The sequence below is a fragment of the Humulus lupulus genome, chromosome 9 (assembly GCF_963169125.1).
Source record: "Humulus lupulus chromosome 9, drHumLupu1.1, whole genome shotgun sequence".
In the NCBI taxonomy this organism is placed as follows: Eukaryota; Viridiplantae; Streptophyta; class Magnoliopsida; order Rosales; family Cannabaceae; genus Humulus; species Humulus lupulus.
Window position 1 is genome coordinate 102,788,657 of NC_084801.1, and position 72,089 is coordinate 102,860,745.

Here is a 72,089-nt window from a genome sequence, read left to right on the forward strand (position 1 = left end):
ATTTGTCGTACTTTGTAACATACTATTGAGAGTAAAAAAAGTAGACACATGTGTGGGCCCAAATATTACCCAATAATGTGTATATTATATGTTACACATTTGAGATTGGATTCCATAAAGCCATTATGAAATGTAGCTGTTGGAGATATGATTTTAACCCCAATAATGTGTTTTGGGAGTTACTAAATCATTTGGGAGGGTTTGGAACCGTTTTGAAAAACATCACATTTTCAAGTGCTGAAAATGGGTTGTGGTCGCGGCCACTGAATGATGGTGGCTGTGGCCTGGGGGACAGAGAGCAGTGGCCGCAGCCATTGATGTGCCTGGGCACGGCCACAGGTGCATTTCAGGCCAATTTTTCAGTTTTTTCCAAATGTGTTGAACGGTTCCAAAAACCCAAATAACTCCCAAATCTCAATTTTAATTCCATATTAATCCAATTAAACATTGGTAACAGCCATGGGGGTTGGTGGAATTTGAAATCCAAAGGGTATCTCAAACGCTATAAAAAGGAGCCTAATGCTCACTTGTATGACACACCATTTTTCATCCACAAAGCACTTGGCTGAAAAATACAACTTGAGGCTTGATTATTTTAGAGAGCTATTTCCTTGAGATATCCCTTAGTGCTTAGAGAATAGCGGGAAATAAGCTTTTGGACAAAGGTTTTTGAACCTTGTTCAAGTTGGTGATCCCCACTACTCTACACTTTGGTTGAGTGTGACTTTGTGTTTTCCATTGATCTTTTCATTCTGTTGTACTTCTTGTATTATTAGTGTATTGAGTTTGTAATCCTCTTCTCTTATTTCTATTTACTTGTATTTTGAACAATTGAGTTGTAATATTTATTGAATCAATTACCTTGTCTATTGTATTTTTTTCATAGAGTTGTTTTTGGTTTTCCATATTAGTGTATTTAGTTTGCCCTCTTCTCTTATTTCTATTTACTTGTATTTAGAGCAATTGAGTTATAATATTTATTTAATCAATTACCTTGTCTATTGTATTTTTTTGCATAGAGTTGTATTTGGTTTTTCGTATTTCCATTGAGTATAAATTTATATTCTCTAACACCCAGAAACAGGAGAGTTCTGCCTGAGAGGTGCACCGCGACTCCAGAGGGCCAAGTCATGGCCCGCACCCTGAAGTCCAAGCAGAGGGCTCTCTGCCAGGGAGGCCCACCGCAACCCCCAGGGCGGAGTCGCTGCCCACATGTACAATTTTGGCCAGGTTGGGTTTTTAATCGTGGGAAATTAACTCTAAGAGCTTGGGATCGATCCTACTACTCGGTATGGTAGGATTGGATGTCCCGGAGGCTAGGAATTGGTCCAAAAGTCTTTATTTACTCGTTTTTGACAAAATTCTATATTATAGTTCTTACTAGGTTATTGCTAGGGGTTTGGAACTAGGTTCGTGCTCGACGGTCGTTAATTGGTAACCTGTGCTTGGACCAAAGGTAAGAAAATTGCACCTAGTATGAGATGCATGTGATACATGTGAGTATGGTATTGCATGAATGTTGAATATGGAATTGATCAGAGCTTGAGTCTCTGTAAATGTGCATGATCATATTTTTGCTGGTGATTTTTGACGAAGCATGTCGAGTGCTCTATATTTGGATATTTGTTGCATTGTGAATGCTGGAATACATTGTTTATCTGAGCTACGCACTGACTTATTAGTTAGAAATGAAAATGGTGTTTAGTACTTGTTGAGTCTAGTTTTTGTCATGTTTAGGTGATATTTTAAGTAGCCTTTTATCTCATTTTTCTTTCATTTAGTGCGGTTTTATGCTTTGTTTGTTTGTCTTTGTTAATATCAGGAAGAATTGAGTAGTTGGAGGAAAATGTCAAAGAAATGGAAGAAATAACCAAGTTTTTCAACATATTTCGAGAAAGGATGAATCTAAACATGATTTGGAAGTGTTGGTGAAATTTTCGGATGAAATCTTGAAAAATTGAGAAATCCCTTAAGAGTCATGGCAGGAGCAAAGTAGAGCCGCGGCTAGCTGGTGAAACAGAACCACTGTTTTGAAGGAGAACCACGAGCCGCGGCATGGCTAGAGAGGGCCGCGACATAAATGGGCATCAACCCAGAAATCTTAGACACGAGCCGCGGCATGGCTGACTAGGGTCGCGGCATGGAGAGAACAAATTACCCAAGAATTTAGACACGGGCCGCGGCATGGTGCATGTAGAGCCGCGGCCCGCCTCTTCTAAAAAAACTGAATCTTAGGTTTTTATATGGCGAAAAAGAGAGAAGAAAAAGGATGTACGGATCTGGGGTGGAAATTGCTTGAAGACTAAAAGCTTGGAGTATTCAATCTACATGTTTTTCTTCTACTTTCTAATGTTATCTTTAATTATATTTGTGATTAGTATTATGATTATGAACTAATTTTCTGTTTAGGATTTTTAATTGAATCACTTGAATCCTTATTATGAACTAATGCAATTTCAATCTTCTTCTTCTTCAATCTTCTTCAATTCCATATAACCTGTTCTTATTGATTGATTATCGATTGGCCATCTATAGTCATTATATATATGTTTTTAAATCAAAATCTGAGAAGTGAGATTTGAATCTGCTGTGGTTATATTGGACATAATTTTAATCTGGAACGAAAGTATCCATATTAATTGTGTAACTGTTTATTAAGTTGTCAAGATTAATGCTACCTTTGTGGTTCAATTTACCATAAAAATATAGAAAATTGTCACCTAGGTTGAGTTTATAATTCATAGTGTGATTATAGGCTGCTGTATCAACTTGTTAATTGAATTAGGAAAAAAGAAGAAGAACTCAGTACTTTGCATTAGGGAATGATAGGGAGGATAGTTGATGTGATTAAACATCCTAATTATTTCTTCAGTGTTTAAATCAAAGGTTTTACTATTAGTTGTTATTCTATTTAATTTTCAATTATTGTTTCTGAATATTATAGTTTCTTTTGCTGTGTTTAAAAAAATCCAGAATTTTAATTGATCAAATAGAAAGAGAAATTAATTGACTGGTAATTGAGAATTCAGTCCTTGAGGACGATACTTGGTTTCTTTACCATATTATTACAAATTGCGACTGTGTGCACTTGCATAGCATATAAATTCACAACAGTACTGGTCGTGAAGCTCTGAATTATCAGTCATGATCGACCATAGTATTGAGCGTTGGTCGTATGGAATTGATTTATGAGTCAAGAGCGGCAATAGTGCATTGAATGCTAGTCGATATGATTAGATCTAATCAATAAGAGCATTATATGCTCGTTCGACCTATTGGTCAAAGAAAACTAAATCGCTTGGCTAGTCTAAGGCTAGTTACTCAGAGCCTGGGCTAAAAGGCTCAGGTGACTGCAACGTCACATGGCTTAGGGCGCAGGACCCCAAAATGACTTAATAGTCATCTATTCAGGGTGCAGGACTCCATATTAACTTAATAGTCAACCATTCAGGGTGTAAGACCCCCGATTGACTTAATAGTCATCTATTCAGGGCGCAAGACCCCAAAGTGACTTAATACTCATATATTCAAGGCGTAGGACCCCAGATTGACTTAACAATCATCTACTTATGGTGCATGACCCCATAATAATTTATTTGTACTTTCTTGCATGCCTTGAGGATCATGTCCAGGTCATGTGGCTTGGCCGGGATCTGGACAGTAGGAGCCTCGCCTTGAATCATTTGAGGATTTGAGGGAGGTATGTGTCGAGGAGGAGGAGGAGCTTCTTGAACAGTAACCATTGTTACCGGAGCTAGGGGAAGTTCTTTTCGTGGCTGCTCCCGGGCAGTGCTGGCACCCTTATCCTTAGCCAGAGAGTTTGTCGTATCCCCCGTCTTCGGAGCTGCTTTCTTTGTCACCCTAGGCCTCTTCACCATGGGACCAGCTCCGGTCCCGCTGGCCTTAAAAGCACCCCTCAAAGTCGGGGCTCCTAATAGTTCCATCTCTTCACATGATAAAAAAAAAAGCGAGCAGAGGATTCAGTATACTGAAGTATGTATTCAAAAGTACTATAAGGATTCTAAAATACTATAAACACAAGAAGAAGAGTAAGAACCCTACCCTCCACGCTAGGGGAGGAATCTATTACGATCACCTTGGGGGTATAGATAGGGCTAGGCACAACCTCTAACTCTTGGATTAAATGAGGTAGAGTGGAATCTAACGTTATGACCTCCTGGATCCTAGGGGGTTCAGGTCCTTCCTCGGGGTTGGGCTCATCTACACAGTGCCTGAAATAAGGGGCATACACGCCCTTACACAGGGAAGACCAGGACCTAGGGTTTGTCCCATACTCCTAAAAAATGGTCGATCTAAAATGAAGAGTGTTTCCAACTATGATGGTACCTTTAGGGTAGCTGTGATCATAGCTTACCACCAAATGGTCCACGCATTGGGGGAGGGTTGTGTTTAGGTCCTGGTCAGTGGGGTGATGATTAACGAGTTGTTTAGGGCTGAATTGAATTAGCCTATAACTGGCAGCAGCCCGATCTAACTCTCTGTAAGGGTATGGGTTACCTTGGCCGAAGGGGCCGACTGCTACCCCGGACATGGCTCACTCAGGATCGAGCTCCTGATTATCTTCAAGAGCTCGCCTTTTACGCACCAATGGTGCCACATTTTCTTCCTCCTCGATGTTCTCATTGGCTAGCAAGGCCTCTTGAGAAGAGGGGAGCTCGTGGATGACTGGAAGAGGAGCTCGGGCCCTCGGAGCTAACGTCTGACCCTTGCTGATCAAATTGCAAGCCACCATGGTGGTGTCATTCAAAATCTGACAATAGTCTTTCTCCCCAGGAGGAAGACTAGACAAGGTCTTGTACTGACCCCTAAGGGTCACAAACTACTCTATCCTCGCGAATATAGCTGCATAAAGAGCGAACTCAGTCAGAATCCTTAAACAAAAAATATACATATATAGTGCACAAGTGATAAAAAGTTTACGTGCTGAATTCATAAAGATAGAGAATTTATGAGGAAGTTTGAAGTATCGATGGTCGCAGTTCTTGAACCCATTGGACATAAAGAACAAATCTTTATAGTCATTTGGATGGCTGGGGAGCTCGATGACAGAGGCGGAGTTTGGGAAACGAGTGAGGTAGTAAAATCCATCACCTTGCCTCTTCTTGTCGAGACTGGCCTTGAGGCAGAAGAAGTACGAGATGTCTGCCGGAGTGGGGACCTCCCACTCGTGCCTCAGAAACAAATATTTTAACCCTGCCAAAAGTCTATATGAGTTTGGGGGGAGCTAGAAAGGAGCCAGTTTGACGTAGTTCAGAAAGTCTACAAAATGCTGGTCAAATGGGAGGAAGGCATTGGCCTTTAAGTGCTCATCACTACAAGCCCCGTTGTCATCTAGGAAAGGGGCACAACTCCGCTCTCCCTCCAATACATGTCGGACAAAATGGCCATCAGCTCCCATCTCTGTCTTATGACTCAGTAGAATTTTGTTAACTTTTCCCTGAGTCGTTATCTGGGAGACTATGTGCTCGGCCTCAAAGAACGCATTGGGGTCGACCATGATCTCTCTCTCCACCACCAAACCAAAGTGAGGGATGGGATATTCAAAGGTGACCTACTTTCCTTTATCTATGTTCTGACCAGAGGAGCTCGCAACATTCTTCTTTGCGGTTGCCATGATTAAGATCGCATGACGACAAAGTGGCATATTAGTAGGCGACCTAAGATGACTTCTAGCTATGGTTGTGGAGGTACGGAATTCCAAAGGTTTAAGTGGTTTACTTTCAAGATTTGAAAAATTATACGAGGTAAGTTGTGTCCTAGCCTCAACACGTGGTCTCACGCGTGGTCCTAAGCCACGCGCTTCGATTTCTTAAAATTCTCTGATACTTCGAGATTTGCGTATCAGATCTGTCAAACCCACTACTTTCCTTTTGGAAGCGGTTTAATCCAAAACCGCCTAAGGAATCATAACCTTTAAGCTACCTAGGATTAAACCTAAAACCCCTTCGGTTTCTACACCCCAAGCAGGTATTCAAACCAATTTACCATTAGCATTTTCTTTGAAAAAACCCAGAAAGTTTGCCCAGTTGTATGTAAACCTTGTTTCAAAATAAGCCTAATATCATTCATTTAGACTAAACCAAACCCTATTTCCTATTTACAAACAAACGTAACCTAAGAAAAATTGAGCAAATGATGTTTTTCACAGTAAAAAAAAAACTCACTGGAAAACAAGGAGTAGAAAAATTAAAACTAGGTGAGGAAATACTAACAATTGATATAATCGGTTCGGAGAAGTGACGATATGTCTACATGAAATTCCTTGAAAGCTTCTGAGAATCCGAAAGGCGATGGAGGTCTTTTGGGATAAGTTGGAGAAGAAAAAGGGAAACTTTGTTTTTGAAATGGAAACTTTTTTAATGCAAAGGTGGTGAGGGTTCAAGTCTAATCACCCTATTTATACGCAAACTACGGGAATTAATTCAGGCCATCCGATTGGGTTAGCTCGAGATCCAAAGGCCAAGATTAAATGAACCATACAGCGACAAAAAGTTGACAGGACAGTTGTTGTAATGACCCACTAATCTAGACTCTTGGACCATTATCGAACCATACATACAAATTCTTACTAAAACATACATTTGCGAAAATACCATAATTTATTATAAACTTGTAGAAACAAAGGTTACTTTCATAAAATTAAGTAGGATATGGGTACCCATTGTCTTTAAAACAAAAATAACTTAAAGTGAAAAGAGTTACATAGAAAATGCGGAAAATACATGTAAAACCATAAAAAAAGTAAAATGAGACTACATCCTCGAATCGAATAACGCTCGGCCCCTTGACTCCATTCACCATCGATACACATCCTCTAAGCGTCACGAATCTTACCGCCTCTAAAGCTATTTTCCTGCACATAAAACAGAAAGGAATGAGCCTAATGCCCAGCAAGGAAAATCTAACACATAATCATAAACATAAGTTTCATAATAAATGTAAAGACATATCATAACACTTAATACATACACTTATTATAATGGCCATTATTACTTGGGGTCCCATAGACTAAACAAGCTTATGCCCATGAGATTAGTGGGGTCCTACTAGCTAAGTAGGCATATGCCCATAATCTTTTTGGGGTCTTGTTAGTCAAATAGGGCAGAAGCCCAAGCCTACAAACATACACATTCATAACATATTCATAACATATCATATTTCATAACATAACACATAAGATAACATAAGCAATACACATATAGATTCTATCCTATTTTCCTTACCAAAGTTACCGGGATATGATGGACTGAGTTGGGACTTTTGGAACACTCCTAAAACCATAATGAACAAGAGTGAGTCTAAAGAAGGAAAAGAGATGAAAAGGAATGGGAAGACTAAACCATTGAAAGTCACACTTACCAAACTTATGTGCTCAAGAACTTAGATTCCCTAACCAAAATGAAGATTAAGGTTAGAGATTGAGTAGAAGACTATGAGAAAGAAAATAACATAATACAGAAATGAACTAGAGTTTTGGTTACCTCAAAGACTTGTAAGATCAATCTACACAACAACCGAAATACTATAGAACCTCACTTCCCAAAGTGTTTGATAAGCTTATGATTTTCCCAAACCAGGTGTTTACACTCTCACACTCACTTAACACTAGCAGCTTCTGAACTTAGAGCAAAAGGTGAATAATGGCTGGGTACTAGGTCCTATTTATAGAGTTTGGGAATGAAAGTATCTTGATTTTACTTGAATAAAAATAATGGCTTTTTAGGTGAAAAATATTTGAATAATCGTTCAGCAGAGGCTGAAGACTCGTTCAAAAGATGCTGGACTTATGAAGGAGTTTGAATGGCTGAAAGGAAAAGAATTCAAAAGTGTTTGAATTTATGCTGGAGGAGGCGATATATCGCCCCCTGTAGGCGATATATCGCCTGGGCCAGTATGCCCGAGGCGACCGTGCATTGTTTCGTGTTTTCCGTATCTACGTGTTGCGACATATCGCCCCCTATAGCTGCGATATATCAGCACACGCTGAATATTTAAACACGAAATTACACAATTTTAGCTAAGTTTGAATGGAGTAAACAGCCTTGACTAAGCCCTCAACGTATTCAAAGCTGCTGACTGACCCTATAACATTCAAACTTTACTCTTTATTAAATTTAATCCTAAAAAATACTTAATCCTTAATCACCATTCATAACATGTGCTTAAAATCCTATTGGTTGATATCTAAACCTTATAGTACAATAAATATAATCCTTAATATCAGTCATATTAATCAACCTTACGTTAAAATTAATATTCTTAAACTATAGGTTAAACTTAGAAAATCTATAAGTACTACTATGAGTGTCCAAATAATTCCCGGTCTGAACCAAAAATCCACAGTTACAAAGATAATACTAAACATACTATAATACTACTAAATAATTAGCTAAGTAAAGTTCTTGGACTCTACAGTTGTCACAATCCTCGAAACTGAAACGGACACCAATTGTAGGAAGCCACGTGTCTAGTACTTGAGTAGTGGTCAGGCACGATTTTACATGGCAGAAGCCTAAAAACCCTTACTGTGCATGTCAGAAAGTGATGACATCAAGCACGAGCAGAAGCTTGAGGGACAAATGTTCTACCCTAAAGTTAGCACGAGTTCAATTTCTGAGCTGGGGTACAACTCGCAGATGAATATGTTGAAAAATAGCCAAGTAGAATATATGGCTAACAGTGATGTGAAAAGCTCGAGTCTGGGGATTTGACAGAATGATACATAGGTTATTATGAGATCGCCTCTAAGAATAACAATTGAGTAGACCTATAGTGATCAGATCCAACTTTGGGCACTCTAAGTTTACTGCGAGCTAGGGTTCAAATAGACTCTGAACACGAGCTCGGGTGAGAACCTGGACAGAATGCACACTGAAGGATCCCAAGAGATTCGGAGGCTCCTTATATGCTCATTAATGCCCAAGCTGTAGTGCATATCTGTCATTTATTATCCGAGACAGCAGGAGTATATTATATTTTGTTATCAAATCATATCTCAATGTAAATGAGAATAATTTGTATTAAATATATACCCTATTTAATCACGCGGCTACCCAAACTTGTCCATGAAATTCTCCTATAAATACTAGTGATATTGAATAGGGAAGGGGACAACTATTTTTTGGTATTACTAAAACTCTGTAAAAATTCAGAGAGAAAAGTAATAATATTGACTCGTGAACTAAGTGAATTTTAACCACTAAACCACATAAAAGTTGTGTGTGTTCGAGAGGGTGTTTATTATTTTATTACGGTTCATAATTTAGCACTAATCTACCTGTTTAATTTCTTAATATATTGCTGGTGAAAAACCGTGTCAACATTAATTATTTAACTAAATAGTTTTTATTTTGAAAAACTATATGTTAAAATAAATATTAATCATGCTTAGATTAATATAAAGAGAGATTAATAATTATCTTATTATAAGATATTTATTTAAAACTGATACTTTATGATAAAGTTATTTTGAATTAAGTGATAATTATTTTGGGATAAATATATTGTCTTAAATATTAATTAAACAAACAAATGAGAAAATTAGGAAAATCACTAATGTGGCGCCACTCGGGGATATTTTCATCCTTGGGATTTGAATTTTGAATTTCAAATAAATTTTTCATTTAATTATATTGAATTACTCTTTTAAATATGATTTTAAATTAAATAATTAAAATAGATGTAACTGATTAGTTTTATTTTTAATAAAATAAAAATGAAATAAATTAGTTAATTATCTTTATAAACCTAAAAGAAGCTCCACTTTCAGTAGAAATTTATGAAGTTGCTTTGCTGTCAGACCCTCTCTTAAGAAAACTATAGAATTGCCTAAACTTGAAATTCTAGAAATTTCTAGTCTCTCTCTTCTCAAACCTCTCTAGATCTTATGCACTAAGTACATCGAGAGAGTCTAAATCAACATTTGGATCCTACATGCCCACATACGTCCTTATGTGTTTGAGAATTGGTTTAGAAGAATAAGGTGTGAGCTTTCAGAATATGGATAGGAAGATCATCGATTTACACAAAAAGATTCAAAGACACTTGATAGGTTTCTAGATGTAATCTTTAATCTATTTGTATATGATTAAATATATCTATATATGTATGATCCTGACTGATATTAATAATTTTTAAAAGATCTCATTCCGCTACATATCTTGATTTTCATATTCAATACCAACAATATCCTCCTTAATATTCCCACTAATAACATTATTTTGAACTCTTTGTACAAAATGTCCCCTATATACCAAATGCCCCCTATATGCCAAATCCCATTATTGACATTTGACAATAGTTATAATGGAATGGAAGACTAAATAGTCACACAAGGATATAAGGTATTAGTGATGATTCTCAAATTTTACAAAAACTAAGGGAGACCTAAATTAACTTCAAAAAGAAACATTGCATTACTAAGGATGGTTCTTCCAAAAGACATCATCCAATTAACAGTTAACACAATAGGCTAGAACTGTATCTCCCACACGAAATAAAGCATACAACCTGCATTCATCATCTTTCCAAAATAAAGTCATCATTGTTCCGAAACAAATATCCCAAACTTTAGGTTAGGGTTGTTTCATACAAGTTTAAGCCAATACTGACAAAAAAGGTCACCAAGAAGTATGAATTTCAAAACAAACACTCTGTAATCAGAACCATCCTCTTGATGAGGTAAGGCTTTTTGAAACGACTTCTCAAGGCTTGCAAATCTCAATTCACCATCATTTGTGTCTTGTATGTTCAAACTCTCCAAATGGTAGCATAACATATTAAGAAAATAATTCAAATGAGTATATCAACCTCATTTGAGTATTTGACACAAACACAAATATAGTTAAAATTTCTTAGATTACATTGATTAAGTTAAGTAAAAAACATTTCTTGAGTACAATTGAGATTGTCTTCCATGTCTCCATATGAGGAAAGTGAATCCCAAATCTTGACTGTTCAACTTACAATATCAAGTCGAACTAAGAACCAATATCTAGTGTCAATCTCTGTCACTCAAAGCCAGCACAACTATCTAAAAAGTACACTTAATTAAATAATACACCAAATGCAACAAGAATAAGGTATCACCTAAACTACACAACTAGCATGGCATAATTGGAAATTAAATAAGTGTAAGTAATATTTGCTTTAGGCATTCTATGTATATGCTTAACTAAGCCTACATATCATGAAATCTCCATTGCTTCAAGTTTCATATACCAAACAAAAGGAATAGTGTGAACCTAGTAATCAAACTTAAGAACACACAAATTAAAACACAAGGTTCAATCATTAATGTCTTTGGTCAGTGACTAAATACATTAAACAAAACCGATATTCAAATTAAATGTCCATATTATATCTCATACCAACAACAAAAACAAGAAATTGTGACCAAATTTTTTGTTTTCCATCCACAGAAACAGTCATCTGAAATAATCAAAACTAAGTAGAAAAAAGGAAAGAATAGCCAATCAAGAGAGCTCTCCAGATGTAGTCGGCCATGGAAATCGAGAATGTAGATAAATAAATCTGAACTAATTACTCAACCAAAAGGTCTCAATGACAAAAATACTCAACATACAATAAAAAAAAAAATCAAAGTACATAAAAAAAGTATGACCCATAATGTAGCGTCCCAAATTTTCTAATAAGGCTTAAGGCCTTGATTAGCGTACCTGGAGGGCAATAAGTGATTTATTATTATAATATGTGAATTTGTATGAATATGTGATTAAAGATGCATGTTTAGGTGAATTAAATATGCATGTGGGCCCCGTTTGGTTATTAGGGGCATGTTTGTAATTTTAGCCTATTGAGGGCATAAATGTGATAAATGTAATAATTGTGGTATACTTGTGATATATCTGTGATGCACGATCCGAGACAGTCCTAGGGAGAGGTTTAGCTAGAAAGTCACAACGGGGTCGAATACCCAACTCTGGGCGAGTCGAGGGGTATTTCAGGCATTGGACGTTTTATGGGGTTATCGGGTTATGGAAATAAATATTTGGAGATATATTTGAAGATAGAATGTTTAGGAAGGAATATCAGGGAAATTTATCATTTTACCCTCGGGGACTTAACGGGATTTGGTAAATGACTAATTGCCCTTGGGGTTACTTAGGGGTTAAGGATAGGCTTAAGGAGCAAAAGGGTAAATTAGCTTTAAGAATGGATAAACTTGGCTAAGGAGAAGTCATCCACGTTTTCCTTACTTAAACATAAGCTGGAATCACCTTTGGAAGCTCTAGAGGAAAGGAAAAGCTAAGAGAAGAAGAGGAGGAAGAAAGCTAATTTTCTTGGAAGCAAAGGAGGAATTCAAAGCTGGACTTTGGGGGCTAGAAGCTGAAACTTAGAGGACTAATTCAGGGATTTAATCAAGCTCAAAGGTAAGTTTTAAACTTGATAAACAAGCTGAAATTCTGCTGGTGTTGGGTATTAGAACTTAGGCATGCATGGATTGGTTTCTAGGATTGGTTTTGAATGTTTGATGGGTGTAAGAATTGGTTCAGGAATTTGCTATAATTTTTAGGCTATTTGAGTATGAATTCTGGCCTTAATTCTGAGGATGGGTGAAGTTTGGGGTGTGAGATATGGGGTTAAGCTCGGGGAAAACTTGAAAGAAAGGCTGGTTGTCTGGGTTCGCAGGTCGAGTCGCGGCCCTAAGAAGGGCATGCTATGACCCGTGTGCACGTGAGGCCCTGGGAGGCCTCTGATCTTAAGGCACGCTACGCACTTGGCTAAGCATGCTGCAACCCGTGCCTCGTTCCAGGGAGGTGTTTTGCCTCTGTTTTGAGGCAAGTCGCGGCCCTTAAGGGGTTGGGCCGCGACCTGATGGACCCAAAACGGGTATGTTTTAAATATTTATATCGAAAGCGCACAAATCGTATATGGAATATAGTGTTCGTGTAAGCACAAGATCGAACCCAAAGGAGTTGTCTCAAATAAAAAAGAAAACTATTTTAAATTAAAAGTAATAAATTCTAACCTAGCTCCAAAGATTAATGAGTTTTAATGTTATGAACAAAAATTAAAAGATTGAAAAATAAAGCTATTTAAGAGAATAAAAATAAACCAATAATGATTTGAAACTAAGTGGTAAAACGAAAGACTATTAAGATTCTAGAATCCACAAAATGTAAGTATAATAATATTTATTAGTATATTGATTCCCAAGTTTTAGTGATAGTTAAAATAATTCAAACCATCACTTATTCAAATTAGATATTCTATTTAAGCACAAGTTCTTATAAAAATATAGGATCTATCTTCACTTTTAAAAGTTATAATTTCAAAGCATTTAGTGTAAATCAATCTAATGAAATAACAAATAAATCAATGAACATAATTTATAAGGCAAAACATAATATTTTTGTTCTAAGCATTGGATGTGTACAATTTAATGACACATCTTACACAAAGAATATTATGTTTTTGCACCAATGAAGAACAAATTGTAAATATGTTCTAATAATCTAAAATACAATATATTTAAGATGAAAGAAAATATTTGAAGAAGAAAATCCATAAACTTAATTGCACAAAATGGGAAATCAACATACAAAATAAACACTATCTAGTTACATATTGTTTCATCATCATCTTAATAATCTTCAAAATATTGGAAACTCATAACTAGAATAACAAATACAAACTAAAAATTACAAACATAAATAGGAAAATTTGGAGGATGAACCCCCAAATTTTTCCTTTAAAAACACATAAAAAAATTACAACAAAGAAGAAGAAGATGAAGAGAATAGAGAGGTTTTGAAATGCGGTAAGTGTGTAGTGTTACCTCCACCTAAAATTAAGCACTAAACTCCCTTATTTATAGCAAAAAATAAAGGTATTAAAATAATCAATTTAAATTAATTAAATTGATTAAATTAAGTATAATATGGCAATTAGGGATAAATTATAGGGTGTAATGATGATGTTTTGGAAAAATGTGTAGAAAAGTTTGGGTAAAAAAAAGTGTATTTTGGGACATTGTGGGACAAGGGGACAATTTGACAATTTGTGGGCTAAAAAAAAAAGGAAAATAAGCTTGGTGGCAGGCCAAAGAGGCTGTTAGAGGCAGCTAGGATTGTGGCAGCTGGCGTGGGCCTTGGGCTGGCTGGGCGTGTGGAGTTTGGAATAGTTGGGGAAGCACCTGGCGTGGGCTTCCTGGAGTGAAGAGGATAGCAGGCGTACAGCTGGGCAGCTTCGGCTGGCTGGCTGCTGTGGGGGAAGGGAGGCATGACATGGGCTTGCTGTTGGGAGAAGCTACTGGTGGGCTGGGGCAGCTGAGAAGAGTGATGGACCGGTGGTGATGGCTGGGACAATTGGCCCAAATGGCTGAGAGGGAAAGAGCTTTGGGCTTGACACTTTTAGCTCTTCTCTTTTCAATTTTGTCATTTTTTTATTTCTTTCTTTTCCTTACTTTTCAAGAGCCCAAAAATACAACATTTCTCCTATAAAAAAAACATAAATTAAATTAAAACTAAATATTTTCATTAATCAAATATACAACATAAGTTCCATGAAAATATTAATTAAAACTTAATTTATATTTAACATTTAAGTTCAAAATTACATCTTTTTACTCCTAACTTAACAATATTAATTTTAAATAATTAAACTATAACATTTTACAACAAAATAACTATAAAAATACACAAAAATATAGAAAATCAAAATAAACCCAATAAATTATAAATTACTTTAAAACTTAATAAATTAATTAAAAACTCAAGAATTAAGCAACAATTAGCACATAAAAAGTGGTAAAATAACTCTATTTTGTAGAGTTATTACACCCCCAAACATAATATTGTTCTAGTCCTCGAGCAAAAGAAAAATTAAAAACACACACAATTTTTTTTAATTGATGATGTCTAATGTTTTCGTCAAAAATTACATAATGGAAATAGTTCAAAGAAAATTACAAATAAAAGTAAAGCTTATGCAATTAATTTTAAAAGTTAAAATTGTTTTCAAAATAGATACTTACCATACAAACACAAAAACATCAAATCATCATGTGAACATTTAGACAAGCTTAGGCAAACAAAAATAAATTAAAAAGAGATAATCAAACAAATTCTATGATTTTTCAAAAAAAAATTTAGAGATTTAAAGAATTTAATGTTTAAATAAACCATGTCCAAATATCACAATAATTCAAATAGAATAGAATAGTGTCATATAAAAAAAATCTATAATTAAACAGAACTAACTCAAAAATTAAAAGTAAAGCTTAATAATTATTTATATTTTTCTAAGAACTAAGAACAATTTCAATAATAATTCTTATCATTAGAAAATAAAAATCACCAATATTATTTTTTTTCAAACAAAACAAAGAAAATAATTTTTTTTAACGTTATATAATAAATGAAAATCACATAAAAACAAAAAGAAAAACAAATAAAGAAAATATTTATTTTTACAACAAATGAAAAACATGCATAAACACAAAGAAAAACACATAAACACAAAGAAAAATACATACACACTACCCCCAAACTTAAATGAAACATGTTAAGAACTACTGCCTTGGATGTATGCTTCCTTGATTTGCCTCCTTTGTTTTCTTTTCTTCTTTTCTTTTTGGGCAAGAAGTTTCCTTCAAGCTTTTTGAAAACATGAAACAAAAACACATAACAAAAGTTAAATATAAAATGAAACATAAAAAGTATGGGTTGCCTCCCACAAAGCGCTTTAGTTTATAGTCTTTTGCTCGACTATAAATTTTTTTTTTCTTTCAACCTACACCCAATCGATGGTGTAAAATTTCATTACTAGGGTGAGTTATGACTTTGATGTAAATGCCATAAATAATAATTAATAACATCACACCTACAAGAAAATTAGAAATATACAATTTTAATGGAATATCAATAAAATATGAAATTGCACATCTTTTTTAACCTCCCTTTCAATTTGAGTGAATATGCAAATTTCTTCAACTATGGGCTCATAAGATACAACAATATCATTTTCTTTTTCCTCATGATCTATTTCAATCAATTCATTTAACTCGTTAGTTTCAAGTAATACTTGGATGCTATTCAAAGGTTCTTTGACAACTTCATTCTCTTTTTCATTTTCAATTTGTCTATTTGGATTGGGAATGGGTTGGTTGGAGTAAACTTGTTTTTCGACTCTATAACAGTTGCAAGTTGTCCTACTATTGTCTCAATTTTTGAGATTGACTGAGATTGGGCTAGTAAGATTTGGTAGGTTGATTGCATAAACTGTTGTAGGGTATCCTCTAAAGATGGGCTCGTTTCTTATTCAATGGGATATGATAGGTCGGATTGGGAATGACTTGGATTAGACATGTTGAATTCATGCTCTTGATGCATTGGAAATTGGGTATTGCTCCATGGAAAAGTTTGATTATAGGCGGGGGTAAAATAGGTATCAAAAGATTCATGCATATCATACATATCATTAGTTTCTCCATAATTTAAATTTGAGTGCTCATAATAGTTGTACTCAGAATTCCAACTATAATTAAAATGATTCATATGGTAAAAACTAAATGACAAACTAAATGATATTTGTTTTTTTTTAAATGACAGTTAAGGTAAAAAGAACAAGAAAATAAAATTAAGAGAACAAAAACAATGTTAAGATATTAAACAATTACACAATAATATGATAAAAGACAAAGAAAAATAAGATAAAATTAAGTAAGATTATCAAAAATTAGGCAAGAGTAGGGAGGGTAGCATGCCATCAACCATAACAAAATTAAGGTAAAAATTTGGAGGCACAAGTGCCATCAACTAAAACATAAAATAAAAAACTAGGAGGCAAAATTGTCATCAACTAGTAACTTGGAAAAATAAAATAAAAATAACAACAAGATAAATAAAGAAAATTACAACATTAAGGGTTAGGAGGCAAAAGTTCCATCAAATACAAAAATTAAAAAGATAGATAGGAGGCACAAGTGTCGTCGACTATAGAAATTAAAAAGATAAAAAGGAGGCATAAGTGCCATCAACTAAAAAAAACAATAAATATAAATATATAAGTAAGTTTTTTTTTTAGGGGTGGTAGAACCGTCCCAAATTTTCTTTTTATCTTTTTTTTTTAGATTTTATATAAATATATATATATTTTTTAATTTTTTTAAGTGCAAAAATTAAAATAACTAGTAGAAGAATTCACTAACCTTGAGATAAATTTCGTTTATTTTCTTGCAACTCCCCGGCAACGGCGCCAAAAACTTGATGGACCCAAAACGGGTATGTTTTAAATATTTATATCGCAAGCGCATGAATCGTATATGGAATATAGTGCTCGTGTAAGCACGAGATCGAACCCAAAGAAGTTGTCTAAAATAAAAAAGAAAACTATTTTAAATCAAAAGTAATAAATTTTAACCTAGCTCCAAAGATTGATGAGTTTTAATGTTATGAACATAAAATAAAAGATTGAAAAATAAAGCTATTTAAGAGAATAAAAATAAACCAATAATGATTTGAAACTAAGTGGTAAAACGAAAGATTATTAAGATTCTAGAATCCACAAAATGTAAGTTTAATAATATTTATTAGTATATTGATTATCAGGTTTTAGTGATAGTTAAAATAATTCAAACCATTACTTATTCAAATTAGATATTCTATTTAAGCACAAGTTCTTATAAAAATATAGGATCTATCTTCACTTTTAAAAGTTATAATTTCAAAGCATTTAGTGTAAATCAATCTAATGAAATAACAAATAAATCAATGAACATTATTTATAAGGCAAAACATAATATTTTTGTTCTAAGCATTGGATGTGTGCAATTTAATGACACATCTTACACAAAGAATATTATGTTTTTGCACCAATGAAGAACAAATTGTAAATATGTGATAATAATCTAAAATTCAAGATATTTAAGATGAAAGGAAATATTTGAAGAAGAAAATCTATAAACTTTATTGCACAAAATGGGAAATCAACGTACAAAATAAACACTATCTAGTTACATATTGTTTCATCATCACCTTAATAATCTTAAAAAGATTAGAAACACATAACTAGAATAGCAAATACAAACTAAAAATTACAAACATAAATAGGAAAATTTGGAGGATGATGCCCCAAATTTTTCCTCTAAAAACACATATAACATTTACAACAAAAAAAGAAGAAGATGAAGAGAATAGAGAGGTTTTGAATTGTGGTAAGTGTGTAGTGTAACCTCTCCCTAAAATTAAGCACTAAACTCCCTTATTTATAGCAAAAAAAAGGTATTAAAATAATCAATTTAAATTAATTAAATTGATTAAATTAATTTAATTAATTATAATATGGCAAATAGGGGTAAATTATATGGTGTAATGATGATGTTTTGGAGTAAAATGTGCAGAAAAGTTTGGGCAAAAAAAATAGTATTTTGGGACATTGTGGGACAAGGGGAAAATTTGACAATTTGTCGGCTCAAAAGAAAAAAGGAAAAGAAACTTGGTGGCAGGCAAAAGAGGTTGTTGGAGGCAGCTGGGTTGTGGCAGCTGGGTTGTGGGCCTTGGGCTGGCTGGGCGTGTGGAGTTTGGAGCAGTTGGGGAAGCACCTGGCATGGGCTTGCTGGAGTGAAGAGGATAGCAGGCGTACGGCTGGGGAGCTTCAGCTGGCTAGCTGGCTGCTGTGGGGGAAGGGAGGCACGACATGGGCCTGCTGCTGAGAGAAGCTACTAGTGGGTAGGGGCAGCTGAGAAGAGTGATGGGCCGGTGGTGAGGGCTGGGACAATTGGCCCAAATGGCTGAGAGGGAAAGAGCTTTGGGCTTGACACTTTTAGCTCTTATCTATTCAATTTTGCCATTTTTTTATTTCTTTCTTTTCCTTCCTTTTCAAGAGCCCAAAAATACAACATATCTCCTATAAAAAAAAACATAAATTAAATTAAAACTAAATATTTACATTAATCAAATATACAACATAAGTTCCATGAAAATATTAATTGAAACTTAATTTATATTTAACATTTAAGTTCAAAATTACATCTTTTTACTCCTAACTTAACAATATTAATTTTAAATAATTAAACTATAACATTTTACAACAAAATAACTATAAAAACACACAAAATTATATAAAATCAAAATAAACCCAATAAATTAAAAATTACTTTAAAACTTAATAAATCAATTAAAATCTCAAGAATTAAGCAACAATTAGCACATAAAAAGTGGTAAAATAACTCTATTGTGTAGAGTTATCACGGCCCTAGTTCCAAATGTGGGTGTTTTGTGGGTTTTTGGCTTGGGAACCTAATTGTTAAGGCTCGAGATGGATTTTATCACCCAGATTGATAGAATTCAAGGTTCTGGGGATTAGAATGGTAACGCAAAGATATTTAATGGATTAGACCATGATGGATGGATTTTTTTGACGCGTTGTGACTAGGGTTTCAACGAGGCTGGGACTAGGGGTCTGTGCTCGAGACATCGGTTCTTGAAAAGAACGGGACACAGGTAAGAGAATTGTTGTACCCGTAGAGCAGGGCAAGGCCCTATAGTTTGTGTTGCAGGGCACGACCCTATTTTGAGTGTGTTGGAGGGCGTAGCCCCATTGATTGTTCTTATGCATGTTTAAGTATTTTTTTTAATTATGCTACGTGTGCATATATGTGAACGAACGGCAAGAGCCGGGAATGGCGAGAGTCAAGAACGGCGAAGGCCGGGAACGGCGAGAGCTGAGAACAGTGAAGGCTGGGAATGGCAAAGGCCGAGTATGGCAAGGGGCCTGGAGTAGCGTTTAGCACACGGAGTACGAGTTGCCAGGGTGAGACCCTATACGATACCTAGGATATCCTCACAGTGTACACCACGAACCCAGGGCCTGGTAAAGTGCCTGGGATGACATGGTCGTATATGTTTAGCCCATTGGTGGTTTATTTGTATGCTGAATGATAGAAATGCATATGTTTTCTGCTTGTGTTAGTTTTCTTGCTGGGTTTCGGCTCATGGGTGCTCTATGGTGCAGGTAAGGGCAGGGGAAAGGTCGACCAACCATGAGTATGGAGAGCGTGAAGTAATGTGTACATGTTTGGCCTGTCTGGCTGCCACAACCAGGAGTATTTTTGGGAGATGGTTGTACTAAACCTAGATTTTGTCGTTTAGCCGACTTTAGTTCTATTTTTTAGTTGTAAATATTTCTAAACAGTATTTTGGGATCCCAAATATTAAATGCTTTATGATTTTCAATTAATGGAATTATTTTCAAAGTATAAGACTCTGTTTATGGTTTAATTACACTTTTGTCTTAAAATCTCGATTAGCGAGTTAATTGCACATTTTAAACTCACTTAGCAATGACTCTAAGGAAGTAGAGTGTTACAAATTGGTATCAGAGCATGCCAAGGTTTTTGGTTCCTGGAGATTGACCGAACATGTATGCTCGCTGTCAGTGACAAGCTCGACTCAGGGTTGTTTGGTAATGACTGACTTATATGCCTGATTATGTGCTTAATTGCCCTGTTTGCCTACTAATTTTATATAGAGCATGAAGAATGAGTTAACATATGCATGATGCTAGGGCATGGCCCGTTGAGTGTTATATGCTATTTATATGTTTTGTGGATTACTATTATGGTTGGCTGATGTGATTGGGAGGTGGTTTTGGATATTGTTATCATGCCTGATGAGTGGTGTCGTTGATTATAGCATATTTTTTGAGATGCCTCGACAATCATCAAGACTCCTAGGCAGTAGGGTCGAGGATGACAATCAGGGTTAGTACCCTCCACCTGCCTCACATAATTGGCAACAGATGTTTGCCGAAATGGAAGCAAGACTGCAACAAACAGAGGATGAACTTCGACAGTTGAGGCAGCAGACCCCTTCTCAGGCCACTGGGTTATCAGTTTAGCAAGCTGTGGCGCCAGTGTCGGTTCAGCCTGTTATGGAGAACAGGTGGGAGCCTTTGTATGAGAAGTTCAGGAAGCAGCATCCTCCCACCTTCGAGGGTGGACTAGACCCACTGCGGGCAGAGCAGTGGATGAATATGACTTCCTCCATCATGGATTTTATGAGGGTGGAAGGGAACGAGAGGATAGCTTGTGCCAGCTACATGTTCAGAGAGGATGACCGCATCTGGTGGGATGTAGTGACTCAGAGGAGGAATGTGGCAGTTATGACTTGGGAAGAGTTCAGAAACATCTTTAACGAGAAATACTACAGTGTAGGAGTCCAAGCTGCAAAGGTTGACGAGTTCATCAACCTGACCCAGAACCGGTTGACCGTTACAGAGTACGCCTTGAAATTTGACCGGTTGGTGAAGTTCGCGCCGGATTTGGTGCCGATAGATGCGGCAAGAAGAGACAGATTTGTACGGGGGTTGAATGTTATGATTTCCCATGATGTGAAGATTACTTTAGACCCAGAGATTACTACTTATGCACAGGTCGTGGACAAGGCCCTTACTGTTGAGGAGGCCGAGGATTAGATTTGGAGAGAGAGAGATGTTAGGCACGATACTAGGAGGACGATGCCTCCTACTGGATCCAATCGGGGTAGTGGCTCCAGTGAGAAGAAGAGAAAGGCCCCATATTCTTTTGTTCCTCCTAGCTCAGATAGGAGGGCACGGGGTGCTTTTAGTGGCCGTCAGGGCGAAGGTGACAACTAGAGGAGTTTTCCAATATGTCCTCGGTGCAGACGACGACACCAGGGTGAGTGCAGGATTAGGGCCTACTTTTTCTGTGGGAGTGCCAATCATCTGAAGAACGATTGCCCACAAGCCAGGAAAGAGGAGCCGAAGCAGGGCAATAGTCTCGCACCTGCCAGGGTGTTCACTTTGACTCAGACTGAGGCGGAGGCTAGCTCCTTGGTTGTGATAGGTCAGATTTCTAGTGCTGGTTCTTCTTATACTACATTGATTGACTCGGGAGCTACTCATTCATTTGTGTCTGCTAGAGTGAGAGATTAGCTGTGTAGACCTACTGTTTTGTATGCTAGGGGTTTTTAGACTTTGCTGCCGACTGGGGAACTGGTAGTCTCTAGGAGATGGATTAGAGCTTTGCCAGTAGAGGTAGATGGTAGGGAGTTGTTTGTTGATCTGATTGAGCTTGCGATGGATGACTTTGATATGATTCTAGGGATGGATTGGCTATCGAAGTATAGGGCGAAGATTGACTGCAAGCGCAGGATGGTGACTTTTGAACCAGAAGGGGAGGTACCCTTTGTGTTTGTGGGGACAGTTAGTGGACCTCGGGTGCCTATGATTTTAGCATTGAAGGCTAGAGATCTGATGAAGGAGGGTTGCATTGGATTCCTAGCGAATGTTGTGGATACCTCTAGGGTTGGGTCGGTTGGACTGGGGGAGACCAGATTGTTATGAATTTCCAGATTTATTTCCAGCAGATCTGCCAAGGTTGCCGCCACAGTGGAAGATTGATTTTGATTTTGTTATTTCTAGCAGATCTGCCAGGGTTGCCACCGCTGCAGTAGATCTGCCAGTATCTAGGACACCTTACATAATTGCTCCGGAGAAGTTGAAGGAGTTGAAGATTCAGTTGTAGGAGTTGTTGGATTTGGGGTTCATCAGACTGAGTTTCTCGCCATGGGGTGCTCCAGTGTTGTTTCTCAAGAAGAAGGATGGATCTCTTAGGATGTGTATTGACTACAAGGAGCTGAACAAGCTGACCATTAAGAAAGAGTTTCCACTGCCAAGGATCGATGAATTTGAAGTTATCCATGTCTTTGTTTATGTTTTTTGGGATTTTTTAGTTATTCGATGTTTGAAGTAATGAATTCATTATTGGATGTTGCTTGAAACGAAGCTTATCTTTTGTTGTTGTGGAGGGGGCGGACTAGTTTTGTGCATGTCGTTCCTAATTTGAATCCAAAACTACATGAAAACTTTGGGGGCAGGGAAATGGTATATATGTCTCAATCTCATAGTGATATATGAGTCTCACTCACGTAGTGATATATGCAAAACTTCATTTGATTTGGAAGAGTAAAGTTGAGCAGTATTAAGTTATTAAAGGGTACCATCTTTAAAAAAACGTTGTAGCTACTGAAAAATGATTCAATTTTGATGGTGCTACTTCTTTTTACTTTCTATTTTATGTAGTTCATGGTATTTCCCCAAATATTTAACATAATACATCAGTTGTGCATCAATTATTTTTAAAAAATCATTGTTGAAAACCAATCCCTTCCCTTTTGCAGGGACAATGCTGTTGTGCTGGTTCAAGAACTTACGTCCATGAGCGTGTGTATGACGAGTTTGTTGAAAAAGCGAAGGCATGTGCAATGAAACGTGTTGTTGGCGATCCATTCAAGGCAAGCATTGAACAAGGCCCACAGGTATATCAGTAGCCGTTCTGTTTTATAGCAATCTTTATGAGATTATCTGGTTTTTCACTAGCTTTTATCTTTATGTTACTACTCATTTGAACACTATAGGAAGCCCAGGTTGCATTTTGATTTTTGGATTCAGAACGAATGTTCAATTGTCACATACCACTTTTAAGATTTTCCATTAATCAACTAGTTGTATGTCTTGAGTGATAGTCTTTATAATGTGTTTATGATTTATAAATGCTTTAGTGATTCTTGTAAAGCATTGGATTGGTAGCTAATTGCAAGAGGTATGTTGTATTTGATTTTTTTTTAATTTTCAATCTTTTATAATTTTGAATAGAATTTGTATAACTTTAGTGAAGTTTGCATATCTAAGATATTCATCCGTAGTGAAGTAGGTTCTGGGAATTCTGTGTTCTGCGATGATAACGGAAGGTTAAAAACTTGCATGTCTTAGTGAAGTAGCATCTGAGAATTCTGTGTGCTGCGGTGATATATGGATGAAAACATGTGTGTTGTTTGATTTGTTTGAATTGTCGGTGTTGATTGTGATAGATGGCTAGGCTAGTAAATTAGGGAATATGCTGTCCGATTTTTAGTAGATTTTTTATACTTAGTTTTGTTTCGTATGCTTATATTATTTTCATAATTTGTATCTTTTATTAAAACAAATAGGCACAATATGGAAAATGAATGGATGTCAGCCGATAGGTTGTCAGTGGAATATATAAAATTGGTCGATGAGTTTCTTAAATTTTGTTTGGATCATGCCAAAGATCCAAACTATGTTTGTTGTCCTTGTAGTAAGTGTGTAAATATGTAAAAGATGACCGCCACAATAATCTCAACAGAACAATACCTTCACTCTATTGTAACATTTTAATTTAGTTGATTAGCTTATGGAAACTAGGTCTACAGGATTTTGAGAAACCTTTAATTGTCCAGTAGTGAAATCTACAATAAAAATGGCAAATTCATTGCTCTTGTTATTTGGAACTTTATATTTGATCTAATTCTAGTTCATGTGTCTATGCTATTGGGTTTTCTTTATAAATTAGTTGTTGTATTGTATATATATATATATGGAAAAGTTCTCAATGGTTATTACCCACACATGGGTACCTAGATAAATGTGCAAATATGCTGACATGGCATGTAGGTGACTTGGTACATCAAGTTACCAACAAGTAAAGATTCTTTTTTTTTTTTGGCATAGATTCTTTTTTTTCTGCATTAATTTCGAAATTGACTTTTTTTTTTTTGGTCATTAGGAATGGTGATTCCAACCAATAAAAGGTAAGCTCTCTTTTCAAGTTTTGAATTAATTTAAAATTTTAAAATTAGGGTTTCATAATAAATGCACACTCATTTCTTAAACTCTCTATTCTTCTTCTTCTTCTTCTTCATTCAAAGTAAAAAAATAAACATAAAAAAATCAGAATTGCACCATCATTTTTGTGAGCATGTGAAGAAGAGAAAGAAGAAAAAAAAAACGTGTGAGGAAAAAATAGAGGGGGAGAGAGAGAAAACGCATGGGAGTAGAGGGGAAGGGGATGAAGAATAAAAGAAGTAGATCTAAGGATTTAGAAGGAAGGGTTGGAAAGAAGAGACAAATTTTTTATGATAACTCATTGTCTCCTAATCGAATCAGGTCAAAATTGTTTTTAGATCGCGCTCGTCGGTATAGATCTCCTATGAAACGTTTGGAGTCGTCCTCTTCAATGTTCGAAAGTAGAACTCGACGTTGTCTTCATAGTGAGTCTTATTGTTCTTTTTGTAAGGTAATATTTTCATATCTATATATGTGTCTATGATTGAGATCTCATTTTATGTTTATGTTAGAACACTTCGGTTATATTTTTCTAAAATATTTTTTCTATTTAAAAATTAGGAATACGAAAACCATGTATGTGTAGATAAGGTAGACCGTGATGTTCCTATCCCACCATGGAGTTTTGTCATACCTGATGAAGATGGTGATGCAATGACCATTAATATACCATCAGATGTAAACAAAGGGAACCTTCAAATTCCAGACCATGTAAAATGGAACGAAGAGGATTTTAATTTCTGTGTAAAATTGGATGTTCATGTTTTTGTTTATGATCTTCCTCCACAACACGATTCTGGCATTGATGGTGACGTTGATAGTGAGGAGTATATGGATAATATGACTATTAATTTTGTGGCGGCAAGCGAGCAATCCATTGAAAGATTGGAGAAAGTTTTGATTAAAGATGATCAAATTGTAAGTTCTATTTGCTTTGAGAATGTTCATGTTGGTTTGGAAGCTACAAAGTTACCTTGCACACACACATATCATGAAAAATGTATTGTTCAGTGGCTACAAACTAGTAAATTTTGTCCAATGTGTCGATTTGAGATAGTTTAAAAAAATCATTTTTATATTTGTTACACAAATTTCAACATGTATTAAATCCTATTATATACTAATAATCCGAATTTTATTTACAATTTTTACATATAATTTCGAAAATGTGAGAACATTTGAATTTCAATATTTATATAACAAAACATTGCATGTTTAATTAGAAAGACTTATTCATTTGAAAGATACATATTCATCTTCCCAATAAAATAATAAAAATAAATATAATAGTTATATATTTATAAATGAATTAATCCATATTTATTCTATCAACACAACTTTATCTACAATTATTAAATGACATGTTCACATTAAAAGGCAAAGGTTCATAGAACCTATACATATTTTTGAAATACCCTATTGTAATGCAAAAAAAAAAAATTCCAATAATATTTTGAAATTTATAATTTTGTACATCAAAGATAATTATTATGGATGTAAATTGTTCAACTTCCCATATTAATTTATGATATTCTCTATTTTTCTATTAATTTTTAATTGTTATTATCTAAATCCTATTAATTTTTATATTAAATGCACATCTTCATATTTAAATACTCTAACCAACTATCTATAACCTAGCATTAAAATAAAAAAAAATTAATATTGCACAATTGTGGTTCTCTAAACCCTAATTTTGAAATTTGTAATAAAATTTTTGAAAATTATAACAACTATATTATTACACATTAATTAGGGTTTACACTAATTACTATTTTGAACAATTAATTATTGAATATATGTTAAATATTAAATGCACATCTTCATATTCAAAAACTCTAACCAACTATCTATATCCTAGCATTAAATAAAAAAAACATTAATATTGCACAATTGTGGTTCTCTAAACCCTAATTTTGAAATTTGTAATGAAAATTATAACAATTATATTATTACACATTAATTAGGGTTTACACTAATTACTATTTTGAACAATTAATTATTGAATATATGTTAAATATTAAATGCACATCTTCATATTCAAAGACTCTAACCAACTATCTATATCCTAGCATTAAATAAAAAAACATTAATATTGCACAATTGTGGTTCTCTAAACCCTAATTTCGAAATTTGTAATGAAAATTTTAAAAATTATAACAATTATATTATTATACATTAATTAGGGTGTACACTAATTACTATTTTGAACAATTAATTATTGAATATATGTTAAATATTAAATGCACATCTTCATATTTAAAGACTCTAACCAACTATCTATATCCTAGCATTAAATAAAAAAAATTAATATTGCACAATTGTGGTTATCTGAACCCTAATTTCGAAAATTATAATGAAAATTTCGAAATATTATTGGATTTATACATATTTTCTAAATTTCAAAATTATATTAAATGCTATTATAATTTTGAAATTTGTAAGTATCAACTTTTCAACCACCTCACTAATTATATTAATTAATGCTATTATAATTTCGAAATTTATAAGCATCATCTTTTCAACCACCCCACTAATTATATTAAATGTTATTATAATTTCTAAAAATTTAAGTGTAGTTCTATTGGTTAAACATTCTGGTGATTCTTAATTACAAAGCAAAGGTTCATAGAACCTACACATATTTTCAAAATTACCTATTATTATGCCAAAAATTATATATAATTATTAAAATTACAACTTTTCAACTTCCCATCAAAACACAATGGTTTCAAAAATGATTTAGTATTTTTTTTAAAAAAAATTATAACAATTATATTATTATACATTAATTAGGGCTTACACTAATTACTATTTTGGAGAATTAATTATTAAAAATATGTTAAATATTAAATGCACATCTTCATATTCAAAGACTCTAACTAACTATCTATATCCTAACATTAAAAAAAAATTAATATTGCACAACTGTGGTTATCTAAACCCTAATTTTGAAAATTCTAATGAAAATTTCGAAAATTATAATGAAAATTTTGAAATATTATTGGATTTATACATATTTTCAAAATTGCAAAATTATATTAAATGCTATTATAAGTTCGAAATTTGTACGTATCAACTTTTCAACCACCCCACTAATTATATTAATTAATGCTCTTATAATTTCAAAATTTATAAGCACCAACTTTTCAATCACCCCACTAATTATATTAATTGATGCAATTTTAATAATATAATCAGTTTAAATATAAAAAATATTGAATAGTGCAACACACCATTCGAAATAAATAAAAATCACCCATTAATTTCAGCCACTATAATTTTAATTACAAATTTGACCAATTAAATGCATTTTTAAAATAAATAAAAAATAACAATAATAATTTAATAAAACTACCACATTTTTTAATTTAATGAATTTAAAAATTGAAATTAAATACAAATTTGATAAGGTAAAGCTCTATAATTTTATTATTGGTAGATATTTAAAAATTTAATTAATTATTATCATAAACTAAAAAAAAATCGAGAATTTAATAAAGCAACCAAATTATAGTATTGATTTGATTTTATTAATAATGAAAATTATTTTGATAATTGTTATACCCAAAAAATAGGAAGATGCATTCTAGGAGAGTTAAGGGGAATGGTCCTAGGAGACCCCAAGGAGGATGTGGTCCTAGGAGACCCCAAGAGAGTGATCCTAGGAGAACCAAGGATGAGGTCCGAGGAGAACTCAAGAAGGTGGTCTTAGGAGACCCCAAGGAGGGTGTGGTCCTAAGAGACCCCAAAGGTGTGTAGGAGGTAAGCCTCCCAAGGTTTTCTAAGTGTTGGCTCGAACGTGTCCAAGGTAAATAGCTAAGGAGGAGGAGTCTCATGCAAGAGAATGGAGACTTAGATTTTGATAAGGAGAGCCTATACAATGTTCGATCGGACATGTTTGGGAGATGCTAAAGGAAGGTTGCCTCAATGTTGTCCAAGGTGAGGTTGCCTCAATGTTGTTCAAGGTGAGGTTGCCTCAATGTTGTCCAAGGTGAGGTTGCCTCAATGTTGTTCAAGGTGAGGTTGGTGAGGTTGCCTCAATGTTGTTCAAGGTGAGGTTGCCTCAATGTTGTCCAAGGTGAGGTGCCAAGAAGGTTGCCTCGGACCACCTTGGTCCGAGGAGAAGCCAAGGAGATTGGTTCAAGGAGGAACATGGCATGCTAGAGGGAAGTGCATGTCCTACCACCATGCACGTTCAACCCATCAAAAACATGTCCTACCACCATGCATATCCTACCACCATGCATGTTCAACCAGCACTTGCATGGGTAGTGAGTAGGAGGTGGACCAACTAGCTAGAGGAGACTAAGTCAGACACAACTCCAACAACGTACGCAGGAATCTCTCATTCTTCCCACAAATGGGGGGTTTGTTACATTTCAAATTTTGAATGTTTAAATGTAATAAATATAATAAAATATCCCTATTTTAAGGGGATATCAGTTGAGGATCCCAGGCCTATAAATAGAGAGTTTATGGGATGGGAGAGGGGCTTCTTCTGCTTCTTCTTTCTAGAGAGAGAAAATTGGGTCTGTCTATTATAGAGACAGAAAGTGCTGAAATTAGAGATAATTCTTGTATTTTCACAATCTGTACTGAAGAAACTTAGTTGGCTCAGTCCATCTGATCTTGAGTATAGTCTATAAATCACAACTCTAAGTGGATTAGGCTATTACCGACAATCGGGGCTGAACCACTATAAAAATCTCTTGTGTGTTCTTTATTTTCTTTATTATACCGTCTGTGTCGTCTACATTCTCTTGAAGGCTTGTCGTTATTGTCGTTCTCACGTCGTTGGCTAAAAACGCAGTCAACAATAATAAAAAAATGAAATTAAAATAAAATAAAAACCCTTAATTGAAACTTTTAACATTAAAATTTGTTTGTTGTTATAAAATAAAATAAAAAATATATTTGTATTTTAGGGACATTATATTTGCACTCCACTAATATATAAAGACACCCCATTAATTAAACAAAAAATTAATTTTATATTTATTTCTAACACTTTTTCTCAATTTTTTTATTGACATTCTTTAATTTCTTTTTTTTTTTTTTTGTTAATTTCAAAAAATTTATTTTATATTATGTTCATCATTATTTTAAAAAAATAATGTCTTTTTTTTTAAATAAAAGCCTCTTATTTTAACAAGTTTTTTGTATATATTTTTTGTTTTAATTTTATTTTATTTAAATATTTTAAAAATATATACTATTTATATGTATTGTTTAAAATATGAAAAAGAAAAAAAATAGAAAAATGAAAGCACAAGTTGAAAAAAATATAATGCATTGTATATTATTACATGTAGTATAGGTTATCTCGGTGAATAGTTAACGTTGTAACAACTCATCATGTAATAATTAGGTTTGCTTAGTGCAATGTTATGTAGTAATATTTTTTTGGGATCAGACCCCTTTCTAAATTCACTACTCTATCTTACTCAGCAGGACAACTATCTGAGACTCTAGTGGTAGTATTGGTTTACTAGGGTACGTTGGAACGATTTGTTATGTCATAATTAGGTCAGCTTAGTGCAACGTTTTCTAGTAATACTTTTTTGGGATCGGATCCCCTTCTAAATTCACTACTATATCTTAGTGCAATGTTATCTAATAATATTTTTCCAGGATCGGATCCCCTTCTAAATTTCTTCTTGTCACCCCATAATTTCAAAATTTGTGTGTAAATTAAGATTTGAAAAACAAACCAAGTAATTTATTTCCCTCCATTTTGAAATTTGAATTTTAAAAATCATGATCCTTAATTTTAGGGTTAATTTTGTATTCAATGTTATTTTCAAGGCACGTGGCGGCCCTCTCTGCCATGGTGGCAGCCTCGGCCTCCAGCTGCTTAGCCCTGGGCTCCTCGAGCTCGGCCTTCGCAGCGGCCAAGGTGACATGCGCAGCCTTTTCGCTTTCTTTGGCAGCCGTCAAGGCAACCTTGGCACTTTGCTCTTGTTGTTGAGCAGATGCGAGAGCGGCCTGAGCAGTCTGGAGCTCGCCCCTGAGCTCGTCAGTCCTGGCCCTGGTCCGAGCTATGCTGCGGTGTAGAGCCAAAGCCGTCTGCAAAGAAATAAAGAGAGCAAGGCACATGCTGGGAAGAAAGCAAAGGAATTTAACTAAGTAAGCTTACCGTGAGGTTCATCCCCAGTGCAGACTCTATGACATTCTCGGGGCTCCTCGCCTCGATCTCCCTCAAGTCCCTCGGGTTGGCCTTATAATAATGCTCCACTGTGTAGCTCACAGTCTCATAGACCGTCCCTCGGAAGGTGTCTGGGATTTTCTCTAGGTCTTGGGCATTAACCGAGATGCGTACGATGGGAGCGGGGACTGACGGAGTTCCAGCTAGTGCCTCCTGTTCCTGAGTAGGGGCTGGAGGTCGCGGGGGAGGTGGAGGCATACTCCTTGTGGAGGCAGGGATCTGACTTTTCCCCTTAGCGGGGGACTTGGAGGTTGTCCCGGAGGCAGGAGTCTTCTTGGTCAACCGGGATCTCTTGACCAATGGCCCGGATGGTCTGGAGGAAGGGTTTCCCCCTTGGAAGATGGATTGCATGGCGCTATCTCCAGGTTGTGCCATCTCCTCGCCTGAAGCAAAAAGAAAGGAACGTCAGCATACATGTAAGGTTTTTTTATTATAAGAGAAATCTAAAGGTGTATTGAAAAAGTCCTACCCTCCGAGTTGGAGGAGGAATCTATTGCCACGACCTCCGGCCTTGGAACTTCTATAGGGGAGTCTAAGGTTATTACTTCACGAATCAAAGAGGGTTCTGGGTCTGGATCTACCTCAGGACTGGACTCATCTACATATTGTCTAAGTCCTGGAGCGACTACACCCTCCAGAAGGGAGGGCCACGACCTAAGGTTGGTCACGTACTCCTCGAAAGGGAAGTTTAAAAGCCCTTGCTGTGAAGATCAAAGATGACGTCATAGGTCACGAGCAGGGGCTTGGGGGGAAAATGTACACCCTGAATATCCGCACACACTTTGGCAGGCTAGAACAGGGCCTAAATCGATCTGCCACGTGTCAACCGTCCACTCGGAGCTGATCGTTACGGACCCCTAAACAACCAGCCCGAGCTGAGGGATCATTTAGCTGCTCCGTGCGTTGAGCCATTGTGTCGACATAATAGAAGCCATGAGCTAGCGCCACATTAAGCTCGTGGTGCATCAGGGGTCTGACACCCCCGAATCCTTATAAAGTCAACCACGTAATATAAACGTGCATATACCAGACATCACGTGTCTATTCCATTCTTGAATTCTCGGATACGCAGTATAAACGTGTGCGTTCAGACATCCCACGCTTGATTTGGGTCATGCGGCCCATTACCCATCTTTACCTATTGATTAGACCACACTTCACTGTAATGTTTAGGAATTAATCATCGGTGTCACATAAATGACATGATGGATGAAGAGATCACGGGATGACCCCAATACCTACTCAGAGATCAATCTCCTATAAATACCGAAACCATGGGTAGTGCAAGGGGTTTGCTTCTTCTTGAAAAGCAAATACTTTGTAAGAAATAGTAAGGAAATATCAATAATATCGACTGGCGGACTAGGAGGATTTTAACCTCCGAACCACCTAAAAAAGGAGTGACCATCTTTTCCTTGCAATTAATCTCCACATTTTAGATTACTAACATTTTCATATTACGGTTTATCAATCAGCACTAATCCATCCTATTTATCCGTATAATTATCTGTTGGCGAAAAACCACGTCAACAGTTCTAATCACCAAATTACCCCGAGACTCACCCTGAGGCTCGAAACTAACCCCGTTATGACTAGATCGATAACTTGCATTCCATGATCGTCTCATGTCAAATGGATTGAACAAATCCACATATAATGTGGTATTATTTATAATTCACCCACATGCATGAAAATACACAATCACGCCCTCAACGGGCCAAATTACCAAAATGCCCTTATAAAAAAATGTGGACCCATATGCATGCATTTTTCATCATATAATAATATAATTCACATAAACATACATATAATCATTTAATAACATCAATTATGGCCCTCCCGACCTCCTAATCAAGGTCCTAAACCTCATTAGGAAATTTGGGGCATTACAACAACTATCTGAGACTCTAACGGTAGTATTGGTTGACTAGGATACATTGGAACGGTTCATTATGTCATAATGAGGTATGCTTGGTGCAACGCTATCTAGTAATATTAGTTCGAGATCGGATCATCTTCTAAAGTCTCTACTGTCTCAACTAAAAACCTATAGGAGAACTATCCAAGACTATGCGATACTTAGTAATATAAGATCGATTTGGATCACCTTCTAAAGTCATAACTCTATCTTACTCTATAGGATAACTATTTGAGACTCTAGCAATAGTAATTGTTATCACGGTGACTATGGTACATTGGAACAATTCATTATGTCATAATTAGGTCTACTTGGTTCGATGTTTTTTAGTAATATGAGATCAGGATCGGATCACATTCTAAAGGACACATGTATATTAAGTGTAACTCTAGGTATATCTTGTTGGGTAAATATATATCTTTTTTTAACATAACTTAGAATTTTGTTCTTAAAAGAAATAGTTTTGCTCATTTCTTTTTTTTTAAAAAATTGCCAAATAAAATTTTAATGTACATTACATGAATCTAAAAATTTCAATCCAAGATTACCCTAAAAAAATGAAACTAACAATAGATTAATCACCCTCAACGAAAACTTAAATTTTGTATGCATGTACACGTACGTTTGGCCTTATTATTTTTAAAAAATAAAAAATAACAATAATAATTTATGCAATTTAATACAATTAGCACAATTTTTCAATTTAATGAATTTAAAAAATTGAAATTAAGTACAAATTTGATAAGGTAAAACTTTCTAATTTTATGATTGAGAGATATTTAACAATTTGATTAATTTTTATTAAGAACCAAATAACTTTTGAGAATTTAATAAAACAATCAAAATATAATATTAACTTAAATTTATTAATAAAAAAAATTTAATTATCGCTTATTTAAAATCTAAAAAATAATATTCTAAATTAAATAATCATATCAATAGAAATTATGATGGTAACTTATCTATGTTACCAAGTGACCACTATTTATCTTCCCTATGTTTTTATCATGTAACATATTTCAACCACTGTTATTAATTGTACCTATAATTTTTATTAAAAAAATAATAAATTTTAATCTTTTATTCTCTCTATTTTATTTTAACACACAAGTTTTTTCTATATATTTTATAGATCTCCTCCTCTTATATTCTCTACACATCTCATCTTTTACTTATAGTTATAATGAAAAAGTAACCATTCTAGCCCACAACTATGGCTCCTCCTGAAATTCTAGGAGATCCATACTACCAAATAGTAACAGGTGATACTAATAACACCATCAAACTAGGTGAAGGTTTCGATTCTTTCTTTATCATTCACATTTTCGCAAAAATTTCACGCCATCCACTGACTAGTAGGGAACCAAGTTTTCCAAATTGGATGGTCGACAATGGCATGGAAGACTCTATTTGTTGCGATAATATTGTATTTCTTTCACGACAAACGTTGATGGCCAATGACAATAATCATGCCAAAGTTATCATTGACGAGATGCTAGGTGAGACCCATCTCCATCCTTCTATATTTTTTCTTTCTGATAAAATTATTGATCACGCTCGAAAGATGTGGAACAAAGAGGATTTTAATTTTTGTGTAAAAGTGGATGTTCATGTTTTTATTTATGATCTTCCTCCACAACACAATTCTAACATTGATGCTAACGTTGATAGTGAAGATTACATGGATAATATGACTATTAATCTCGTGGCAGCAAGCTAGCAGACCATTAAAAGATTAGAGAAAGTTTTGAATAAAGATGTTCAAATTGTATGTTCTGTTTGCTTTGAGAATGTTCATGTTGGTTTGGAAGCTACGAAGTTACCTTGCACACACACATATCATGAGAAATGTATTGTTCTATGGTTACAAACTAGCAAATTTTGTCCAATATGTAGATTTGAGATGGTTTAAAAAAAAATCATTTTTATATTTATTACACAAATTTCGGCATGTATAAAATCATATTATATACTAATAATTCGATTTATTATTTACAATTTTAAAATTTAATTTTGAAAATGTGGGAACATTTAAATTTCAATATTCATAGAACAAAGCATTGCATGTTTCATTAGAAATACAATTTTTCATTTGAAAGTGACATATTCATCTTCCCAATAAAACAATAAAAATAAATATAATAGTTATATATTTTCATAAATGAATTAATCCACGTTTATTCTACCAACACAACTTTATGTACACTTATTAAATGACATGTTCAATTTAAAAGGCAAAGGTTCATAGAACCTATACATATTTTTGAAAAACCCTATTTTAATGCAAAAAATAAAATAAATCCAATAATATTTCGAAATTCATAATTTTTTACATAAAAAATAACTATTATGGATGTAAATTGTTTAACTTCTCATATTAATTTCCTTAATTCTCTCATTTTTTATTCATTATTAGTTGTTATCATCTAAATCCTATTATCATGTTTAAATATAATACAATATTTAATATTTTCAACCACCGCATTAATGATATTAAATGCTACTATAATTTCAAAAAATTTAAGATTAGTTCTATTGTTTAAATATTCTGGTGACTCTTCATGTCATGTGTGTTTAATTAAAAAGCAAAGGTTCATAGAACCTACACATATTTTCGAAATTATCTATTTTTTCACCAAAAAATCAATCATAATTTTCCAATACGATTATCAATACATTTATTACACTGCATGAATAATTAAAAAGAAAATGTTCCAAGAAGCACACATATATTTTGAAATTTATAATAAAGAAATTATAGAAATTTCTTAAAATTACAACTTTTCAACTTCCCATAAAAACACATACATTTAAAAAATTTATAACAATTATATTATCATACAATAATTACTTTCTTTAATTCTCTCATTTTTTGTATGAATTTCGAAATTAATTAATAAATGTTATTGTGTAACTCCTATTATCATGTTTAAATATAATATAATAATTTCAAATTTTCAATCACCCCACTAATAATATTAAATGCTATTATAATTTCAATTTTTTAAAGTGAAGTTCTATTGGTTAAACATTCTGGTGACTCTTCATGTCATGTGTATTTAATTATAAGGCAAAGGTTCATAGAACCTAGACATATTTTCAAATTTTCGAAATTATATTAAATGCTATTATAATTTCGAAATTTGTAAGTATCAACTTTTCAACCACCCCACTAATATATTAAATGTTATTATAATTTCGAAATTTGTAAGTATAAACTTACTAGTCAATTATTTTGATGACTTTTCATCTCATGTGTGTTTAAGGTCTTTCTTCATTTTAATATTAATATAATCAATTTAAATATAAAAATATAGTATTGAGAATTGAGAAAGTTCAATTAATTTGCATAATTAGGGTTTACACTAATTATTATTTTGAACAATTAAATATTGAATATATCTTAAATATAAAATGCATATTTTCATATTCAAAGCTTTAACCAACTATCTACATCCTAGCATAAAATAAAAAATTATTAAATTAATTTTATTAAACCTATATTTCGGCTACTACATTTATTAGAGAGAATAATTTAAAAAAAAAAAAAACTAAATATGGTATTGAGAATTGGGAAAGTTCAATTATTTTTTATAATTATGGTTTACATTAATTATTATTTTGAAAAATTAAATATTGAATATATCTTAAATATTAAATACACATTTTCATATTCAAAGACTCTAACCAACTATCTATATCCTAACATTATATACAAATTTATTAAATTATTTTTTTAAACACATATTTCGATTACTATATTTATTAGAGAGAATAATTATTTTTTAAAACATAAAAAATATATAGTATTGAGAATTGGGAAAGTTAAATTAATTTGCATAATTAGGGTTTACAGTAATAATTATTTTGAAAATTTAAATATTGAATATATCTTAAATATTAAATGCACATTTTCATATTCAAAGAGTCTAACCAACTCTAGCATTAAATTAAAATTTATTAAATTATATTTTAAACCCTAATTTCAGCTACAAATAATAATTGTTTTTTTTAAAAATAAATTAAATATAGTTTTGAGAATTGGGGAAGTTCAATTAATTTGCATAATTAGGGTTTCAAGCATTGAGTTACTATGCATTGATATTTAATTACCAATTTTTAATTTAAATTTCAAACAAATTTCGAAATATATTTAACTTTTCTAATAGAAAACAAGTTTTGTTGAGTTAGTTTGTGTAAATATATATATATATATATATAAATAAAATTTATCTTAAAAAATGTGTGCAATTAATTTAAAAAATGTCAACTAATTTCATTAAATATATGTATTCATAAATCCATTCCAATACCCTAACATCTGTAACGACCCAACTATCTATGAAACTTAGATCATTAAACCTACTAAACATAAACTCAACTTTGAAATGAACATACATAAGAAAATTCATAACTTTATTGAAAACCTTAAAGAAACAATATTTGTAACACATAAATGAGCTCATTGTTTTAAAATACAACATAACTTTAAATAAAATTGTTTACAAAGCTACATGCGGAAAAAAAAAAACATAAAAACATAATTTTAAAGAAACTAAAAAAAACGTTGTCCTCGAATCGACACGCAGCCCATCCACTCCATTCACCTCCATACACACACCAAGCTTCCAAGAATCCTTCTGCCTCTGCATCTATTTTCCTGCATCACACTAAAAGAAAAGGAGTGAGCCTAATGCCCAGCAAGGAAAAACTACTAATCAACATAAACATACACATAAAATTATCTCACAACATATCATAACCTATACTAAAAACATATCATAACATATACTATATAAGACTATACTAATAATGGCCATTATGACATGTGATAAACCATCTACGTCCCCTGTCTAATATTTGAGGTAGGGTAAATCATAACATATAAAAACATAAACTTATCATAACATATTAAACATAACATAACATATCATACAAACATACAAGATCTAGCCTATTTTCCTTACCAAAATACCGGGATGATGAGAACAAGGTCAGGATTTTGGAACACTCCTAAAAACCATTAATAGAGATGTGAGTTTTCTAAAAGAAAGAGATGAAGAGGAATGAACTAAACCATCGAGAAGATACTTACCAACAAGAAATGTCAAGTTCGAAGAACTTAGATGCCTAACCAAGAATAGAGAAGATTGGGTTAGGAATTGAGTAGAGAAAAACTATAAGAACTAATGAAACAATACAGAAAAGGAACTAAGAATAGGAATACCTTTGAAATTGCTATGACCGAACTACACCTCGAAACCGAAATACACTCTATGAACCTTACTTCCCAAGTGTCTAATAAGCTTAGAATGACAAAGCTTATAATCTCCAACGTAAGTGTTTACACTCTAACAATAACCTAGCAACTTGCACCCTCTGAACTTAGCTTGATGAATGAATGAAAAAAATGCTTGGTGCTAGTTCCTATTTATAGAGTTCTAGGAATAAAAATCTTCTAATTATAATTCAAATTCAAATTTAAATTTAAATTTAAAATATAATCTTAAGGAATAAAAATCTTCTGATTATAATCCAAATTTAAATTTAAATTAGAATCCTAAGGAATAAAAATCTTCAAATCTCGTAACTTTAAACTAATCTACAGTAAAATCAACATATCTGGAGCTGTAGAACTCCGATTTAAAATATCTTTATACCGTTAGAAAGCTAATTAAATTATCTACAACTTTTTAGAAATACTATTTTTCGAAATTCATAACCTAACTGAGTCAAAAATAGGTTGGAAGTTACAGTACCCTAAAGTTACGAAAAAAAAAGATCTATTTAATTATCTAAATAACCTAGTCCACAAATAAATAAAATTGTGAGTCTAAATATCTGAATATCTAAATAAATATCATACTCCTAACAGATTTTGATGAAGACTAAGTCTTATATTTCCCTTATTTTATCATTTAAATAATAATTCCTTAATAACAATGCATATGACAAGTGTCATATTCTTATTGGCTTTATCTAAACCTTAGGTTATAATAATCATCATATTAATAACCAGCAATATTAACCAAACCTTATGTTAAAATTAATATTCTTAAACTATAGGTTAAACTTATAAAATCCATAACTATTGCTAGGAGTTTCCAACTAAATACCGGCTTAAACCAAAATCCACAGTAATAACAATACTATAACTACTACTAGCTATTACTATTACTATTAGTGTCTAACTAGCTAAGTAAAGTTCTTGGACTCTACAACATCATGCTTTAATTCTAATTGGTCGAGTTATTAATCATTTCTCATAAAAACAACATGTACAATTAAGATCATTCCAACTAATTTCATTAAATGCATGTTTCCATAAATCTATTCCAATTCCTTAACATCATGCTCTAATTCTGATTGGTTGAGTTATTAATTATTTCTCATAAAAAACGTGTACAACTAAGATCATTACAATTAATTATATTAAATGTATGTCTCCATAAATCCATTCCAATCTCTAACAACATGCTCTAATTTTGATTGGTTGATATATTAATCATTAAATTCTAAATTAACATACATAATTTTTATTTTTATTTATTTAATATGATATTAATGTCAACAACTACCATTTTAAACTTCCAATAAACATTAAAACTTATGTTTTTAATATTGTTAATAAATAAGTAATTTAGAAGTAAACTATTCAACTTCTCCAAAATATTGATCATCTTCTAATTTCTCAAAAATGATAAATAATAATAAAAATTTCTTTATTTTACACAACTTGATTGAGAATAACAAAAGCCACTTCATAACATGAAGTAAAGATCCATGTCTCTAGTACTATATTCCTATGCTTGAAATGAACTCTCGAACATCTTTCAATAATTTTGCTTTATTTTTGTTGAAATTTGACCATGCAATCCATGAAGCTATGCAACATCTTTCTTCATTAGAGTCGAACTACAATAGAGAAATCTTTTTCACTCAAGTATAGTATCATAAGAACAAAATATAATAAAACGTACCATTCAATTTCGAATTTTAAAATAGGAGAAAAATATGATAATTTGTTTGTAAGTATAAAGAAAAAAAATTGAGAATCTTAAATGAAACACTTTAAAATATCTTGAGTTTTTTCATCAAACACTTGCGAAATTGTTCTTGTGGGTTTTTACTAAACAAGTTTTTCAAGAGAAATAAGATTCTCATCTTTTTTAATTTCAAATCCTACATAACAAATAAAAATAAGTTTGAATCTTTTTTAAAAGAAAAAAAAAAGTTCTAGTAGTGAATTTCGAAATATGTAAAAATAAAGAAAGCACAAAAATGATTGAAAGTCTTACAAGAAACATCATGAAAAATCTAGAGCTTTTTCATCAAACACTTTAAAAAAAATGTTCTTGTGAGTTTTTACTAAACAAATTTTCAAGAGAAAAAATATTTAGTCATCTTTTTTAATTTCAAATCCTACATGACAAATAAAACTAAGTTGGATTTTTTTTTTAAAAAAAAAAAAGATCTAGTAGTGAATTTCGAAATATGAAATTGGAGAAATAGATGATAAATTATTTATAAAAATAAAGAAATCACAAAAATGATTGAAAATCTTGCAAGAAACACTATGAAAAATCTAGAACTTTTTCATCAATCATTTTTAATAAAAAATTATTCTTGTGAGATTTTACTAAACAAGTTTTCAAGAGAAATAAGATTTAGTCATTTTTTTGAATTTCAAATCCTACAAGACAAATAAAACTAAGTTGAACTTTTTTTTTTTAAAAAAAAAAAGCTCTAGTAGTGAATTTCGAAATATGAAATTGGAGAAATAGATGATAATTTTTTTGTAAAAATAAAGAAAGCAAAAAAACGATTGAAAATCTTACAATGAACACTATGAAAAATCTAGAGCTTTTTCATCAAACACTTTCAAAAAAATAATTCTTGTGGGTTTTCACTAAACAAGTTTTTCAAGAGAAATATGATTTACTCATCTATGTGAATTTCAAATCCTACATAACAAAAAAAAGTTGGAATTTTTTTGAAAAAAAATAGAAAATCTACTAGTGATTTTCGAAAATGACTTAGAAATCTTACTTGAAAACACTTTCAAAAATTGGAGCTTCTTCAATAAACAAGTTTTTTAAGATGAGTAAATTTTGTATAAAAATATATATAATATATTTAAATTTCGAAATATGCATCATTAATTAGCCAACTAATTGTAGTTGGGAAGATAGGAGTCATTAATGCATAAGGAATGAATCTGGAAAGAACATTGAATGAACAAGGAATGGAGATAATGAATCTTAAATAATGATTTTTTTAATTATTTAATTTAATTAAAAGGTGACCGCCATGTCAGCAGGTAGCCCATTACCAAGTTTGAAAAAGTCAAAGATAGCATTAATTAACATCTTTAAATGTGGACCATTGGATCTTAATCCAATGGCTATTAATTGACAACCCATCCATGGGGAAAAAACTCAATCACCATTAAGAGTGAACCCATATATATATATATATGTTTGGTTGGTGTATCATTTTCCTTTTCATTTCATAATCATAAAGTGTTTGAGCTAACTTTTATAATGAGTATTTTACCAAGCATAAATCTTCAATCTGTCATGCCTATGTGCTATAGTTAGTGTAATTGCATGGCTAGCTTATAAAGTCGTAATGAGGTTATTAAATTTCTTTCTTTTTGTACTCTTTTAGTTTACTATTAACTCTAAGTTTAATCATTAATTATTTAAACTCTTTTGTAGCTAAGCAAATCAACCTCACAACAAAGACAAGTGCACAATGGAATGGATGATGAATTGGAGGGTGGAGCAAGCTTCATGGTTTACTTTTTGTGTATCTTGTTATATTTCTGTTTTTTACTTTTGAAGCAAAAGATGTGCAAGACTATATAATTTTATTATGTATGCTTTCAAACTCAAGATAGAACTAAGAATTTTTGAAGTGGACAGTGTCATGGTTTGAAGTAGTAAAAATACTCATGGTTTATCATATATATTGAATATTTTAGATTTTTTGATCTATTTAATATTACACTTGTGACCAATTGTGAATTTTTAAATCAAAATACAATAATAAAAACTTTTTACAACAATTAAAAATGCATACTACAAAATAACAAAATGTTATTACTGGGAGAATTTACAATAATTATAGTTATTTTGTATAATATATTATAATTGGGACAAAAAGTTATGATTTATATAATAGAATGAACTAAAAACGTTATAAAATGATCAAATATAACAATTTTCATAACAGTTGGAAAGTGTTATGTATAAAGTATAAGATTAAACTTAAAATTTATAACCAAATACTCAAACTAAATGTTATTATTTGAATATTATAGCAACTAAAAATGTGTTATTGAATAGTTCAAGATAACATCGAATATAACATTCGAATATTATTATAGAAAAGACAGGACTTTTAATAACATGGGCTATGTTAGTGTTTTCAAAAGTGTTATCAATACTCCCAGTTAGCAGTGTTTAAGTGTTATGAATATTGTTTTTTCTTGTAGTGTGCTTAACTTGTCAGTAGGTTAAGGCTGAACATCAGAGGCCAGCAAGGTTTCTACAGCCTCTAGGGATTCCAGAGTGGAAGTGGGAAGATATCACCATGGACTTCGTGGTTGGTTTGCCAAAGACCGTGGTTGGTTTTTTACTCTAAATTCAGGTTTGAAATATTTTTTTTATGTTTTTATTGTTCTATTACATTATAATATAATGTTTTAGATTAAATAAATGTGATAAAGAATGTCACATGTTGTAACATACAAATGAGAGTTACAATATTTATATAGTGTGTAATACAAATGTGTAACATATTTGAGAGTTACAATTTTAGTAAAAAATTTGTAAATCTCAAATATTGCTCATTATTGTGTAGATTTGTTTTTACACAATTTTGATTTGAATTTCTCAAAGCCATACGTGAAATGGTTGTTGGAGACTTGGTTTGAACACCAATAATGTGGTTGGGGGTTACAAAATCAATTGAGAATTATTTGAAACTATTTGGGAAAATTACACAAAAGTTGTGTGCTGAAAAAGGCCAATGGCCGCGGCTTGGTTGATAGAGAGAACCAGGGCCGCGGCTAGAAATGCCTGTGGTCACGACCAGGAGAGTTGGATGCCAATTTTTAGTTTTTTCCAATTTTCTTGAATGGCTTTAACAACTCAAATAACTCCCAAATATTCTTTTTAATTCCATAAACATCAAATTAATCATTGTTAACAGCCATGTGGGTTGGTGGAATGTGAAATTCAAAGGGTGAATTGTTAGAGATATATGTTCAATGAAAATTGTAAAACCAAAGATACTATTTTATGCAAAGGGTTACAATAGACAATATTATAGATAAATAAGTGTTACAACTCTATTAATAAAATACAAGTAAATAGAAATAAAAGAAGAGAAGATAAACAAAATAGTAGAAGTAAGAAATAACAAGAACAATAAACAAAACTCTCTCACTCACACAATCAAAGTGAAGAGCGTTGGGGATCACCAACTTGAACAAAGTTTACAACCTTTGTCCAAAAGCTTATTTCCCCCAATCACAAGCACTAAGGGATTCTCTCAATATTTGAAATAGCTCTTTTGAATAATCATGAATTTTGGTGTATTTCTAGCCAAGTGCTCTAGTGGATAGAAAATAAAGTTGTCTTATAAGTGAGCATTAGTCTCCTATTTATAGAGTTTGAGATACCCTTTGAATTTAAAATTTCACAAACCCCCATGGCTGTTACCGATGTTTAATTGGATGTTTATGGAATTAAAATGGAGTTTTGGGAGTTACTTGTGATGTTAGAACCGTTGAAATTGGAAAAAACTAAAAAGAGAAATCGGCTGTCAGCACCCCTGGCTGCGGCCAAGAGTATCAGTGGTCGCGGCTTAGTTTTTTGGTTTTCTTGAGATAACCTACGACTCTCTCAATAGCCTTCCAGTTATCCACACTTGGATTACTTGTAAACCTACTAATTTTACTTACCGCCAATGTTGTATCAGGTCTAGTACATTGGGAGACATACATAAGACTCCCTATAGCACTTGCATATTCCAATTGAGCCACCGCTCTTCTTTCATTCTTCTCTACTTTTACACTATGGTCAAATGGAGTATTGGCATCTTTAACCTTGAGATGGTTAAATTTGTTCAATATTTTCTCAATATAGTGGGCTTGCCCCATAGAAAAACCCCACTATTTTTCTTCACTTTGATACCAAGTATGGTATCAACTTCTCCAAGATCTTTCATCTTGAATGTTGATGATAGAAACCTCTTTGTTTCTTCTATACCTTTCATTCTATCACTAAGCATAAGAATGTCATCCACATATAGGCAAACAATGATCACATATCCCTTATATGTTTTGGAATATAAACACTTGTCTCCATGGCTATGTCTAAACCCATTAGACATGATGGCTTGATCGAATTTCTCATGCCATTGCTTAGGAGCGTTTCAATCCATATAAGGATTTTAGAAGTCTACACACTTTATGTTCATATCTTGGAAGGACAAAACCTTTGGGTTATTCCACATAGATCTCCTCATTGAGGTCGCCATTAGGGAATGATGTCTTGACATTCATTTGATGAACATACAAGTTGTGTATAGAAGTCAAGGCGAAAAAAATTCTTATAGAAGTTATTCTTGCAACAGGCACATAGGTAACGAAATAATAAATACCCACTTTTTACCTAGACCCCTTAGCTACTAATCTAGCTTTAAATGTTTGAATAGTGCCATCAGTGTGGTATTTCATCCTAATACCCACTTACACCCAATTGGCATTGACCCCGGTGGGAGGTCTACCGATTCCCAAGTGTTGTTGGAAAGAATGGAACCCATCTCATCATTGATGGCTTCTTTCCAAAATGCACTATATCTAGATTGCTTGGTTTATCTATAAGTTTTAGGATTATCCTCAACGGGAATTATAATAGGAATTTTCCTAATGACTTCCTCTCTATTTCCTTCTACCATGTAGCAAGAAATCTGTTGAGAATCTATCTCATCCAATCCTAGACCTTTCTCCATTCAAGCCCTTTGACTTCTTCTAAGTTCAATGGGTTTTCCTACATTCCTTTGAGAATTCTCCTCTTGAGAATTATTCTCATATAACAAATTCTCCTTTAGAGATGTTGAAGCTGGAGAATTGTTGCCACATAACATGTCTCAAAGAATTCAACTTCTCAAGATTCAATCACTATAATCTAAGTCTAATAGCCTATAAGCTTTACTAGTGTTGGCATAACCAACAAAAGCACACTTTATGGCTCTTGAACCTAAATTTGTTCTATTAGGTTCGTTTTTGTTGCAATATGCAAGACACCCCCACATTTTGAAGTACCCTATATTGGGTTTTCTTCCTTTCCATAACTCATATGAATATATCTAATTTTTCTTCATCGATATTTGATTAGAAATGTGACAAGCGGTTAACAACGCTTCACCCCACAAGTTGAAGTTCAACTTCGAAAACACCAACATAGAATTTATCACCACTAGATAAGTCCTATTTTTCCTTTCGGCAACACCAATGTGTTGTGGTGTATAAAGTGTGGTGCACTCATGAATTATGTCATTTTCTTCACCAAATGCATTGAACTCATTAGAGAAGTACTCTGCTCGCCTATCATTTCTTAGCACCTTAATCTTTTTATTGAGTTGATTTTCAACTTCTAATTTATAAACATTAAAAGCATCAAAAGTCTCATATTTATTCTTTAAAAGTAAGAAAATACCTTCTGTCGCCTCTAGTTAAAACACCATTTAATTCACAAAGATCACTATGGATTAAATCTATTGAATTAGATGATCTTTCTACACTAGGAAATGGTTTCTTAATCATTTTTGCCTTAACAAATGTTTCACATTTTCCATAGTTTTTAATATTGCATGCAATCATACCATATTTTACTACTCTTTTCATGGTTGAAAACCCTATATGAGAGAGTCTAAGATGCCACAAAAATAAAGAATCATACTAAACAATATAGGTGGAATTAGCATTTTTATTGATAACATTGAAAGTTACAGCATTGGTGTACAACTTAACCATACCCTCACAAGAGTACCCATTTCCCAAAAATACATTGGATTTGGTAAAGTATAAGTTTACCGTACTCAAAAATGACTTTACTTCTGGGCTTGCCAAGCAAATCACCACTTACCAAGTTTTCACTCATTTCGGGAACATAAAGCACATTCACTAATGTGACTTTCTTTCCGGAGGTGAAAAATATTTCAATGGTACCTTTGCTAAGTACCTTGGATTTGCCCTCATTGCCCATTTGAATCTCATGGTTTCCTTTTGACTCTTCAAATGTCATGAACAATGATTTGTCATAGGTGACATGGACGGTGGCACATGTGTCATACCACCATCCCTTTACCTTGCCTTGGACCGCATTCACCTCACTAAGGGTAGCAACTATATTCTCCTCTTGAGTTCCATTCAGCTTAGGTCTTTGTTGGTATTTTCTATCCCTGCACTATGGCAGTCAGTATCCCGTGATCAGTAGGGGGAAAGACCGAGTTGTGCAATCCCATATCACCTGGGGAAGGTCAAGTGTGATGATTCTAAGACTGTGTAGGAATGAGAATACACAGCTGAAGATGGCTTAAATGGATTGATGGGTACTACTTATGCCAACAAGATGCATCTTCTTTTCGGTAGCCCATCACTTGAGAACTCCAAAGTTAAGCGTGCTTGACCTAGAGTAGTCTCATGATGGGTGACCCCCTGGGAAGTTTTCCCAGGAAGCGTGCGAGTGAAGACAAAACATGCTGAAAAGACTCATGTTGGTTTGCAGGGCTAGTCGTCATTCCAGGAAGCAGTCATAGTGATGTGGGGCATTACAAATAGTATCACAGCCTTGACCTAGCTGGAAGTGTGGCCTACAGGGACATCGAACCTCATAGGGGGGGTGATTGTGACAGTCAGTATCCTGTGATCCGTAGGGGGAAAGACCAGGTAAAGGCTGTGCAATCCCACATTGCCTAGGGAAGGTCAAGTGTGATGATTCTAAGACTGTGTAGGTATGGGACTACACGGTTGAAGAGGGCTTAAATGGATTGATGGGTACTACCTATGCCAACATGATGCGTCTTCTTTTCGGTAGCCCATCACTTGAGAACTCCAAAGTTAAGTGTGCTTGACCTGGAGTAGTCTCGTGATGGGTGACCTCCTGGGAAGTTTTCCCAAGAAGCGTGCGAGTGAGGACAAAGCATGCTAGAAAGACTCGTGTTGGTTTGTAGGGCCAGTCGTCATTCCAGGAAGTAGTCATAGTGACGTGGGGCATTACATACACTCTCTAGCATAGTGACCCTTTTTTCCACACACAAAGAAAGGACCTTTCTCACCCTTAAACTTGTTTGGGTTGATTTTTGGACCCAAATATGTCTCATTACCCTTCTTGCCTTTCCCTTCATTTTTGGGATGTTTTGGTTGTGACACCACATTTTCTTTGGAAGTCTCTCCATTAGAACCCTCCACAAGTTTGTCTCTACAAATCGATTCCTCCTCGATTCAATTATGCTTTTGGATTTCCTCCAAAGAATAATCCTCATTTTTATGAAGGATTCTTTTCCTTCATAAAAATTACCAAGTTGGTGGTAATTTTTCCACTATAGCACCAACTTGAAAGCCCTCGGGAAGCTCAATCTTTAGCAGTTTCAATTTGTTAACAATTATTTGTAGCTTATGTATTTGAGGAAGAATAGGTTTATCACCAAAAATTTGAAATTGATATATTGAGAAATCAAAAACTTTTTGGTACCTTCCTCTTCCGCCTTGAATTTTGTCTCAAGTGCATCCCAAATCTCCTTTGCCGACTTGGTCTCGGTGTAGAGGTCATAGATCCTATAGGATAAGGCGTAGAGGATATGAACCCTACAAGGGAGATTGTCCTCCTCCCTCTTCCTTCTTTTCTCCACCACCTTGAAAATGTCCTTGTCGGATGGCGTTGGGAGAGGTTCAAGTGTAGACTCTAGGATGTAGGCGATCTTGAGAGTGGTCAAGAGAAACCTCACCTTGTCTTGCCAACTAGTGAAATTGGATCCTTCAATCCTATTCAAGCTTACTAGGTCTTGGTTCATGATTTTGATAGTCTCACCTTCCATTGAAACAAACAAAGGAATAAGCTTTTGAATGTTAGAAAATAATATGTTGCCTCAATGGAAAATATGTGAACTATTACAACTCTAGAAAAAATAGTACAAATAAATAAAAGATTGATTAAAAAAAATTACAACTCTATGACTCGAAATCACAAATAAAATAAGAGAAGTAGTAGAAGAAGAGAATAGAGAATTACAACTCTAAACAAAAGATACAAATAAAGTAATAGTGTTGAAACAAAAGAAATAAAGGATTACAACTCTAAACAAGAAATACAAGTAAATAGAAAATAAAAATAAGATTCAAAGAAATTGTAGAAAAGGAAATGACAAGAACAAGAAAAAGAAGAACACTCTCACTCACATCACCAAAGTGAAGAGCATTGGGGATCACCAACTTGAACAAGGTTTACAACCTTTGTCAAAAAGCTTATTTCCCCCTATCTCAAGCACTAAGGGAACTCTCACAATTTGGAAATAGCTCTCTTGAATAATCAAGCCTCTAGGAGTTTTCTAGCCAAGTGCTCTATTGGATAGAAAATATTGTGTCTTACAAGTGAGCAATAGGCTCCTATTTATGGAGTTTTGAGACACCCTTTGAATTTCAAATTCCACCAACCTCCATGGTTGTTACCAATGATTAATTGGATATTTATGGAATTAAAAAGGAGATTTGTGAGTTGTTAGAGTCGTTCAAGAAATTTGGAAAAAACTAAAAAATTGGCAGTTCGCTTTCTTGGTCGCGGCCACGGGCATTTCTGGTCACGGTCGTGGCTCTCTATCAGCCAGGTCATGACCACCAATGCCCTTGGCCGCAGCCATTGGCCTTTTTCAACACACAACTTTGTGAAAATTTTCCAAACAATTTCAAACAACTTCTAATTGATTTTGTAACCCCCAAACACGTTATTTTGGTTAAAACCAAGTCTCCAACAACCATTTCGCTTATGGCTTTGAGAAATTCAAATCAACATTGTGTAACAGAAAATCTACAAAATAATGGGCAATATTTGAGAGTTACAAATTTGTTTATGAAATTGTAACTATCAAATATGTCACACATTTGTATTACACATTAAAAAAATGTTGTAACTCTCATTTGTATGTTAAAACATGTGACACTCTTTGTCACTTTCATTTAATCTAAAATATTATATTATAAAGTAATATAACATTTCCCCACTAGATTAAATAGATATATATTGTAACACTTATTTAATCAATCAACATTATATTTTAAAATATAATATATATCTTATGTGAGAACAAGTGAAAACTTGGTGGATCCTTTCACTAAGCCACTAACGAGAGATTTAATGGCTATATCATCTCAAGGGATGGGAATTGTGTGCTGAAAAAAGCCAGTAGCCACGGCCAAGCGCATTGGTGGCCGTGGCCCAGCTGACATAGAGCCATGGCTAGAAATGCCCGTGGCCGCGGCCAGGAGAGCTGGCTACCAATTTTTAATTTTTTCCAATTTTCTTGAATGGCTTTAACAACTCAAATATCTCCCAAATGTCATTTTAAATTATTTAAACTTCTAGTGAGTATAATATGTTATATTACTTTATAATATAATGGTTTATATTAAATATATGTGACAAAGAGTGTTACATGTTATAACATACAAATGAGAGTTACAACATTTGTATAGTGTGTAATACAAATGTGTGACATATTTGAGAGTTACAATTTCAGTAACAAATTTGTAACTCCCAAATATTACCTATTATTATGGAGTTTGAAGGTCTTTCATCTTGAAAGTAGAAGATAGAAACCTCTTTGTTTCTATTATGTCATTCATGTCATTACTTATTATCAACATATCACTAACAGATAGACACACTAGAATGACATAGTCATCACAAGTCTTAGAGTATAAGTACTTATCTGCACAAGTGTGTCTAAACCCATCCGAAACAATGACTTCATCAAACTTCCCATGTCATTATTTTGGTGCTTCTTTAAATTCATATAAAAATTTAACAAGCCTACATACATTATGCTCATTGTTGTGAATTTTCTCACGATTAAAATATGCGCAAGTATACACAATCGACAACAAGTAATACAGTGATAATGTATCAAAGTTCGTCTCCACAGGGACTTTTCAACTAAATTAATGTAAAATCAACCAAAACAGTTTATAATACAGCAACCAAATCAAGAGAAATGTTGAATGATTAATTATGAAAATAAATGTAAATGAGCAATTTAATTCAACTAAAAATCAGAGATCAAAATGGAAGAATTCTGGGTGGATTTCAGATATGAGAAAAATAGATTTAGGTGGTTAATTCCCCTTGGTTCGTTCCAGTTGCTACAGCAATGGTTCAGCAATTTATGTCACAGTTAACAGATTTCGTAAAACCCAGTGAATTTTTCCCAAAACTTACTATCTATTGTTTATAACCTCCCTCAATACATTCCTGTATTAAAACGGACTATGAACAATCCATCAAGCACCAAATCTTTGGGTTATACAAGGCAGCAAAATAGTCCTATTCCACTACTAAAAATCACCTAAATATAGATGAATCTCTTGCATCAATTGAATGGGTTCAGCTAGACTTCCCTTTTCCAAGTTAGATCTAACTTAATAAATGCTAAATATGGCCAGTAATTAACATTCAATTAACAATTCAGCACATTCAATTGAACTATGACATAAACAACTTCACCATGCATTTAGAAATTTAGTTCATACATAAGGGTTCACAACCACCAAAATCTTTAGAGTGTTAGTTCATAGCTGAAATTATAAACATAAAACCAGTACAGAATATTTCCATGGAGTTTGAGCAGAATTTGAGATGAGAAAATAATACAAAATTAAAGAGAAATAAAGATTAGAGAGAATTGAGTGTTGAGCTCTAGTCCCCCTTAGGCGTCAGTCTTCTTTTTCTCTCCTCCTTCTTCTTCTTTCTTTCTATTTATCTCTGTACTTTTCTTAGTGAAAAATATTCCGAATCCTCCAAAAATGATCCCCCCTCTTCAATTTCGGCTGCCTCCCCTTTAGGGTACTTGGTTTACCCTAATTAGTAAGTCAAAGTCAATTGTGCCCTCTTGTCCTCTGCCACACCATCCAGCTGACTCATTGTACAACATTCTCGCCACCTAGGCATCACTTATTCTTCATTAAGTCCAGCTGGAATTTGTCACGATTCTTCACTGGTCCCTGCCGATTGCTACGTTGTGGTTGCTATAGCATTGATAGAACAGCAACATGCTATTTCCAGATTTGTTCCCCTTCTTGATCCAAAGTTCTCGATCACCTATTCCAGCCTCCTTTCCTGCTTAACACAAACACAGTAATTTACATAAAAAACACTGAAAAATATTACAATACAAACCTAACTCTTACCCAGACTCACTACCTAGAATAACACACTAAAACTGACAAAATTACATGAAATAAGGACTCATTACTCTTTTTAGTTTTGAAAAGCAAGTTCAAAGATTATAAAAATAACTCTAAATCCTAGAGTTATCAACACCCCAAACTTGACCTATTGCTCGTCCTCGAGTAATGATAAAACAGAAATAAATAAAAACACACACACAAAACCAAACATACACACAGACGCCATAAAACATGAGAGAGAGATCTAAATAATTCAATATGGCTTAGTGAACAAGTTGCTCTCAGAAAAGTGGAATGGAATGAAATGATGCAGTGTTTATGCCTTGACTTTATATGCTGTTTTTCTCAATTTCAGTTCCCAGGATATCACTAATATCTCCTCAAAGTCACCTAATCAATAGTGTATACAATTGCATCCCACCACAACCTTGAATTTCTCTACAACGACCCTTTGATTTTGACATTCATTATAGCTCCATATGTTGGATTAGTGCACTCCTCTCCACTAATGTAGTCTAAACTTATCCCCTTGATCAATAGGACTTTACTAAGCTTGTAATGTAAGGCTTGGGCTAGGGTATGGTAAAGGATGTCTTTTAACTAGCTTAAAACCTAACCACCTCACTTGTCAAAAACTGAGCCTCTCCCTCATGATTTATCTCTCTTGATTCACTTCCCTATAATTATTTCTACTCACAAGGACGTGTTATAGTACTGTAATTCTCTTGCTATTGTTTCTTTTGATCTCTTTTTTTTTTTTTTCTTTTATGATATTTCATTTACTACCATTATATATATATATATATTTTCATTTACTACACAAATGCACAACAACAAGAGAAAACTATATGATAAATAGCAAGAGAATATGCTTGATATTATATAATGATATGCCTTGTGAGCTAATTCCCCACCCCAAACTTACAACCCAACATTGTCCCCAATGTGGCTAAAATGGTAATCCTGAATTAGCTCGCCACAAGCTACACTCACCACACTCACCCCAAACTTAGTGCAAAGAATCGGTTCTTGACAAGTGATAGCAATTAAGTTGGGACATGCATGGAAAGTGTATTAAAGGGGTAATGGGAATGCAAGATCGGGTTGAATAACAAAAATAGGCTAATCGGCTCAAAAATTGGGTGACTAAGGGAAAATATTCGTATAAGGAAGGCTAGAAAGGCCCAAACGTCCAAAGATGGCCTAAATCATGTCTGAGGGATAAGTCTAGCTAGGATTTCGCCTCAAGGAAATGCACTAACCAATTCTAGATGCTAAAATTACATATGCAGCAGTCATTTGAAAAATTCAAAGTATGGTGGGAAAACAAAAGTATAAAACTATTGAGGAGAGACTAAAAGGAAACATCAATGATATCCTAGAAAATCATCAAGCATAAACAACATATAAAATCCAAGCAGCAAACACAAATGGAGTGAGCGGAAAAAATTCATCATCGAGCAGTACACTAAGCCAGACTAAATCATCAAATCTCTCAAAGACACATTGGACAACACACACAAACAGAACCACAAAAAACAGTAGCTGGACACTAGATAACTAACAACTAACAGACAGAACAAAAATGCAAAACACAGTACAGAAGCTAAAAATAGAAGCATGGAAAGGAAACCCCCTGTTACTCGGAGTCCTCCTCGGGAGCTTCCGGATTGGGAGCAGGGGCTGAGTAGTCCGCCCATGGGTCGAGGAGCTGTTGCGGGAACTGCGGAAACTGTGGAACCATCCTGGGAGTTAGCTTTTTGAATGTACGCTCCACGATGCCGTCTCTTTGTTGCTCGTACTGCCAAAATGCTTGCATTCTGTCACAAAGTTCGTTCTGCCGATGATGCATTTGATGCTGCATCATCTCGTACTGAGCAAACCGCTCCATGAGGGCATTGTCGACAGGGGTAGCAGGGTCATTCACTGAGGGGAAGGCAGAGGCACGATGAGTCCTCGAAGCGCGGGCCGGGCCAAAACTCACTGCCGCTCTAGGATGCAACAGCCCCTCTTCGGGCCATACCGGGACACCAGCATCTCGACATAAGGAAGTAATAATGGCTGGTAAAAACAGCTTCCCTTTGCCCTGCTGTGCGCACTCAAAAATTTCCCGCGCTAGGACTGTGCCAACATCCACTGGTAACCCCTTCCGAAGGTAGTATAACATGAAAGCTCGGGCTTTGCTAACAGTGGAATCGTGCGAAGTTGGGCATAAAGTGGTCTGCACAAATGAATAGAGACACTTCAGCTCGTGCTCTAAATCCGTTCGTCTAAGCCGCAGGTTGTCCTGTTCATCGACATCCCAGACATCACCTGGAGCGACATTTTCTATTACTTCAACCAACTCATCCCCCCGAATCTCTCCTCTGTTCTTGGAGAACACACATTGCCCTGTCTCGAGCCCAAACAGGTTATTAATTGCCTCTGCAGTGAATGAGACTGGCACTTCACGCACTATGACGATGGTGGGCCATTCCTGAGATAAGAAATTCGCGTAGAACTCGCGAACAACTTCAGTGATAGCTGGTTCCGGTGTCATAACAACTTTAGCCCACCCCCTCTCAGCAATTGTTTCCTGTAACCATTCGGGTAACTCTGGGAGGCCCTCTGAATCTGCCACGAGGCCTCGCTCCACGTACAACTCGCGATGAACAACTTGATTGTTGTACTTCGCCTCTGCAACTGGGCAATAGAACTTGACCACTTCAGTAAACTGCCGCCTTTTTCCTTTCTCTGTGTGAGCAACTGATTTTACTCTCGGCATTTGTGGATGGTGAAAGGGAATAGCTTCGGTTGGGGGCTGGGTAATGGGCACGCAATTGGTTCGGGCAGAGGGCTTGATATTGCTGGGTTGATGGTTGATTTCTGGGTAATGTTGGAAATGAATGGCTGTGTATGGTGGTTAGGCAGAGTATGGTTCGTATGTAGGGACGAGTAAACAAGGGAAATGGCTTACTTAGTGGTGGAGATTGTTTGAGTGCGGCAAGTGGCTTGGGCTCACGTCACTGGGCAGAGGCGGTGGACGAATGGGATCTTGCGGCTGTGAATGCGCGTGGTGGTTTCGCAGCAGCTGGCTCGGTGTCGGTGGTCGTGGAGTGCGGTGGTTCGGACGGTGGATATGGCAAGTGGGTCGAGGGATGTGGTGGTGCGGACGGTGTATATGGCAGGTGGGTCGAAGAGTGCGGTTGGTTCGGGTTGATGCGACGGAGCTGGATGTGGAGAGGGGCGGCTGCTGTGTTTGGTGCCAAGGGGAGAAGATGCAGTAGGGTATGTTGAGATGTAGCGGGCCACTGCGTATTTCGGGGTCAAAGTGGACCAGGGGCCCAGTTGACTTTTCTAAGTCAGCCCAAAACCCATTTCTTTGGTCTGGCCGAATTTAAAATGTAAGGGGCCCTTTTTGACTTGACTAATTACTCCCCAAAAAACAAAATTTTCAAATGGACCTCTTTTTGTCTTAATTCTTTAATTCATTGACTTCCACGGGCCATTCCCAAAATAGCAAGAAGAGAAAAGGGCTTAGGTAAATGGTCCCACTAATTCTTTAAATAAGCCCACTGATTGAATACTTATCTCCCAATCATTGGCTCACTTAAAATGTCTCTTTCTTTTCGATCACGTGCCCCTTAATTCTCACAGAACCAATTACCCCAACTTCGAGCCCAATACTTCTCGTTTTTGAACCCAGCTTTGTCAAATTACTGCCCAGCAATTGCAAAATGAATTACTATAGCAACTGGGCAATACTTCTACACCCCAAACTTAATGTCTTTCCCAGATTCCAAATTTTCCCAGATCCTGACTTCCTTCCAGAATTTAACTTTATTTATTTACAACTGTCTCTTTCACTCATGGGTTGCCCAAATGTGCTACAAGAAATGCATGGCAACCCATAGCCTTTCTCCTTCAAACATCCTTCAGATTGACGGAGGTCTTTTCTCTGTCAACCTCCCCACCAAGATAATGTTTCAGCCGCTTTCCATTAACAGTGAATTCTCTTCCTAAGTTTTCATCTTTCACCAGGACAGCTCCAAATGGATACACTTCCATCACAGTAAATGGTCCAGACCAACGGGACTTAAGCTTTCCAGGAAATAGCTTCAGCCTGGAGTTAAACAGTAACACTTGCTGATTTTTCTCAAATACTTTTTCCTTGATCCTGCAGTCATGCCATTTTTTCGTCTTTTCCTTGTATAGCTTTGCATTTTCATAAGCAAATAGCCGCATCTCGTCCAGTTCATTCAGCTGCAGCTTTCGTGCTTCTCCAGCAACTACAAGGTCCAAATTTAACTTCTTCAATGCCCAAAATGCCTTATGCTCTAATTCTACAGGAAGATGGCATGCCTTCCCATAAGCTAGGCGATAAGGTGACATGCCTAGTGGAGTTTTATAAGCTGTCCGGTAAGCCCAAAGTGCATCGTCTAGGCGCTGGGACCAATCCTTTCTGCTTGGATTTACAACTTTCTCCAAAATGCCTTTAATTTCTCGATTTGATATTTCAGCCTGCCCGTTGGTTTGTGGGTGATAAGCAGTGGCAATTTTATGTTTAACACTATACTTTGCCAAGAGAGCAACCAAGACTTTGTTCACGAAGTGTGTTCCCTCATCGCTAATCAAGGCTCTAGGTGTCCCAAACCTTGTAAACACATGTTTATGAAGGAACTTCATAACTACTCTAGCATCATTTCTCGGACTAGCAATTGCCTCTACCCACTTTGATACATAATCCACCGCCACTAGAATGTAGAGATTCCCAAAAGATTGTGGGAAGGGACCCATAAAGTCGATACCCCACACGTCAAACAATTCCACCTCCAAAATGAAATTAAGAGGCATCTCATTCCTAGCGGAGATATTTCCCACTCGCTGGCAGCGATCACAATGTTGAACAAAATTATGGGCATCCTTGAAAATAGAAGGCCAATAGTATCCCGACTGAAATATTTTGGCAGCAGTTCGTTGCCCACCAAAATGACCACCATAAGGAGCTGAATGGCAGCTCTCTAGGATGTTGGAAACTTCACTTTCTGGGACACATCTTCGCATTATTCGATCTGGGCACTGTTTATATAAATAAGGTTCATCCCAACAATAAAATCTGACATCATGTAGGAACTTTTTTAGCTGCTGTTTGGTAAAATCTGGTGGATACACGCCCCCAACAAAAAAGTTAACGATATCCGCGTACCATGGTACTTCTTCTTGATCCACAGCCAGCAATTGCTCATCAGAAAAAGTGTCTTGAATCTGCAATTTACCCTCTGAATTGCTGCTGTAAATACTTGATTCCAGCCTTGAAAGATGGTCTGCTACTTGATTTTCAGTGCCCTTCCTATCTCGAATTTCTAAGTCGAATTCTTGCAGCAGAAGAACCCAACGTATCAGCCTTGGTTTAGAATCTTTTTTAGCTATCAAGTACTTGATAGCAGAATGGTCTGTGTACACGATAACCTTGGTTCCCACGAGATAGGAGCAAAAATTTTCAAATGCAAAAATCACTGCAAGCAGCTCTTTTTCTGTTGTAGTGTAATTAACTTGGGCATCCACTAATGTTTTACTGGCATAGTAAATAGAATGAAAAACTTTATTCTTCCGCTGCCCAAGAACAGCCCCAATAGCAAAGTCACTTGCGTCGCACATAAGTTCAAAAGGTAGAGACCAGTCAGGTGCTGTAATCACTGGTGCAGTAACAAGGGCTGACTTCAACTTCAAAAATGCCTCTTGACATTCATCAGTAAACTCAAAAGGTCTATTCTGCTCCAGCAAGCTGCATAAAGGTTTGGACACCTTAGAAAAATCCTTGATAAAACGCCTGTAAAAGCCCGCATGACCGAGGAAACTCCTAATGCCTTTTACTGTGGTAGGGGCTGGTAGATTCTCTATAACTTCCAGTTTCGCTCTATCAACTTCAATCCCCTTTTTCGACACTTTATGCCCCAATACAATGCCTTCTTGCACCATAAAATGGCATTTTTCCTAATTCAACACTAAATGGGTTTCCTCACACCTTTGTAGAACTCTTTCTAGATTCACCAAGCAGCTGTCAAATGAGTCCCCATACACAGAGAAATCGTCCATGAATATCTCCAAAATACTCTCAGCCATATCGGAAAAAATGGCCATCATGCACCGCTGAAATGTGGCCGGTGCATTGCACAAACCGAAGGGCATTCTTCTGAAAGCGAATGTGCCGTATGGGCAGGTGAAAGTAGTCTTCTCTTGGTCTTCCAGCGCTATAGAAATCTGATTATACCCAGAATACCCGTCAAGAAAACAGAAGAACTCCTTCCTTGCCAAGCGGTCCAACATTTGGTCGATGAAGGGCAAAGGGAAATGATCCTTTCTAGTGGCCTTGTTGAGTTTTCTGTAATCCATACAAACCCGCCATCCGGTGACTGTACGAGTGGGAATAAGCTCATTGTTGTCATTAGTAACTACTGTAACACCCCCCTTCTTCGGAACACATTGGACAGGACTAACCCAAGTGCTATCGGAAATTAGATAGATTATCCCATAATCCAGCCATTTAATGACTTCTTTTCTAACCACGTCCTTCATTACTGGATTCAACCTCCTTTGCTGCTCCACAGAGTGAGTACAATCAGATTCCAGCAAGATCTTGTGCATACAAAGCGCTGGACTAATCCCTTGAATGTCAGCCATTGTCCATCCAATCGCCCTTTTATGCTGCTTCAGCAATTTCAGCAATGACTCCTCAGCAACAGACTCCAGACAACTAGATATTATCACAGGTAAAGTGTCATTTTCGCCCAAGTATACATACTTTAAATGGCTTGGCAGCGGATTTAACTCCAGCTGAGGTGGTTCTTCAACAGATGGTTTAGGGGCCTGAAAGTGCTTTTCTGGCAGATTTAGAGCTTCAAACACCTTACTAAATTTCTTGGTTGGTTGGCAAGAATCTACCCATGTAAGCATCTCCTCATCTTCACTGCTATACTCCTCCTCATCTCCAAAAATCTGGGTTCCCATAGCAGCTTTTTCCACCCTTTTATTGAACTTCTCAGCTACCAAAGTATCAACAACGTCAACTCTAGAGCATTCTTCCACTTCATCCGGGAATTTCATAGCTTTAAACACACTAAAGGTGATTTGTTGGTCATTCACCCTCATGGTAAGTTCACCATTCTGCACGTCAATAAGAGTACGCCCTGTAGCCAGAAAAGGCCTACCCAAGATTATAGGTACCTCTCTATCCGCTTCATAGTCTAAAATGATGAAATCCGCCGGAAATATAAATTTATCCACTTGAACTAACACATCTTCAATCTTGCCCTCGGGATGAGCCATAGATCTGTCTGCAAGTTGTAAAGTAACAGTAGTGGGTCGTGCTTCACCAATGCCCAGCTTCTTGAAAATTGACATAGGCATAAGGTTGATACTAGCACCTAAGTCGCATAATGCTCTTCCCACATCTCTACCCCCAATTGAGCACAGAATCGTGAAACTGCCAGGATCTTTTAACTTAGGAGGTATTTTGCTTTTCAACATCGCACTGCAACCTTCTGTGAGAGCTACAGTCTCAAACTCCCCCAATTGCCTTTTCTTTGTCAAAATATCTTTTAAAAACTTAACATAATTCGGCATTTGCTCCAATGCTTCGACCAAGGGAATATTAATATGCAGCTGTTTCAGTACATCCAAAAACTTTCTGAACTGACCATCCTGTTGTTGTTTGCGAAATCGCTGCGGAAATGGAAGGGGCGGTTTAGGACCAGAATTTACTGGAGCAGTTTGCTGACCCTTTGCTGTAGCAACTGGGCTAGTTTCAGTAATTTCCTGGGCAGTTTTGTTACTTGTTTCTCCTTCGCTTTGGATTGAAGTGGGCTCTCCACTACCCTGTAGTTCCTCAGAATTTCCCAGATTTTTACCATTCTGCAGCTGAATAGCTTTACAGTGTTCTTTCCCATCTCTCCTTGGGTTTTCTGTATCACTAGGCAAAGATCCTTGTGGCCTAGTTTTCATTTCATTGGCTAGCTGGCCGAGCTGCATCTCAAGATTACGAAGAGATGCTGCTTGGCTCTGTATTACTGCATCATTCTTAGCCATATACTCTCTCATTAGATTCTCCAAAGAGTTCGGCTGGGAGCCTTGAGGGTGTTGCGGTTGTGGAGCCCTTGGCTGCTGAGAAAAACTTGGTGGATAAGCTTGCTTCCCTTGTGCTAGTACACTGCTGGAACTTGCTCCTTGACCCCCCCAAGATAGATTCGGATGTTGCCTCCAAGCTGGGTTGTACGAATTTGAGTGTGGGCCACTGTTTCGGTTAAAATTCTGGTTTCCCACATAACAAACTGCTGCTGGGTTGGAAGGGCAATTTTCAAACATGTGCCCATCTCCACAATATACACAGGAATTGTCTCCACTTTGAATAGCAGCATCCGGCTGAATGTTGCTCCCCAAACTCATGTTTTTCAGAATATTAGTCATGGAAGCCATTTGGGCTGTCAAAGCAGTCAATGCATCTACTTCCAGAACCCCCGCCACTTTTCTGCTTGTTGGAGCTCTTGTGTTGGACCATTGATAATTATTACTGGCTATCCTTTCCAGAATTTCGAAAGCTTCATTATAAGACTTGGACAAGATAGCACCATTGGCCGAGGCATCTAACACCATTCTAGAAGCTGCATTGAGGCCATTATAGAAGGTCTCCATCTGTATACAGTGCGGGATGCCGTGGTGTGGACACTTTCGCAAAAGTTCCTTAAATCTCTCCCATGCATCACTGGTTGATTCATCTTCAAGCTGCTGGAATGACATGATTTCGCTCCGAAATTTTGCATTTCTGGTGGGAGGGAAATATTTGCGCAGAAACTTTTCAGCAAGATCATTCCAATTTGTGACTGAATCAGGAGGCAAAGTGTTGAGCCATGATCTAGCTCGGTCTCTTAATGAGAATGGAAATAGCTTCAGCCTTAATGCTTCTTCACTCACTCCTTGAAGCTTAAAGGAATCGCTCACCTCCAAGAATGAACGAAGGTGAAGATGAGGATCCTCCGTTGGCATCCCGCTGAACTGCCCCACGGTTTGGAACATTTGAAACATCACTGGCTTGAGCTCGAATTGAGCTGCTTGTATTTCTGGCCTCACAATGCCTGGATTTAGCTCATTAAACATGGGGGCAGCGTATTCCCGTATTGCTCTGGCTCTGTCATCTGCCAAAACAATGGGATTAGTGACTTGCTGGCCATCCCCCTCATCATCAACACGTTCAGCCATGGTGCCTCGGTTTTGAGCCTTTTGATCTTTTCTCCTTTTTCTGAAAGTGCGTTCGATCTCGGGGTCAATAGGAGCAAGTTCACTGTCCTCTTGCTGGTTCATACACTGTAGGTACCTGAGATTGCACAACCCGAACCAACAAGATTAAAAACAATGAAAATAAACTGTAAAATAGTTGATAAAACAGAATTTAATTTTAAAGTCCCCGGCAACGGCGCCAAAAACTTGTTGTGAATTTTCTCACGATTAAAATATGCGCAAGTATACACAATCGACAACAAGTAATACAGTGATAATGCATCAAAGTTCGTCTCCACAGGGACTTTTCAACTAAATTAATGTAAAATCAACCAAAACAGTTTATAATACAGCAACCAAATCAAGAGAAATGTTGAATGATTAATTCTGAAAATAAATGTAAATGAGCAATTTAATTCAACTAAAAATCAGAGATCAAAATGGAAGAATTCTGGGTGGATTTCAGATATGAGAAAAATAGATTTAGGTGGTTAATTCCCCTTGGTTCGTTCCAGTTGCTACAGCAATGGTTCAGCAATTTATGTCACAGTTAACAGATTTCGTAAAACCCAGTGAGTTTTTCCCAAAACTTACTATCTATTGTTTATAACCTCCCTCAATACATTCCTGTATTAAAACGGACTATGAACAATCCATCAAGCACCAAATCTTTGGGTTATACAAGGCAGCAAAATAGTCTTATTCCACTACTAAAAATCACCTAAATATAGATGAATCTCTTGCATCAATTGAATGGGTTCAGCTAGACTTCCCTTTTCCAAGTTAGATCTAACTTAATAAATGCTAAATATGGCCAGTAATTAACATTCAATTAACAATTCAGCACATTCAATTGAACTATGACATAAACAACTTCACCATGCATTTAGAAATTTAGTTCATACATAAGGGTTCACAACCACCCAAATCTTTAGAGTGTTAGTTCATAGCTGAAATTATAAACATAAAACCAGTACAGAATATTTCCATGGAGTTTGAGCAGAATTTGAGATGAGAAAATAATACAAAATTAAAGAGAAATAAAGATTAGAGAGAATTGAGTGTTGAGCTCTAGTCCCCCTTAGGCGTCAGTCTTCTTTTTCTCTCCTCCTTCTTCTTCTTTCTTTCTGTTTCTCTCTGTACTTTTCTTAGTGAAAAATATTCAGAATCCTCCAAAAATGATCCCCCCTCTTCAATTTCGGCTGCCTCCCCTTTAGGGTACTTGGTTTACCCTAATTAGTAAGTCAAAGTCAATTGTGCCCTCTTGTCCTCTGCCACACCATCCAGCTGACTCATTGTACAACATTCTCGCCACCTAGGCATCACTTATTCTTCATTAAGTCCAGCTGGAATTTGTCACGATTCTTCACTGGTCCCCGCTGATTGCTACGTTGTGGTTGCTATAGCATTGACAGAACAGCAACATGCTATTTCCAGATTTGTTCCCCTTCTTGATCCAAAGTTCCCGATCACCTATTCCAGCCTCCTTTCCTGCTTAACACAAACACAGTAATTTACATAAAAAACACTGAAAAATATTACAATACAAACCTAACTCTTACCCAGACTCACTACCTAGAATAACACACTAAAACTGACAAAATTACATGAAATAAGGACTCATTACTCTTTTTAGTTTTGAAAAGCTAGTTCAAAGATTATAAAAATAACTCTAAATCCTAGAGTTATCATTCATCTCCTCTTAGAACAAACCCTTTCAGTTGTATCATGTAAACCTCATCATCGAGATTACCATTTAGGAATGTCGTTTTGACATCCATTTGATGATCATATGTGTTGTGTGTTGATGATAAGGAAAACAACATTCTTATTGAAGTTGTTATTGCTACCAATGCATAGGTATCAAAATACTCTATGTCTTCTTTTTATCCAAACCCTTTGGCCACCAACCTTGCTTTAAAGGGTTGGATGGTCTTATTAGTGTGATATTTTCTTTTAAATACCCACTTACAACCTATTGGCTTTTATTTTTGTAGTTGATCAACAATCTCCTAAGTGTGGTTAGAAATAATTGAATCAATCTCATCATTTATTACCTTCTTCCAAAATGTGGAGTCCCTTGAAGACATAGTTTCTTGGAATGTTTTAGGATCATCATCTACTTGAAGTACCATTAGATACATCCAAGTGTCTCCCTTGTGATTCACCTCTACTAAGTAAAGGGTCTCAACTTGTGAGATTTTACCTTGTGATCCTATTTCTTTAAGCCTTTGGCTTCTTCTTTTGAAATAATTTAATTACCAGATCGAAGATTTCTGAGTAAGCTTGGAATTTCTGAAAAAGACTCACTATCCCTCTCTACTATCACAAGGTGTTTTAGCAACCAATTTTATTAATAAACTTATAAAATATTATACAAGAGAAGAGAAAGGTAATTTTGATGGTTTTCAAGACTTATACAACCAATATTTTATCAAATATTTTGGTCATAAACCTATTCTTCCTCAAATACATGAGCTACAAATAATTGTTAACAAATTGAAAGTGCTAAAGATTGACCTTCTCGAGGCCTTTCAAGTTGGTGCTATAGTAGCAAAATTACCACCAACTTGTAGGAGCTATAGAAATAGAATCCTTCATAAAAATGAGGATTATTCTTTGGAGGAAATATAAAAGCATATTCAAATCGATGATGAATCAATATGTAGAGACAAACTTGTGGAGGGGTCTAATGGATAGACTTCCAAAGCAAATTCGGTGTCACAACCAAAACATTTTAAAAATAAAGGGAAAGGCAAGAAGGGTAATGAGACATCTTTGGATCCAAAAACCAACTCAAACAAGTTTATGGGCGAGAAAGGTCCTTTCTTTGTGTGTGGTAAAAATGGTCAATATACTAGAGAGAGTAGGCATAAAAAAGACCAACAATGACAAAAGGTGAATGAAACTCAAGAGGAGAATATAGTTGCTACCCTAAGTAGGGTGAATGTGGCCCAAGGCAAGGTAAAGGGATGGTGGAATAACATATGTGTCACCGTCTATATCACCTATGACAAATCATTGTTCAGGACATTTGAAGAGTCAAAGGGCAACCATGAGATTCAAATGGGAAATGAGGGAAAATCTAAAGTACTTGGAAAAGGGACCATTGATGTCTTTTTCGCCTTCGGCAAGAAAGTCACATTAGTGAATGTGCTTTATGTTCCCGAAATGAGCAAAAACTTGGTAAGTGGTGAGGCAAGCCCAACATTAAAGAAGTTTTTGAGTCAGGTAAACTTATTCTTACCAAATCCAATGTATTTTTGGGAAAGGTAGTACTCTTGTGAGAGTATGGTTAAGTTGTGAACCAATGATGTAACTTTCAATGTAATCGATAAAAATGCTAATTTCACCTATATTGTTGAGTATGATTCTTTATTTTTGTGGCATCATAGACTATCTCATATAGGTTTTTCAACCATGAAAAGAGTAGTAAAATGGGGTATGATTGCATGAAATATTAAAAACTATGGAAAATATGTTAAGGCAAAAATGATTAAGAAACAATTTCCTAATGTAGAAAGATCTTCAAATTTACTAGATTTAATCCATAATGATCTTTGTGAATTAAATTGTGTTTTGACTAGAGGTGGTAAAATGTATTTTCTTACTTTTATAGATAATTTTAGTAGATATACCTATGTGTTTCTTTTAAAGCATAAAGATGAGATTTTTTATGCTTTTAAATTTTATAAATTAGAAGTTGAAAATCAACTCAATAAAAAGATTAAGGTGCTAAGAAGTGATAGACGAGGAGAGTTCTTCTCTAATGAATTCAATGCATTTTGTGAAGAAAATAGAAAAATTCATGAGTGCATTGCACCTTATACACCACAACACAATGGTATTGTCGAAAGGAAAAATATGACTTATCTAGAGATGATAAATTCTATGTTGGTGTTTTCTAAGTTGAACTTCAGCTTATGGGGTGAAGTGTTGTTAACCGCTTGTCACAATCTTAATCAAATACCGATGAAGAAAAATGAGATATCTCCATATGAGTTATGGAAAGGAAGAAAACCCAGGGTACTTCAAAGTGTGGGGGTGTCTTGCATATTGCAAGAAAAACAAACCTAATAGAACAAATTTAGGTTGAAGAGCCATAAAGTGTGTTTTTGTTGGTGATGCCAACAATAGTAAAACTTATAGGCTATTAGACTTAGAGTCTAATGTTGTGATTGAATCTAGAGAAGTTGAATTCTTTGAGAAAATTTTATGTGACAACAATTCTCAAGCTTCAACATCTCTAAAGGAGAATTTATTATATGAGAACAATTTTCAAGCATCTGCATCCAAAAATTATTCTAAAAGGAATCTAGAGCAACCCGTTGAACTTAGAAGAAGTGAAGGGGCTAGAAAAGATAAAAGTCTAGGATTGGAAGAGATAAATTCTCAATGGATTTCTTTCTACATGGTAGAAGGAAATAGAGAGGAAATAATTATGAAAATTCCTATTGTACTTCTCGCTAAGGATGATCCTAAGACTTATAGAGAAGCCATGCAATCTAGAGATAATGCATTTTGGAAAGAATCCATCAATGATGAAATGAATTCCATTCTTTCCAACAACACTTGGGAATTGGTAGACCTCCCACTTGGATCTAAGCCAATTGGGTGTAAATGGTTATTTAGGAGGAAATACCACACTGAGGGCATTATCCAAACTTTTAAAGCTAGATTAGTAGTTAAGGGGTTTAGGCAAAAGTAGGGTATTGATTATTTCGATACCTATGTGCCTATTGCAAGAACAAATTCTATAAGAATTTTGTTTGCTTTGGCTTCTATACACAACTTGTATGTTCATCAAATGGATGTCAAGACAACATTTCTTAATGGTGACTTCAATAAGGAGGTATATATTGAACAACCCAAAGAGTTTTTCATACAAAGATTTGAATATAAAAGTGTGTAGACTTGTAAAATCCTTATATGGATTGAAACAAGCTCCTAAGCAATGGTATGAGAAATTATATCAAGCCATCATGTCTAATGGGTTTAGGCATAACAACGGAGACAAGTGTTTGTATTCCAAAACTTGTATGGGATATGTAATAATTGTTTGCCTATATGTGGATGAAATGCTTATTCTAAGCGATAGCATGAAAGGGATAGAAGAAACGAAGAAGTTTCTATCATCAACCTTCAAGATGAAAGACCTTGGAGAGGTTGATACCATACTCGGTATCATGGTGAAAAAAAATAGTGGGGGTTTTGCTTTGGGGAAAGCCCACTATGTTGAAAAAGTATTGAACAAATTTAAACATCTCAAGGTTAAAGATGTCAATACTCCATTCGACCATTGTGTAAAACTAAAGAAGAATGAAGGAAGAGTGGTGACTCAATTGGAGTACGCAACTACTATAGGGAGTCTTGTGTACACCCAATGTACTAGACCTAATATAGCATTTGTGGTAAGTAAGCTTAGTAGGTTTACAAGTAATCTAAATGTGGATCTTTGGAAGGCTATTGGGAGAGTCTAAGGTTATCTCAAGAAAACCAAAGGACTAAGCCTTCACTAGTCCAAATTTCCTTCATTCTTAGAAGGATATACAGATGCAAGTTGGATATCCAATCTTGGGGACAACTTGTGTAAAGAACGCCCTAAGCTAATACTTATAAAACATTCACATAACATAGTTTGCAAAAGAATACCACTCATTATCAAAGTCTCAGTGGGGACTTGCTTAAAACCATGCAAGTTGGCGCCATTAGTTTAAAAGAAAACATAAATTTTTATGCAAAGTTTAAAAGAAACAAAATTAAATAACTGAGTCCCACTGAAAATTTAGGAAAAGTCTCTTATAACAAAACATAATTTAAATGACGTTCTACGATGATCGTTTTTCCATCCATAGGATTACCCCACGCCATACACCCCATGATGATAGAACTCCTCACGTCACCACGCGTGCCATAAAGAAATCCTATTTGCTACCTGGAAGGAAAGTAAGGGGGTGAGCTAAAAGCCCAGTAAGGAAGTACAAACAAATAAGCAAGTAAGAATACAACAAATACAAACACTAACGTTCATCTAAAACATCATGGCATATCAAAACATAATCGTAACATATCATCATTGCATATCATAACGTAGTCATAATATATCATCATATCACAATCATACAACATACATAATGAGCATGGCTCACTAGTTGTCCATGCCACCCTATGAGGTAAACAAGAGTCTCTGGTCCTTGAATAACCTCGGCGCGTCCGCCCTAGGAGTTACGTCTCAATGTCCTTAGTAACTCGTTCGATGTATCTAACATCGTAATCTGTTTGATGTATCTAACATCGTGATCTGTTTGACGTATCTAACATCGTAACTTGTTTGATGTATCTAATATCCATACACATATCATATTCAACAGATCATCACATTACGACATTCATATTCCATAACAATTCATTCATACAACAGTCTAACCATTCATAGCATAAAATCATAGAATCTATCTAACTTTCTTACCTCAGGTCCAAGCTAAGAAATTTTCACAATCTTTCAACGAGCCTATATCATAATCAAAACAACATTTCTTAGGTTCATAAAATTACTATTTTGCCCTTCCATACAACTCACGTGTGCATGGGCCATGCACACATAATAACTGTTACACATAACACGCAATTAATCTTAACTACACATAAAGCCATAAAAGAATAATGCTCATTTTACCTATTTTACATGCATGATCTTTATATAAAAACCACTTAGTTGAATAATAAACATAATTTTGGACGTAAAAGTAGAGTTGCATGTAACATGCATACGTGGGAACATTGCGTAATTGTGACGTTTTCAAAAACGATAATTCTACATTTCTTATTTTTATTGTTTAAAAATAATAGACATATAACATGCTTTATTTTTCTTAAAATTTCTAAGTTAATTAAATTTCTCAAAACATTATTTTATTTTATAAAATAATTTGATTTAGCTTAAAATTAAAATATGTGACAATTTCATTCATTAATCTCAAATTACAAAGAATTAACCAAAAACTTGGAATTAATTAAAATACCTATTTTTAATATGTTTCTTTAGAAAAATAAATTTTATCATTGTGTTACATAAATGACGTGAGAAAAAAAATATATTTTTAAGTGTGGAAAATATATTTTTATTTAAATTATTTAAGACTTAGTGTTATGTAACATAAATCCATATGTGACAATTAAATAACCATTTTTAACATTTTTAAAACAAACTTTCAGCCACCATTTATTTTCTTCAAAAATCACAAATAAATAGAATCTAAATATTTTTCTCAATCAAAATAAAGCAAAATCATAACTTATTAAAATATGCATTCCTACCATTTTTAAAATACCATTTTTCAATATTACCATAACTTAGGAAAAATAATTTGTTCCAAAAACTCATCAAATTCATTTTAGTGAAACTCACTTCACATTTTCTTACAAAAATTCCAACAACTATTTTTATCTTTAAAAATCACCATATTCAATTTAAAAACTCATATTTTCTCAAAAATTCAATAAAAATTCAGTAGAAAATTATTTGAGTAAAATATCATTTTAATGGAACTTAAAATACCCCTTTTAATTTCATAAAATTAACATAACATCAAGGACATTACTTATGCATGAAAATCATTTTTTATCAAAATTTTACCCAATTATTTACAAAAATCAGCAAGCTTAATTTCTCATGAGATTCATCTTTTATCCAAAAAATTTCACATAAAATCATACATGTCCAAAATCTCATCATACTCTTGTTATATACATAATTATAAGAATATTACTAACATATTCACATGAAATCTTATAGAACCAATTTTTCTATTCCATTGAATCTACACATGAAATCCAACAACAATAACAATGGCAATAACATACATAAATTCATAAACACCATATCTCATAAACATGCCTTTATAATAACCCTAACATATTTCTTAAAATCATCATTTGCCATTTTACATAAATCAAAGATTAAAAAAAAATAACCATAGCAATATAAACATAAAATATAACCTCATTATAAACCTTATCAAAATCCATTTTCTCAATCATACCCATGAGCCCTTTTTAAACAAATCATATTCTCTTAAAAAAAAATACAAATCATAATCATCAATCCTACAATAATCAACCATTAGCATCACCATCAAAAACCTCAAAGACAAACCCATCAAAACCAATATATAGGCTAAGAAGACCATTACCTCTCGTGATTGTAAAATCAAGAACACAATATGATCAACACCCAAACTTCACACCCCTTGTTCAAGCCTAGGGTTTTATTTGAAAACCACCATGAGGAGGAGAAAGAATCCAAGCACACACAACAAATAAACAAAGTCAATAACATATAATCAAGAAAAGAGATTTGACAACCAAAAATATAAGAAAACATACTCTAGAATTGGTTCCTCTTCTCCTTCTTCTTTCTTTCTTTCTTTCTTTCTTCTTCTCCCTCTCTCTCTACACGCCTCTCTCTCTCTCTCTCGGTCACGGCAGCCACAAGAAAATATGCCCTCCTCTTCTCTTCCTTTCCCCTTTATTCAACTCTCTCAATAAAGCCTCACCAACACAAAATGGTAAGTTTCCTTTTTCTATTTTATTTTCTCTTAATTCCTTTAATTTTTCTTTTATTATAAAGATTGGAGTCAAATGGTAGTTTCCCAAAATGTCTCTCCTCATCCAATTAACTTTTATTCTCTTAAAAGAAAAATGGAAAAAAAATCAATCAATCCCTTACACTACATGTCCACTACTCTTTCCATATCCTTTATTATTATTATTTTTTAATTTAATTTCCTACTTATTAAAATAAAACTACCCAAAAATATCAATAAATGGCAATTATAAAATATGTAGAAAAATCCACACATGTGCACCTTATTACCATATAATAGCACACACTAAAACACTAGGGTGCATCACTATCTACCATGCACCTTAGTGCATTCAACCATAACTCACATAATTACCTCAATTGTCACACTTTATTAAAATGTAACACTAATAGAAAAATAAACATGTTACACAATTATTCACTTATTAAATTAATTAACCAAACAAACAATTAACAAATTTAAATTCAAAAGATTATACCAAACAATTCTAACAATTAAATAAAATAATAAACAATCAAATAAAACAAACAAAAACTAAATAAAATAAACAACATTTAAATAAAACAATTCATCACACTTAACATTTAAATAAAATAAATCACAAAAATTTAAATAATTTTAAAAAAAAATTGGTGCACTACAACTTGACCACCACTGGTTGGGTATTTACACTTGGTGAGGTTGTAATTTCATGGGGTTCCAAGGAACAAACGTGTATGTCTCATTCCACTATGGAAGCAAAGTTCATAGCTCTAACTTCTACCGGCAAAGATGTCGAATGGTTAAGGGACCTTTTGATGGAGATACCCATAACCAAAGAGAATGTATCCACTATATCGATACATTGTGATAGCCAAGAAACATTGACTAGAGCATACATCAGAGTGTATAATGGGAACTCTAGCCACATTATTCTAAGACATGGATATGTAAGAGAATTGATTCAAAGAAGAGTTATCTCAATATCCTATGTGAGAACAAGTGAAAACTTGGCGGATCCTTTCACTAAGCCACTAACAAGAGATTTAGTGGCTACATCATCTCGAGGGATGAGACTTAACATCTTTTATCTTTGTTGGAAATTTCATATAGACCAGGGCCTTAATATTTTTGGGATTAGCTTCAATACCTCGTGAATTCACTATAAATCCCAAAAATTTCCCTGATCCAACTTTGAAGGAACACTTAAGGGGATTCAGCTTCATCTGATATTTATTTAAGACGTTGAAGCACTCTTGTAGGTCCCCAATGTGTTCTTCTGACTTCTTAAACTTAACCAGCATGTCATCAACATACACTTCCATGTTTACATCGATCATCTCTTTAAACATGTGATGGACTAGTCGCTGGTAAGTCACACCAGCATTTTTCAAACCGAAAGGCATCACTTTGTAACACTAGAGGCCTGTATCGATCCAAAATCTAGTGTGATCCTCATCAGGTGGGTGGATACTGATCTCATTGTATCAAGAGTATGCATCCATTAATGATAGGATCTCGTGCCCTGAAGTAGCATCGACCAGCTGGTCGATCCTTGGGAGTGGGAAACAAACTTTTCGGCAGTCTTTATTAAGGTCTGTGAAATGCATGCATGTTCTCCATTTGCAGTTCAGCTTGGGAATTAGTACAGGATTAGAGACCCATGATGGATAAAATGCTACCCTGATGAATCTGTTCTCCTTTAGCTTTTCAACTTCTTCCGTTAAAGCTTTCGATTTTTCTTTGTTGAGCAACCTTCTTTTCTATTGCACTGGTGGAAAACTTTTATCTATGTTCAAGACATGGCTGATAACTGTAGGGTCAATCCCAACCATCTCTTTATGCGACCAGGAAAATACCTCCATGTTCTTCTTTAAAAATTCCACCAACCTTTGTTTTGCTGCTGTCTCTAAGTTTTTACCGACTTTCACAACCCTGGTCGGATCTACTTCATCGAGTTAGACCTCCTCGAGCTCCTCGACTGGTCCTACTTCTTCATCAAAATCCCCAAAGCGAGGATCTAAATCCCTATCCTCACTTTGGGCAACACCCTATTTGGTGACGTGCTCAGCTGATTGGGCTTGTACCTCATCGGCCAATTGTAACTCTTTTCCAGTTCTTTCCCTTGATCCACCCTTTTTTGCCTTAGTAATCGAGGAATTGTAGCATTCCCTCACTTCTCGCTGGCTTCCCAACACGCATCCTATACCTGCATCAGTTGGGAACTTCATGGCGAGGTGCCAGACCGAGGTTACGGCTCGCAGTTCAACTAGAATAGGCCTTCCAATCACAGCATTGTATGCAGAAGGACAATCAACTACTATAAAAGTAGTGAGTAATGTCCTGTTTGCAGCCGCAGTTCCTACTGTAACCGGAAGCCTGATCGACCCTGTTGGCGCGAGCCCTTCGCTAGAAAAATCATAAATGGTCTGGTTTCATGGCTCCAAGTCTTTCACTGACAATTTCATTCTTTCTAGTGAAGACTTGCACAAGATATTTATTGAGCTTCCCGTGTCAACTAACACCCGCTTAACCATCATATTGGCTATTTGGACGTCCATAAACAGAGAGTCCGAATGAGGGAACCGGACATGCTGAGCGTCAAGCTCAGAGAAAGTTATTAGCTCTTCATCTGTTCGAGCTTTCTTGGGAGTCCGCTCCTCCACATTTAACATTTTGATGTCCTGGTCGTGGCATAAGGTCCGAGCGTATCATTCCCTTGCCTTCCCACTATCTCCTGCAAGGTGTGGGCCTCCACAGATGGGTAGCAATGTACCCGCCACAAGAGCGGACTGTAAAGGCGGCGAGCGTTGCTGTACAGGTGCCTGCTCGTTGCCTCCTTGAGCCTTTCACTGAGAACTTCCAGTGGCTCGTACATATCTCCTCAGGTGTCCTTGTTTGAGAAGGAACTCAATTTCATCTTTTAGTTGGTTACACTCATTTTTTCCATGACCATAGTCGTTGTGGAAACGACAAAACGTTTTTGTATATCTCTTGGAGATATCC